At 54.1% G+C, this 56069-nt stretch overlaps 2 protein-coding genes across 2 annotated transcripts; one reads left to right on the top strand and one right to left on the bottom strand.

Moving 5' to 3' along the window:
* Positions 1 to 16519: 16519 nt before the first annotated feature.
* On the bottom strand, positions 16520 to 27226 carry SAPCD2 (suppressor APC domain containing 2; the record flags this gene model as incomplete). The annotated part of the gene is made up of 6 exons (XM_082492809.1): positions 16520 to 16648; positions 17067 to 17180; positions 17722 to 17823; positions 17972 to 18118; positions 21300 to 21433; positions 26824 to 27226. 6 exons carry the CDS (start codon positions 27224 to 27226, stop codon positions 16520 to 16522), a joined length of 1029 nt encoding a protein of 342 aa, XP_082348935.1.
* A 15762-nt stretch (positions 27227 to 42988) lies between these two features.
* Positions 42989 to 55869, top strand: UAP1L1 (UDP-N-acetylglucosamine pyrophosphorylase 1 like 1). The gene is made up of 8 exons (XM_082492763.1): positions 42989 to 43393; positions 45091 to 45266; positions 47132 to 47304; positions 48924 to 49117; positions 49940 to 50080; positions 51643 to 51828; positions 52577 to 52643; positions 53590 to 55869. Exons 1-8 carry the CDS (start codon positions 43158 to 43160, stop codon positions 53674 to 53676), a joined length of 1260 nt encoding a protein of 419 aa, XP_082348889.1. The 5' UTR covers positions 42989 to 43157; the 3' UTR covers positions 53677 to 55869.
* Positions 55870 to 56069: the final 200 nt, after the last annotated feature.

Below are 56069 nucleotides of genomic sequence, written 5' to 3'. Positions count from 1 at the left end.
ACGTGGGCAGCCTTGCCCGTGGGGCTGATCCCCATCCTCAGCAGGAGAGAGGGCATGGTGGTGGGGTGGGGACAGAGCTGGCAGGACAGAGGGGGAAATTATGTTCTGCTTGGAATAAAGCAGGCAACTGCTTGCCACTTTTCTTAAAACTGGCCAATGCTACCCAGGGCCTTCAAGCATAAGTGAGAAACCACATTTTGAACCACCTCAGCTCCCCACCACGAACACCAGCCCCATGGCCAGCACCGGTGAGCAGCTGGGTGATGCGGAGGTTGACCCCTTGCCCTGGCTTTCGGGGCAGGAGGCTCGCTGCACTGGGTGGCCCATGGCCACCACTGCCTTCCTCATGCAGAGCCGCAGCAAGGATGGGCTCCCGTGCAGGATGCCGAAACACGCAGGCTATCTCTGCTGGGCCCCCGCTGGAGCATCAGAGGGGCTCTGAACAAGCAGGGGGCTGTTGGGGGCAGCTGTGGGGGAGTCCCTGCCAGGGCTGTGGCTCAGCTTCCCGCACTTCGGAGGTGAGCAGGACCATGGGCCACTGCAAACATGCCCCTGTGGGCAGCAGCAGGCAAGCAGAGCATGGCGGGGGGAGGAGGGGGGGCATTGGGATGCCCACAGCCATGCCTCCTCCGCCTGGGGGTGTGTGCAAGTGCTGCAATCCACTTTCCCCCAAAATCCACACCACTTCCTGACCTGAAGCGGTCTCTTATTCCCCAGTGATCTACATTTAACCCAGTTACATAAGGAATTTTGCCCCTTGAAGGTCCAAACAGGACCTGTTTCTCCATTCTTGGTTATTGCATTGATCCACAAAGAGAATTCAGGTAACCTGGAGGTACGTGGTTTGTATAGCATCTCTCCATTAGCTCTCCTGTGCAATGAATTTGCTCTTTTCCCATTGCTGTTGCATGGAGAAATTCTCTGTTCTGAGGTTCCCACAAGTCCCTAGAGGTTTTAGGGACAAAACTAACATGTTAGGAGGACTGGAGGGCTCTGTGCAACCACCGCCCTCCCACCGTGCCACAGCAGCTAGCTCGGGAGCTAGGACTATCTCTGTTAGGGCATAAGCCACCTTCCCATCACCATCCTGCAGCTATGCAATAGCATGCCCCAGCCCAGCGAGGTGACACTGCTCCAGCATCCTTTTGCCAAGCTCTGGGAAGAGATGCAGGAAGGTATCAGTTCAGCCCAATCCCATTTTGCACCAAGCAAGATAATTTTGCTTTCCTCAGATGCTTGCAGCTAGTTTTGAGGACCAGCATCCCGTGGAGGGTTCCTACTTACAGAGGCGTAATCATGTCCCTCGATGCCGTTGCGCAGTGCTGCAGCTGGAGAAGCTGTCCTGTCCCAGGTTGACTGCTCCTTCAAATCTTTGTCATCAAACTGCACTTGCTGGATCCAAAACCTCACACTGGAAACTCACGTCGAGGGAAAGGAGGGGTCTCTCCTCTTCTTTGGCTTTAATAAAACGTAGACTCCCAATGCAGGCTGAGGATCCTTGGTGGCCTCCCCACGAGGTTGGGGATGGCCAGCAGAGCTGTCCCGCAGCATCCCACCCCCTCCCTGTGCCACGGTCCTTCTGGGGAAAGCTCTGCACTGGGGAGGCATCCCATCTGGACTCCTGGCTCTGCCAGTCCCTTTTCCTACTGTTTTCCAGCAGAAGTTGTGAAGCAGCCCCAGCACAGCAGCTCAGAGCCCCGTACCTGCGGGTGCACCCAGCCCTGGACAGACCCCTGTCAGCCTGGCTGCCCAGCTTAGCAATTTCTAAATTTAAGTGTATTAGTAGTGTTGTCTCTCACCCTAATAATGGAGTTTCCTTTTGATAGATGGCTACTGTCTCTGTGTAGAGGCACACAGCCCTGAGGATCACCCTCCAGCCAGCGGGCATGTTTCCAGTCCTTTCCACACCCCAAAATGCAACAAGAAATCTCTGGAGAGCCCTTTCCTCTGCCAGAGCACCAGGGCTTGCTCCAGCCCCAGCTGACCATGATGTGCTTTCTCTTCCCAGCCTTAGTCCAAATGGCATTTTCCCATCCTCTCCCCACCAAACTGGTGCATGGGCAGACACATCCTTCCCTGCCTGGTGGGCTTCCAGTGTTCCACCCCAGCCAGCCGACTGCTAGAGGGCAGAAGGTGACTCGAAGACACCCATGCTGGTCCCGAGAGTGGGAGAGCATCCTTTGTTCCAGGACAAGGACATCCCACTGTCACACTGCTGACTTAGCCGAAAACCCACTGCACTGCCAAGTGGCATCAAAGCTCAGCTCTGAGTGACCTCAGTAAGTCATTTCTCACGTGCTTCCAGGGCTCCGAGTCCTCGGTGGCGAAGGGAGGAGCACAAACCCCCTCTGAAGGAGGGCACTGGGGAGGTCATGGGCTGTCATCATTCCTGCCTCAAGCTGTCACAGATCCGGGCAGCAGGACCCCTTGTGTCCAGAAGAGCCATGCCAGTGTGATGGCACAGGCATGACAGATGCTGGTACAGGCAGATGACGGCACAGGCAGGGGAGATGACGACACTCGCAGGACATGTGATGGCATTCACAGGACACGTGATGGCACTCACAGGACACGTGATGGCACACCCAGGACAGACTTCATTTCCTACTGTTGCGGCAGGGCAGGCAGCGCGAGGTGCCCAGAGCAGCCTGGGATGTGCCTGGCTGGCTGCACGGACCTGTCGGCAGGGGTGGCAGCGAAGGGACCCGCTGCAGCACAAGGGCAGGAGAGTGGGTACCGTGACCCTTTGGCCAAGGCTCGGCCCAGTGAGACCTTCCTCTTGTGTATCACTCCCCAGCCTGTAGCAGCTGCCCTGGGCTGCCTCCAGGCAGCAGCCCTGCCTGCCCCTGCTGCCCAAGCCCTGTGGGATCCCACCCCGAACCCGCTGACATCTGGGCACCGGGTGGAAGATATCTCCCAACTGCTGATGGCTCCCACTTTGGGGAAACACCACTGGGAGTATGCTTTCCCTCGGCCTCCGCCTCCCGACAGCCCTCCAGCATCCGGGCTCATCTCCTTCCGGCAAACCCAGGGCTGCCCGGGGAGCAGGAATGAGCTTTGCAGAACTGCCGGGAAATCACCGGTTACCGAGATCAGGCTGTTGAACTGATCCATACCCAGGCCAGGGAATTAATCAGCTTTAATCAATTTATTAAATCCATTGGTTTCCATATTTAACCCCTCTGTTTCACCACTGTCGCCCACCCTGGGGCCTTCTGTATGAACCCTCCTGCTGAATTCCGGCTCCTCCATCTCTGTTAGGGCTTTTACTCAAATGACTCAAAACACAAAAATGGGAGTCAGACAACCCCAAATCCTGAAATTTTAAAAAAAGAAATTTTGTGAACTGCAGAGATTTTCACAGTTACACTTTTCAGTTTTTGAACGTAACTGCAAAATCGGATTTTTATTTGTCTTTCTGGGAGAACTGGAGCTCATCATGGGATGCCACCAGATGTAATATGAGAAAGTCATGTGCTGTGAAGCTCTCAAAAAGCCCTTGAGAGCCTCATTCATTTCCTCTTCCTCCACACACCACAAAACAGTGTGATTTATGAGCAGCTGGATGCTCCTGAGGATGCACAGGGATCTCTCCAGCTGCAGACGGACACTGTCAAACACACCCCAGTGCTGCAGGTTGCCTATTCCTGCCCCAAAACAGAGACATCTTTGTGGGTCTTCTCCAGGCCGCTTCAGGAAGGTCCGCTGGCTTGGTGTAAACCTCTCCAACATGAAAAGAGAGTTGCTTCAGCATGAAGCAGCTCAGGGGCTGCTCCATGTCCCCTGCCCGGCCTCCACGGCGCAGCATCTCAGTTGGCTCTGAGAGCATCCCGGCCGGCGGCAGTGTCTCAGCCTCAGCGTAGGGTCCAGCCTCTCTCCTTCACTAATGCGTGCAAAATGTTTTGAAGAAACACGGTCCTGTGAAGAATGTTACATGCTGCAGGACAGAAGAGCAAGCCGACCCATGCATGGGGTGGCACCAGTTAAAAATATGTCCCTGAGGCTGAAGCGGGTTGCAGAGGTGATGGAGTCAGGAGAAAAGAGGTGGAGAATAGCTGTGCCCTGAGATGATCTCCGAGACCTTCGGGGCTGCTAATGCTTTACTCAAAGCCACCACCCCACCCTTTTCAGACACATTTGTGCTTTGTAACTGGGACAAAAGGAAAAGAAAACCCCATTTCATTTGTGGGAAGTTGGCAGTGTGACTGACCTCCAGGTGCTCCTTCGTGCCCACAGGGATGGGGCCGTGCTTGGGAAGGGCATGAGAAGGATGCTCATCCCACCTTCAGGTTCACTCCTGCTCTCAGGTTTCAGCAGGTGACTTGGATGAAACTACTGAGTGCAATTTTTCCAGCTTCAGCTAGATTTTGCTTCTTTGTGGGGTGGAAGAGCAATCATCGCTTCACGTGCTGCTGACAGGAGCCGCGGGGAGACACTGCCCTGCTGCGGGGAAAATCTTTCTTTGCTGGAATGATTTTTCCAGCCTGAAGTCCCAGGGCAGGGTTGAAGTTAAACCCTCAGAGCAGAAAAATAGCATTTTGCATGAGTGTGAAATTTGGCAGAGACCGGGGCTGTGGACGGCTTGCCAGAGGCGCACTCGGCAGCCAGCAGCCACCCGTCTCCTTTCTGAGGAGCAGCCGGTGAGGTCCAGCTCCCGAAACACACCCTGCGTTGGGTCTCTGAGGAGCTGCCCAGGCTGGTGAGTCCTCAGGAGAGCCAAAACCAGCCCAGGCATGTGGGAAGCTGCTGTTGGGGCAGAAATGATCCTGCCCGGTGTGCGTCAACCAGACGGGAGCTGGGCAGAGGCTGGTGTGGATGAGCAACCGCATCCCGCTCCCAGCACATCCCCGCTCTGCTCCAGCCCGGTTCCCCCTCCTGCCAGGGGGACCTCATGGCCTTTGGACTCTATTGGGTTTACACGGTGAGGTTTTGGTAGCAAGGGGCTGCAGCGGTGGCTTCTGTGAGATGACACCAGAAGCCAGCCCCATGTTGGACCTAGACAGCTCCAGCCGGCTCCAAGATGGACCCACCACTGCCCAAAGCTGAGCCCATCAGCAGTGATGGCCGTTCCTCTGTGATAACGTACTTAAGAAAGGGCAAAAAATTCTGCACAGCATCTGGGAGAGAGGAGTGAAAATATATGAGAGGAATGACTCTGCAGACCCCCAGGTCAGTGAAGGAGGGGGAGGAGGTGCTCCAGGTACCGGAGCCCGTGAGGAAGACCATGGTGAGGCGGGCTGTCCCCCTGCAGCCTGTGGGGGACCCCACACCTCCGCTTTCCCTTGGCAGGAGCCTGCTCAGCCTCAAGGGCTGGTTTGAGAGCCAAACTGCTGCCAGGAGCCCCTGCACATCCTGCCCTCACCTCGTCATACAGGAAGGCTTGCATGTGCCTTGCTAAATGATTCAGCTTCCCTTTTTGACACCCTACACGTGCCCCTCTTTGGAAGTGAGCCCCGGGGTTCTGCCTGACTGCAGCAGGACTTCCACAAACTGGGGTCAAGCACAGCTACTGAGTGACTGCTGCGTCCCGGCCAGTGCCAGCCAGAGGTACGTGAGTCTGAGACGGAGACCCTGAGCCCTGTCCCAGGCTGCAGATGTGGCTCAGGCTCCTCTCGTCACCCCGTCAGGACGGGAAGGGCAGCTTGGAGCAGAGAGGATGGACGCCGGGTCCCGTGGTTTCAGCAGTGGGTGTCTGTGCAAGGAGCCACATTTCCAGTGGCTGGAACAACTGAGGTGCCCTGGGGGTCACCAGGCAGCTCGTGGTGAGGAGCTCACTGGGGAACCAGGCACTCACTCTGACCCGTGGAAGTGGGTTTTAGCTTTCAAGTGAGGTCTTTACAGGTTCAAGTTTCACTAGTTTAAAACAAAATACTTCAAGGTCCAGCTAGAGCCCGTGCCAGCTGCGTTCATGGCCGGCACACGCCTCTCTGAGCAAATAAGCCTGGGAGCAGGTGGCAGTAACACAGCTGTGATGTCCCCACCTGCCACCCAGCGGCGTGCAGTGATGAGGAAGATGACAGCAAACATACGTGATGCTTCCCTTGAGCCCTCTCCCAGTCTCCAGCTGTTTTCAGCTCAGGGGATTTCCTGAGCCGGGTGTGATTTCCTGATTTCTCTGTATTTACACCCTTCAGTAGATCCCTCCTCTTCGGACCTGTCAAAAAAACCTCCCTTTGGGCACAGGCAAACTTCCAGCATCAGCACCATCCCTCAACAAGGAGCTCCTGCCACCCCAGCATGGAGAACCGCCTACTGCAGGTTGGGTTGAATCTGGTTCCCACCTCCTTCACCTTATTCATGCTCTGGGAGAGCTGGTGGCTCCAGCCCTCTCCAGCCTCTCCAGTCTCAAGTTTCCAGCTGTATCTTCTCTGTCTGGAGGGTCCCATCCTGCTCAGATAGGGAGGTGCCTTCCCACGGGAGCTTCTCAGGGACCCTATGGCCACCACGATGCCTGTAGGCAGGGCTCATCCACCCCTGCTGCCCCTTCTGCTCCCACCGCTCCTCACGCACCACTGTGGGTGCATCCTGAGGGGCAGGATCAGCCCCTCGCTTGTCCTTCCTGCCACACTGATGACACCCTGCACCCAGCTCCCACCCCGCATCCCACCCGGGAGCGAGCAGGACGTTCACCATGGGATTGGGGTATGCCATCACCCTGCAGTCTGGTCCAGACCTCTCGGATTTTCCCTCCAGCAATGTATTTTCCATTGCATTTAAAAATAAAATCCCGGCAATAAAAGCTCCAGCTAATTTTATACCCGGCCTGTTTTTCTCAGGCTCCTGCAGGACGAGGTGCCTCCCCGGACTTGCTGTGTGGGTTCACCCCGCAGCACAGACAACGCTCACACGGCCAGGGTGGTGTCGCACGTGGACAGGGCACGTGGGTGGATGTGGGGTGTGCGGGTGGGTTGGAGTGGAGGACATCAAGCCTGACAGAGTTTGTTGCCCATGGAGGGGCTCCTTCCGCTTTGCCTTGCTGGGGAGCCAGGAACTGAGTGGGGAAAGCGGGGGGCTCGGTGTGGTGTGCGGGGCCAGGAGCACAGGTTGGCGTGGTGTGCTCATGGACACGGTGTGCACATGGACACGGTGTGAGCACGGACGTGGTGTGACCATGGACACAATGTGACCGTGGACACAGTGTGAACACGGACACAGTGTGAGTACAGCCACGGTGTGCCCACGGACACAGTGTGCATGGCCCCTGCACAGCCTGGCACAGCGTGAGCGTGTACAGCTGCGGTGTGCTGCTGTGCCTCTGCCTGTCCCCGTGTGCACACCCACAGCGGGAGTTTCTCCAGCAGTGCCTGAATCCGTGAGCATCCGCCCGGAGCAGTGCCATGACCATTGGCACACTGGTGTCTGTGCCGGTGTCTCCCCATGGCAGTCCCCGGCCTGCCTGTCGTTTGGGGTTCTTCGTTAGCAAGCTCACGGGCTGAGCTGGAGCACCCCAGTGGCTCTCGAGCTGCGGCAGTGGTCTGCAGTGCCATGCACGTGGCCAGGTTGGGATTGCTGTCGCAGCCTGACATTGGCACGCAGGGACAGGGAAAGCCACCATCCCAGCAGCTGGGCTGGCAGCTGGAGGGATGGCAAAAGCTGCCCTGGCCCTGCGGGCATCACCGTGCAAGTGGGTGCCTCTGGCTAGCATGGCCCCTGCAGTCGCAGCCACGGGAGCCAGGTGCCAGCCCAGTTTGCAGGGGGCAGGAACCTGGGAGAACAGGTTCTGTCCTGCAGACCCACATCACGAGGGTTTGCCACGCAAACGCCCTGCGAGCGGGGAGAGCCACTGATCCCACTGGGAGGCAGGAGGAGGAAAAGCAGCTCATGGCCCTGGGAATATGGTGGAAATCCCCGGAAAAGCCACAGGGAGCGGAGACAGGCCCTGGGACAGCATGGGAGGGTGGACAACCAGGAAATTGTGCAGCCACGGTGGGAGACATACCCCCCCCCCCCCCCCCGCAGACAATGCCGGCACAGCCACCCTGCAGGACATGAAGTGACCGGGATGTTTCGGTCGGTGTCGGATCCTGCCGGGTGAGTTGCTCCCAGCCTTACAGCCCTAACGGCCCCAACGGCTTTGCCTTTCTCCTTAACCAAATAAAGTTTTGCAATATTTAGATTTTCACAGCTCCTTTGGTTTCGTAAGACCGGGCTCCCACTAAAGGCGGGCGTTATAGGGGAAAGCTGAAAGATGGGAGTGATCAAGGCTGAGGACCCTGGAGAGGAATAAACACCCTCTCCTAAAAGTAGTGTTTACAAAAGCTGCTTTTGTTTTTGTTTTTTTTTTTTTTCTTTTTTTCCCCCTAATTTCATGATTTTAGGAGGGCCAGGAAGATTTATGTCGTCTGGGAGTTGGCAGCAGTGCAACAGCCTAGTCATCAGAGGAAAATGTGAAAAATGGCTGGGCCGGAAAAACCCCCTTAGGATTTTGGATAGAGAAGCAAAATGAGGGGTGACATGTCCGGGCGTCCTGGGCAGTGCAGGGATGCTGTGGGTAGAAAGCTGCCCCTGCAGACCCTACCAAGAACCCTACCAGAATTAGCCGAGTGCTGCCGGCTGCCCTGGATGCAGGGATGCCAGGGATGCTACCGGTGTGCTGGGCTCATCCGACCCTGCCGGACAAGCCCGGCAGCTTGGCACTGACCAGCTATGTGGCCACCAGTGAGAAGGCATTTGCATCTGTGCAGGAACATCAGCTCCGGGATGCCTTTCACAAATCCAAATTATTCTCTTCCTAAACCATCAATATTAAATATTTAATGATTAATTTGTTAGATGTATTTGATTATTTTTTTCCTGGTCCTTCCAGCTGAGCTCTCTCCAGGCTGGCTGGGGCACATCCCTCGCGGGGGATGGGATGCTGAACCCAGATCCCAGCGTGGCTCCTGGCCCGGCACAGAGGGACGTCCGATCTGCCTGTGGGACCAGGTCTCCCCCACAAAGTGTTTCAGCCTGAGGACTAATGGAGGTTTTGGAAGAATTTAAGATCTAATGAAGATTTTGGAAGCATCCCAAAGAAGTGGATGCTTTCTGCATGGCAGAGCTCATGCCAGAAGTACCAGGACGGGGCCATTTCTCCATGTGCTACTTAGAAATGGGTTTTCTATTACAACCGCCCCTAAATACAGCAGAAGGAAAAAGGAAAGCGTGTTTAAAAAGCCTGAACTTAACTCAAAACAATACAAAAGATTTTCATCTTGGGCTAAACAAAACCTTGGGGGCTGGGTTTCTTTATTTAGTCAATAGGACAAAAAAGCCTATTTCTTTCCCTGTTTGACCAGCACCACGCGGGAACCATTCATCTCCAGCAAGGATGGAAAAAGCTGTTGTGGTTTGAGAGCCACTCAGTGCCCTTCTAGAAATGAAGCAATGCAAACCCCCGTGCAAGACCCTGCGGACGGAAATATCGTTACCGCAGGACAGAAATATTGTTATCGTGCCTGCACCAGTGGCACCCGCCATGCTCGGCCCTTTCCCACTGAGCCCAGCGCTGCTCGTGGCACAACTCCTCTGGAGCTCCCCTTCACCCCTCCAAGCTCCACATAGAATCGCAGAATTCAGGTTGGAAGGGGCCTTTAAAGGCCATCTTGTCCAAACCCCTGCAATGAGCAGGGACATTTTCACACCAGCCCAGGTTGCCCAAGGCCACGTCCAGCCTGGCCTTGAACACCTCCAGGGATGGGGCCTCAACAACCTCTCTGGGCAACCTGTCCCAGTGCCTCACCACCCTCACAGTGAAAACCTTCTTCCTAATGTTCAATCTAAACCTGCCCTCTTCCAGTTTGAAGCCATTCCCCCTCGTCCTATCACTACATACCCCAGTAAAAAGTCCTTCCCCAGCTCTCCTGTAGGCCCCCTTTAGGGACTGGAAGGCCTCAATAAGATCTCTCCGGAGCCTTCTCTTCTCCAGGCTGAACAGCCCCAACTCTTTCAGCCTCTCCTCATAGAAGAGGTGCTCCAGCCCTCGGATCATCCTCGTGGCCCTCCTCTGGACACGCTCCAGCAGGTCCATGTCCTTCTTATGTTAGAGGCTCCAGAGGTGGATGCAGTACTCCAGGTGGGGTCTCGATAAATATTTCGCCATGCGTGTGTGTGCAACAGCACGAGGGGAAAGTTGGCCCATACACCTGGTCCGTGCTCTCAGTGTAGTGTGGTTGGGTATCTGCTTCCTTTGGTCCCCTCCATTAGCCGGGTTGCCCACCCGTGACGCCTGGTTCAGGTGTCTGCCAGGACCACAGCGGCGTGGCGAGGAGGAGCCCAGGGCTGAGATGGAGCAAACTCGTCACTTGTGACACCCTCCTGGCAGGCAGGGTGACATACGGCACCTGCATGGGGTTTGGCAGGGCCCGACCAGTACCAGCCCCTCCATGGCAGCTCCGTCCTCACCAGCAAGGAGCTGGCTGGAGGCTGTATCCGGGGACACGGGTCTGGGGAGCTTGGGCTGGGATGTCCTGCTTGCATTGGGCTGCCACCACTGTGTCTGAGCTCTGCCCTGTGGGTCCCCATCTGTGGGATGCACAGACGTGGCCATGGCCGTGACCCTTGCCCGGGGGTAGCTGCAGGATGCCCCGGTGCAGGCAGCCCTTCCTGCTATCAGGTTCTTGACAGGATGATTTGATATTTTTTTCTCCCCAAGGAAAAGGGCTGGGGGACACCCAAACAGCCACCACGTCCCTACCTGGTGTCATCCTGAACTTGTAGACACCCCCCCCCCTCCACTTCCTCCATGGGCAGAAGATAATTTTCAGCAGACAAAAGAAACCAAACCTGCCTGCCTGGACCTGTCTGAGAACGGGGTGTCCCTGGCTGCCTGAGAAGATTTGGGAGACCCCTCAGACCCTTGCAGGGATGCTCTGGGGGAAAATGGGGGACACACACCCAGGAAAGGCTCTGGGGCAGGACAGGAGGAGCGGCCACCTCCACTGTGTCTGCACCCACCGCCGTACTGGGGTCCTGTGAGGGGACACTTTGGGTCTAAGTGCACCCACACAGCGTGTCCTCCCCCCAACATGCTGGCCAGGACCCCAGCCCCTGCTCTGGTCCATGACGGCTGCTCCTCTGGAGTGAGGAAACAGGGTGGATATCCGCCATGGGCAGCTGCCTCTTGATGTAATGCGGGGAGTAAAGTCACGGTCCCCGTGGCACGCAGCTGCAGAGCAAAGCAGGAATTTTGGGAGCCCCACCCCTCCCCGTCGCACCGGGTCTTCCCGGGAGGGAGCATCTGGCTTCAATCAGCTGTACCTTGGCAGAGGCTGGGCTGGTTACGCAGGCAGCGCTGAGCACCCACGCCAGGCTGGGGTCACGGTCCCCAGGAGACATTGGACCTGGCAGGGAACCGGCAGGATGCTGGAGCAGAGCTGGGATGCTGCGCTTGATTGCCCCTGGGATGGAGATGTTGGGGGCACTTGGCACAGCCACGGCCCCAGCGTCCCCCCAGGAACGAGCCGGGGTGGTGCGGCAGAGGCTCACCCAGCACTGCCCTTGCCGTACCCAGCAGAGGGGAGGGCAGACCCGGTCCCTTGCCACCTGGGAGTGGATCTTTGCTCCACCATCCCTCAAGTGCCAGTGGAAAACAAAACTCTCTGACGGTGGCATCCAGGAAGGAGGAATGGGGAGCACCGAGCACGCGCCAGGTAATGCTGCTAAGGCAGGAGGCAGTTTTATCTCTGCCACAAGGAGAAAAGTTCTGGAGAGCTGGAGCCTAGCACACAGGCAGGGCTGTGGCAACCACGCACAGGGATGGTCTGGTGCAGGAGAACACCTGCAATGAGGGACCAAAAGGATGAGCAAGAGGTACCGGGTGCCAGTTCACAGGTCTGAGACACGCCAGGCACCCCCTTAGCCAAGACAGCCCTGCACGGCCCGGCTCCCCGTCCTGGTGAGGACCAGCCTCAGGACCTGGGGGCTTCTCTGGGTCATCACATCCTCGGTTCATGTCCCAGGGATTGCACTGGCAAGAGCAGGACAGTGGGCACAGCACACGTGGGCTGACAGCACGCTGGGCACTGGAGTTGCTGCAAACTCCCCATGGCAGCAAGGACCCACGATGGGCAGAGCAGTTTCTGACCATGCGGCAGGGAAGAAAAGCAAAAAGCACAAAATATATGGGCTGCAGGCCCAAGATGCGGCTGTTCTTGCTGGCATTTGGGATAATTGCTCTGCTGGGAGAGCGGCCCTTCTCTAAGGGGGTTAGCTGGGCACACAGCCCAGCCTCCAAGGGCGTGAGAAGAGCATGGAGCTGGGCAGGAGAAGAGAGAGAAACTACAAATAGACCTGGGTGACTGGATCCTTCCCAAACCGCGTGACTGAGGACGCAGAGGATGAGATCCTGCATCCCCTGGGGCAGCTCAGGGGCCAGACACATCTCCGGGTCAAGCCCAGGCAAGACCCGAGCACACCCCTTCTCCCGATAACACCCCCTCATCTCCAGGCTCTGGCAGTGGGGACCACCCGTGCAGTCTCACCCCCGTGACTGTGATAAACACCCGGTGACATGACTGTTGACTGTGGTATCAACCCTCAGTATCAATACAGGCTGAGGGATGAAGGGATGGAGAGCAGCTCTGCTGAGAAGGACTTAGGTGGATGGACATGAGCCGGCAATGTGCGCTGGCAGCCCAGAAGGCCAACCATATCCTGGGCTGCATCCCTAGCAGCGTGGCAAGGGAGGGGATTCTGCCCCTCTGCTGCGCTCTGGGGAGACCCCCCTGCAGTGCTGTCTCCAGCTCGGGCGGTCCCTGACATAAGAAGGACATGGACCTGTTGGAGAGGGTCCAGAGAAGGCCACAAAGATGATGCGAGGGCTGAAGCCCCTCTGCTGGGAGGACAGACTGAGAGAGTTGGGGCTGTTCAGCCTGGAGAAGAGAAGGCTCTGGGGAGACCTTAGAGCCCCTTCCAGTCCCTAAAGGGGCTCCAGGAAAGATGGGGACAAACTTTTTAGCAGGGCCTGTAGCAATAGGACAAGGGGTAATGGCTTTAAACTAAAAAAGGGTAGAGTTAGACTAGACATAAGGAATAAATTTTTTATGCTGAGGGTGGTGAAACCCTGGCCCAGGTTGCCCAGAGAGGTGGGAGATGCCCCATCTCTGCAAACATTCAAGGCCAGTTTGGACGGGGCTCTGAGCAACCTGGTCTAGTTGAAGATGTCCCTGCTTATTGCAGGAGGGTTGGATTAGATGGCCTTTAGAGGTGCCTTCCAACCCAAACTATTATTCTATTCTATTCTATTCTATTCTATTCTATTCTATTCTATTCTATTCTATTCTATTCTATTCTATTCTATTCTATTCTATTCTATTCTATTCTATTCTATTCCTCTATCTATGTGGTGTTGCACCTGGGTTTGACAAAGTCAAGCATGGAGGGGCCAAGTTGAGGTAGGTCAGCAGGAGCTGCCCTGGCTGGGGACAGCAGGGACCTGCTCCAGCTGTTCCTGGGGTGGACCACAGCTTCACGCAGCGGTTTCCAGATGTGATCAGAGCCCTGGAAGCGCCTTCACAGATCTGTGCAAAAATAGCTCTACTGGGAACAGAGCCTGAAGAGATGGGAAGATGTTCACCCACATCACCCAGCGCATCGCTTACAGACCTGGTCACAAGTCCAGGTCTCGTGGCTCCCGGAGCACCGCTGGAGCAGTGCCAGCCCCCACAGTTAAGGGTGCTGAAGTGGACACAGCCCAGACACAAAGGTGACGGTCAGTGACCCAGAAGCAGCGTGGCAGGTCGAGGCCAGCCCTGCAGTTCCCAGGGGGACCCCGGTCCCAGCAGACCCATCGCACTTCTGCAGCTCCCCCACCACCCTACCAGCGGTCCTGCAGGAATTGGGCCTGGGGCCAGCGCTGCCGGGCCATGGCCAGGATGTTCCCCTGGGCTGGGGCAGTGGTGGCTGCGGGGCAGGGGGAGAGCTGCCCTGGCTCTGCACAGAGCAGCATTGAGCGGGGACAATGATCCTCTCTTTCCTTTGAAAGCCCTCACGGGCTCTGCGTCCAAGCAAAAGCATGAAATGGGAACTGAGGGCAATTATCCTCCCCCTCCTTGCTCTGTCTGGGACTCGTGGCTGCCCTAAGCACCACTTCAAAGGGGTCGCAGCAAAGATCCCTCTCCCAGCTGCGGGGGACTTGGCTCGGGTCCCCCTCCCGGCTCCGCTCCCAGCAGGGGCAGCTCAGCCCCGGAGGTTTCTGCAGGGTGCAGGGACCCCCAGCTCACCCCCCAGCCCGGCTGTGCCACAGCGCAAAGGCAGGTGCCCCTGGCCAGTGTAGAGCCCCAGGTTTGCCCCCAAGCGGGTGCTGACACCCTTAGCGCAGGGCAGAGGGATGTCTGCCACAGCGCCCTGTGCCAGTGAGGTCCCCTCTGGCCATCCCTGAGAGCACCACGGCCACCGCTGCCCACAGCCATGGGGGCCAGCTCCAAGGGAAGGGGCTTAAAAAGAAATACAAGGTTGTGAATTACACCCACACCACCTGAGGAGTATGAGCCCCCAGCACAGCTTCTGGAGGAGCAGCCAGATGATGCTACAAGCACTGGAAGGGGTGCAGGTGGCTTCATGATCCCGTTCCACAGCAGTGAGGAGAAACCGGGGGTCCCCAGCCCCAGAGCACAGGGAAGCCCAGAGGGGATGGGAAAGGGCATGGGACATGGCCTGGAGCAGAGACCCCCTGGGCTCCTCATGCTCAAGCAGTGATTGTGCAACCTCAGCTCACCCCATATCCCCTGGGACAGGACAGTCTGGAATTTCATGGCTCAAAGCAGAAGAGAGACAGAAGGATAAGTTAAATAGTTCACCCCATTTTATTATCCCTACAGACAGGTGACTCTCCTTATAAAGAGGGTCACTTTTAATTAAACCTCAGGCAAAACAGGCACTGGACACCAGAGGTGGCATCATGAAAGAGATGGCAGGTACTGATGCCCAGGGGACAAACTAACACCCTACTCCTGCAGACAGGGGACACAGCTAGCCATGGCCTTGCTCCTCTTCCTCCTCCTCCCTTTCCCTGGCATTCTGCTGATCCCCACTCCGGCACAGGGCAGCAGGCACAAGGGTAGAGCAGGGATTCATGCCTTACAGTGAACTTCAGGTCAAGATCAACCTCAAAGACAGGAGTTGGACAGGACAGACAGCACTGGACAGACAAAAATAGGAGTGAGAAAAGAACTGGTCTGCACAGTGCCCAGTTCAGGACAGGGTAGGTCCAGCACCTTCTGCCCAGCCCAGTGCATTGTGCCACGGCATCGTGCCAGGAGAGTCAGAGCATGAAACAACCCTGCAGAGAAACGTCCTGGTCTAGGAGCTACAGAGGGCCAGGCCTGTGCTACATGGGGATTTACAAGGATCTTCTGTGAAAGCACCATAAATACCAAGTACCAAGCCACAGTGGAAGACATCGTTCAGCTCAAGCATCATCACTGAGCTGGGTGGGAAAGAGGAGGTATTCTGAGATGCATCAGACTAACAGGACCCACTCTTAGACCACCACCCCAAGAGACCTGGAGAGGGGTGCAATTCACACTCGGGATGTCACCCCGGGGAGCCAACATCCACCACCAGGACAGGCAAAGCTGCTATTTCTCCATTTGGAGATGTGCAAAGGAAAGAGCCCATCAGTGTCTGCTCCGTCACCCACGTTCAGTCAGAACCAAAATCGTGTCCTAAAGCCACTCTGTGAAGTCAGGCTTGCGTTAGCATCCTCATGCTGTAGGACATCACCTCTCCTTTTAAAGTCATCATGAAAAAAATATAAGCCTGGCAGTGGTAAGGAAGCATTTGCCAGGCCAAGCGAAATAGAGGGATGTAGATGTGTCTGCCTCAACCTGCAAACAGCCTGAAACAGCAGCTCTGAGGTACAGACTACCTCATTTGGGTCTATGGCTCATTAACTACAGGAGCCTGCAGACGTGTAAACAGCAACTATGGCATCACTACCACAACCGGGAAAGAGGGATTACCCAAGAAGGAGCACCAGCTCGGGAACTGCTCTGGCCCAGTATAGTGTCACTGGCAGGCAGAACTCAGGCAGCAGAAAGCGGCCAGGCATGCCCCATTGGATTTTTCAATCTTGTCCTCTGATAGTGGGATAAACCACCCTGCAACGGCCAGGCTTGCCTGGAGAAGCCAGCTGGAGTGTTGAAGACGCATTATCTTTTTCTGAGAGCAGCCAAAATTCAGCCTAAGCCAGGCCAAGGGCACAGCAGCTGCCCCCTGCACAGGCAGCACGGGCAGCAGCCGCCTCCCCCAGCACGTTGGGGATCACGGGGCTGGGGGGTACAGTCCCTGCAGTCCCTTTAGAGACAGAAAAGGAGCAGCTTGAGAGCAGCACGGCTGGAAAGCCCAGCAGCAGAGCAGTGCGGGGATGCTCCCCAGGTGAGGTCGGGGAAATGCCTTCCCGGCTTCCTCCTACAAAGATGCCACCAGCAGCTCCAGACCTCGAGATACGACACCTGGAGCAATGGGTGCAATGGGTTCTGGGCAAGAGTCCCACGAAACTCCCGGGGAAGCTCGAGGACAGGACGTGGGGAGATGGGTGCTAGATGAAGGTGGAGTCCAGCTGGCTCGTTTCATGGTTATTGCGGGCGCGAGCCTCAAAGAGCTGCTTGATCAGGGCAGATTTCTCCTGCTCCAACTGGGTGATGCGTTCGCTCTTGTCAGTCACCTCCTGCACAGGACAGAGGAGGAAAATGCTGCTCAGATGAGGAAAACACCGGCATTGGATGCTGGGATGCGAACCCCAGTGGTGAGCCCGGCCCTGGCAGGAGCATCATGGGTGCCCCGTCTCCAGCAGCTCTGCTCCCAGACCCCAGCCGCAGCGTCTGCACGCTCTCGTGACCTGCACTGTCCCTCTGGCAGGGATGTCCCATCCCTGTCCACGGACCCTCCCCCAGCTATCAGCTGGACACAGCTGCATGACAGGGGGTGTCTAGGTGCAGCCCACATGCTGGGATGACCAAGGCTGGCCAAGCTGAAGGAACACTTTCCACTGCCTCGTATTCCTTCCCCAGCCCAATCCCACCCCATGTCCTTTCCCAGCCCACCCCCAAGCGGATCTCCTTCCCCACCTCTGTATCCCCACTCACCTTGGTGAGAAGCCGGTTTTGCTCCTTCAGCATGTTGATGGCTTGCTGGGAGCCTGCTGAGGCTGGGGACGCCACAGGGACCAGCCTGCTCAGGGCTGAGGAGGGGTTCGCTGGCTGCAGAGAAGACGAAGGGCAGAGATGAGACACTGAGCCTCCTTCCTGGTGGCCCTCCCCAGCCTTTCTGCAAGGCCAAAAGCTGTTTCTGTGGCACACAGGGAACTGAGAAGCCCAGCACGGGACTAAGATCCCAACACAGGCCATCGCATGGTCTCCAGCAAGGCAGGCAGAGGTGGGAAACATTCCTGCCAGTGTGCCCAGTTCCTGCCAGGAGCCCCTCAGGACAGCCAGCTCCGAGAGAGCTGACTCAGCACCTCAGGATGGTTTCCTTATTGGCTTGACAAGGACTACACCCTGTTGGGGATCTCCTTTAGTTCCCCAAATGCCTTGAGCATCCTCCAGCCCAGCTCAGGACCAGCTGTGCTATCCTCTTGGCTGTCCCCCATCCCCTACCTTGCCCACAGAGCCAAGTCACCTCCTCAGAGCCTGGGGGAACTCGGGCAGCTCTGATGTCAGCCCAGCCACCAGCATAAGGGGGCGGCAGGATGGGTCCCAAGCTCACACAAACAACCACATGCTGCTTATCTGCTGCTCTCACCTTGCCAGCGGTGGAAAGGAGGTCACCCAGGCAGCGGTTCACCTCCTGCAGCTTGGGGAGCAGGCGCCCCAGGTGGCTCTGGCTGCCCTCAGGGAGGAATTCCTGGGGGACAGGGAGGAAGAAGAGACTGGGAGTTACCATGGGGCCAGCTCCAGCTCCCACCAAGTCCCAGCCCGGTTCTCCAAACCCACAGAGCAGCCCCAGACCCCCGCAAACAGATGGGCACCCCATGACCAAGCCCCAGACTCACAGCACTGGTTTTGTTCTTCCCCAGGAGCCTCTGGCGTTCCTGCATGAACTGGATGTGCTGGTGGTACCACTCCCGGGCGTGCTCTACCAGCTCCAGACCCTGCAGCAGGAAATCCTTCTCCTGTTCCAGCTCTTTCATGTGCTTCAGCTGCAGGACAGAGCGTGCAGAGATGTCACCCCCTCCCCACCAAGTCGTTATCAAGCCCCAGGAACTGGTTTCTTCACGAGGCGCAGAGGGATATGGATATGGGCAGGGGTCTCAGCCCCTCTCCCCACACAAAAAGCTGCAGAGGAGCAGGATGATGGCTTCTGCTGGATGCTGCTCTGGGGGAAGAGTTCTCTGATTTGGGAGAACAACCAAAGCAGGCAAAGGACAGTCAGGCCACCTCCACCCCCCCGCTCCCCACTGCAGAAGCAAGTTTCTCCATCTCGTATTTATCCAGAGGCGCAGCAAGAGCGGGGCCTGCAGCTGCTCCCCAAATCCCCCCAGGGCTGCGAGCATCAGCCAGCAGCACAAAGACACACGGCTTTCAGTGAGCGGCAAAGCAGCCGAGTTAAATGTGCAGACTTGAAGCTGGGGGGAACAGCGTAGCCCTGCTTCCCCAGCGCTCTGCTCCCCGCTCCGCTTTACCCCCGCAGCCCCTCCGAGCTGCCTGCTTTGCTGCCTCTGCCTTCCCTGCCATGACACAGCCTGCCCTCCACTGCCCATGCCACAGACCGTGCTCCAGGAGAGTCTCCTCCAGACACCAGTAGGACTTTGATCACCCAGAAGCTGCTGGATGTTCAGAAACCTCTCCTGCTGCTTTGGAGAGCATTTGGAGGGGGACAATTCAGCTCAGAAGTGACCCAGAACAGATCCCCGCTCCCGGGGACAAGTGAGACCATACCAAGACCTTCTTCAGGCTGCCAGTGCTTCCCCATCCCCACTGCCAGCCCCGAAGCCTCCCAACCGCCCCACACCAGCCACGCTTTACACCAGGGCTGCTCTTGCTCCCACTGCTCCTGGAAATGCTGTTTGCAAAATGACCGCCCCTGCCCTCCCCAACCCCACGCTTGGATGGACAGATGGACCAAAGGGGACGTACCCATAGGAAGAAGTGCAGAGCCTTGGTGCTATGCAGGCTGTTGCTGAGGGGCATGAAGAAGGTGCTGTACGTGGCAAGGACCCCCACCCAGCTTGGGCTGCATCCTGCAGCCACCTGGCCTGACCTGGTCCCACTAGGCTTGCTGGCCAGCACAGTGACCGGAGAAAGAGGTGGTATCCCACAGAGCAGCGGGACATCAGCAGCTCTGACGGGTGCAGAGACAGATGGCATCTCACCAAGGATGGGATGCTCTGGGGGCAGAGGCAGCTTCTGGGGCAGGAGGAAGACAGAGCGCTAGACTTGGCCGGTCTTACACTGGGTAGAAGGGGAGGGGACAGTCCTGTCCCCTGGGCCGCCTACAAATGAAAGCGCTCAGCCTCTCACAGAAGGTCTCATCCCAGCTACCCCCTGTGGCCATGGGGAAATCAGGCCGATCGATGATGGACTGGCTGAAAAACACCAGCTGAGCAGACACCAGCTCTGGTGGTGCAAAAGGTCCTGGGGCTGGAGCACAGCCCCCACAGCTCCACTTTGCTGCGCAGGGTGAACCCATCCCAGTGCAGCCCAGGATGCAGGATGGATACCAGTGCTCCCCTCCCTGCTCCCCCCTGCCCCAGGTTTTAAGCAAATTAGCCTCATCACAGCTGAGTGCCATCAGGGGGGAGGTGATAGCACCATCCTGCACAGGGATTTGGTCCTTGCCGGAGTCAAACCTGCTCCAACTGTCTCTGTACATTCAGAAGTGGGATCAGTACCCAAAGACTCCTACCAGGGAAGGCTCCTCACCTGCGGGACAGGGACAGGGACTCCTTCTCCAGGGGGAGGAGCACACGAAAGGCAGTGCAGCACTCGGGTACATGGAGAGGAGGGAAGAAAGGCAGAGGACCTCCCTCCCCCTGCCCCCATATCAACTTGGGGTAACACAGGCAAGGGCAACACAAGCCCAGGGCAAGAGTGCCTGTAGCACAGCTGGGAACAGACCCCAGCTCTCAGCGAGATGCGCTGGCTGCCAGCCCCTCCTCACCAGTACCAGGCAGGACCTGGAGCTCCGGGGAGTAACAGGCTCCAGTCTGGAGCTACACACACAGGGAAAAGCCTTGCTAGGGAAGGAGGGACCTTCCCCTCTCCGAAGCGGCAACCCCCAGCCACCAAAACCCTGAGAACCAGAGACTCCCATCCCCAGATGCACACATCTACATTTATTACTCCTTGCCAGCACCTCTCAGCAGTGACCCCCTCAGCCCAAGAGCACGCCAACCCCTTGCATGGCTGCAAGTGCAGCAAACCATGTGTGCACAAATCCCCCTCCCCAGGCCAGGCGTCAGAGCACGTTATGTCCACCAAGGCCGGTGCCAGGCTGTAATCGATGCTGCCCACGTCGCTGGTTAGCCCCGCTGGGCTCGGGGAGCCGGGTGACATCAGGGCGTGAGAAATGAAAGTGCAAGGGTGACAGCCGCAGCCTCGGCAGCAGCTCCGACACCCGCCAGAGCTCGTCCTGCCGATCACTCATCCTGCAGGCTGGGTCCTGGCTCTCTTCCCGGGAAAATTTAGCTTGAGCTTGTGGGCAACATGCCCAGGCAGCTCCTCCATCCCACTTGGGAGCAGTGCAGATCCCTTCATCCAGGCAATCTGATCCAAGCCTCCCCACTCAGGGAGAGGGGAGCAGATCCCTCCATCCTGGGTCGCCCTGCTAAATTCAATGCTGATTGCTCTGCATCACTGGCAAAAAGTCTCCCAGGAGCCAAGAGGATCAGCATGCTTGAGCCCTGACCTACAGAGAACATCAGTGGGGACATAGCCCGGCGCCACTGCTCGCCAGCACAGAGAGTACCTGACCTTCACTGGAGTGCTTGAAAGGCCCAGAGACCCACCTGCTCCTACACCTACACGTTTGCCTTTCCCTGCCCAAGCTTTCACCCACGGGGAAGGCACCCGTGCAATCAAACGCTGGTTCCGTGGCCTGACTCTACTCCAGGGGAAGGCAGGGGAACATGTGCCTCCTCCCTGCCTGGCACGATGCAGGACAGAAAGCGTCTCGAACGTACCTCCACATACATCAATAGAGCTTTCTATCCAAAATATCAAGGTCTGCCTGACACCCCACAGCTCACACGTGCAGGGTGGGCAGGGGGGAGCCACAGCCCAAACGGAGCTGGTGTCAGTGGTGAGGGATTCTGGCAATCCACCTTCCCCCAGGGACCATGGGTCCCTTTGCTGAAGCCCATGACAGGGCTGTCCCCTTACCATGCTGAAGTCCACACCGTTGGTGATGGTGTGTCTGCGGTGTTCTGCACGTCCCCTCTGATGCCTCCGAGTCTCCCCAGCCCCTGGATGGCTGCCATCTCCCTGGGACTGCCCAGCAGCCTTAGCATCACCACCTGTAAAAGAGGAAAGCGTGAGGCCACCAGCGGCTTGCAACAAAAACCTCCCCACGGCCACTTCTGTGGGACTATCTGCAGGGTGGTCTTGCAAACAGATGTGACAGGGAACGGCTGAGCAAAGTGCTGGCCCGAGCGTCTGCTCACATCTTTGTATGGGCAGGGCAGGCTTCAGCAGCAACTGATTTGGCTTCACCAAGCTGGCAACAGACCTCGGTGATCATCTTCTGCAAAAAGCAGGCAGCTTCAAGGCAACGCTGCTTCAGTCCCGGCACAGACAATTAAACCATTAGTGATATTGCCTACCCTCGTCCTGTCCTCGTGGGACCCCTGGCTCCTGCTCGGATGGCACAGGCTCTGCCAGGAACCTGACTCCTCCTGAAGGCAGCTCCTGCTTGGTGATGGGCTTGGCCATGCAGATGTCCCCCCCCAGACCCTGTGCCTGTGGCCTAACCGTAAAGTAAATCAGGCTGTAGACTTTCCAAAATTTTATTAAAATCCCAACATCCTCTCTTGCAAAAGATGGATTCTACTACAAACACATGACGGTGGTGCAAATCCATGCATAACCTATATTTGCAGATTAAGTTCATTACTGGCAGATTTTAGGCTGGATCAGACACCTCCTGCCTGTGCTGCCTGTACGCCAAAGCAGGTATTGGCTGCGCACCTGCAGAAAAGTCAGTACAAGTCCCGCACCGCCCGCCCTGGCGAACTCGGCAGAAACGCAGCCCTGCGGCCCCGGCCAAGCCAGCTTAGATCCCCGCTTCTGGCCGAGCCGGCAACAGCACCGCCTTGCCGCCCCGAACCACGGTGCCAGGGCAGCCAAGGGTGCAGCCAGCACCCTCCCCAGACGTGCCTGAGCAGCAAGCCTGCTGCACCTCCCTTCTTGCCGTGGTGCCCCGCCGTGTCCCCAGCAGACCCTGCCTCGTGCTCACCCCCGTGCTCTCGCAGCTCACCCCGCTCTCTGCACACAGCTTCCCACAAGAGTTTCTTTCCCAACCTGGCTTTCAAACAAGAGCAAGCGAAGGCAGGTGGCGAGACAGCTGGGGAAAACATATCCTCCTTGGGGCTGCTCCCCATGTATCTGCCAGGCACCCCCACCCACGGTTGGGCACACACCGGCTCCCAGGCACCAGAGCTGCCGAGCACAGGTCTAGCGTGTTCGCTGCTGCGTGGGCATGAAGGGCTGTGAGTGCTGGGACAAGGCGCGAGGCATTGCCTGGGCTGGCACATCGCTGCCTGCTGCTCCGAAAGTCTCCTCATCCAAGCACACGGACACGATGGAAGAGGGAGACGGGGCAAGAGAGGGCAGCCGTAGCCGCAGGAGCTACTCTTCACCTTGAAGGCACCAAGGTCTGGGAGAGTTGCACCACAGTGGGTTCGCCTGCACTGCCACATTTGCACCGGTTCTGCAGTGGGAGCAGGACTGGGGCTCTGGGGGCAGCAGGCAAGGCTACACAAGCACCTCGCTCAGCCTCTCACTTTGTGCCACTCCTGCTGGTCCATCACAGCATCCCACTTCTACCAGCAAGTGCTCCAGCATAGACAGGTCTCCAGCACGTCAATAAATCCAAAGTCTTTGACATCGCCCATTCATTTGTTTTGCCAACTGTCTTTGGTTTCACGCACCCATATCTACCTGGGAGGAACCCAGTAAGACCGGTGCAACCACGTACATATTCTCCTAGCAGACCTGTAGCACATCCTGCTTGGGAAGCTGAGAAATAGCCCCAAAACCAAGGCCAGCTTCAAAAGGCAGAATCCCACAGCAAAGCCAGGAGAACCTCTGAGAAGAGCTGCAGGGTAGAAACAACATGTTAAAAAGGTTTTTGCTGCTGTTATTTGGAAATGCCAGGTTGTGCTGAGCTGAACCTGTGTTAAGAAGGTGCTCCCTGGTCAAACAACTGAGCTCTGTGCATCTGAGCTGAAGACGTAGTGGCTAAAACAGGACCCTCGCTAATGAGCTGGGATCAGTTCTTCTTAGGTGATGAGCAGGACCCGCTCACCAGAGGTGGAAGAGATCCTGCCATGAGATATGGGGTGGCCTCCTCCCTCCCAGGGCCTCTCTGCCCCTGCAGGGCCTGAGCCCAGCAAGTGCCCAGGACCCAGCAGACACCTCACGGGTGTTTTACACATTTACACACCTGACCCTGGCAACAGCCCAGACAAGAACAGCTACCTACAACCCACCCCCTCTTTCCTGAGGGGGCCACCAGCTCTCCAGGCAGCTGCCAGAGCCAGGCCACCCCAGCAGCAAAGGCCAGCGCTGCGCTGGGGAGGAGGCAGTGCCCAGGGCCACCACCGACCTCCTGGGCAAGGTACTTTCTGCTCTGTGTCTTAACTTCCCCAGGTCTCATCTCTCAGGGGAACCACAAGGGTAAAGACACCCAACCCTGAGAGGCTCGGATGCTGCCGTGAGAAGCCACCAGTGGCAGGGAAGCCATCACAGAATTATAGAATGGTTTAGTTTGGAAGAGACCTTGAAGATCATCGAGTTCCAACCCCCCCGCCATAGGCAGGGACACCTCGCACTAGACCAGGTTGCTCAAAGCCCCGTCCAGCCTGGCCTTGAACACCTCCAGGGATAGAGCTTCATGGTGACTCTGGTGCCCAGTCTCTTCTCCAATATCAGCCCCACCATCCTTGCACCCAGCAGATGCTGTTGGCTACCCATAGACCATGGCTGGTGCCCAGCAGCAGCTCGTGGGCTGCTCCAGCACCGCCAGGCTAATGAGAGTTTCTGAGAAGCTGGAAGCTGACTCTGAGCAGGAACTTCTTCAGAAGCACTTCTGCCCATATGCTAGTGGAGGTTAGTGGGGAAAACGGGACAGAATCACTGTCCCACTGACTCACTGCACCCCTGAGGCACCAGAAGGACCACCTGGCCCCAACCTCTGCCATCTTGCCACGATTCACACCCAAATCACCTCTGACGCATGCAGATGCACCCCTGGACCAGGAACTAGAGCTAAGATGGCATCCTGCGAGCACCTCCTTCCCCCAAAACACAGACCGGGAGAGTTTCCTCAGACTCTTCGCAGCTGATGAGCACTGATACACCACCTCCCTGCCCTTGGTTGGGTTCTTACAGAAGCTACCTCATGCAGCTGGTGGCTCAGATCAGCCTTGAGCCCAAATGATCTAATCTTAACTGAGACGGGGCTTGCTGGGCCCAACGGGCAGCTCTCAGCACCCAGCACATTTCTCCACAGGGAGGAAGAGCCATGTCCTGCCACAGCAGCGCCCAGCTCCCTCACAGCCAGTTGAAGAGAACATCTACCCGTTCATCCACACCCTGGGAGACCCTCTGCAGTGGAAGGGCTCACTGGGCAGCTGTGCAGGATCTGGAGCTAAAAGAGATAGAATAACTCTGAGTTATAATGTTTGCTAGGCTGCTGAATCAACCTGAAATTCAGGCCTGTTGCCAGAATACGGCCCTGCACTGTGGGAAGCTGGCAGCAAGGGCTGAGGCGCGAACCCTGCCCGCAGGCTCCAGACATCAGTGTAACATCAGCCTATAATGGAAAGATCCTCAGCAGCCAGAAAGTTGCTGTAGTCATCTGCTTGCTCCTTTCCAGGGCAGAGCTTTCAATTTGCTATTTATTTACCAAGCAGGATTTTTTTGTTCAGGTTTTTCCAGATTTACACTCTTGACGATAGAAGAACCAGCCTGTTTAACAATATTCCCCTAGATGAAGCTCCACTGATTAGTCTGGAGGCAAAATGGAAAGCAGAGAACCTCCGCCACAGTTCAAGTTTCCTCTCCACCCAGCAGAAGAAGGGACTGGGAGGGAGCGGGTGGGAAGGGAAGGCAAACCAGCCCAGACAACTTTCCCAAGGTAGAGGAAGTCATCACATTCAAGCGTTGCAATAACAAACGCCAGCTCCTCACACAGACCTTTGTGTCCGTCGGTCTCAAAGGGCTTCACAAATCTAGATAAAGAATCATTACCTACACCAGATAAGTCCAGAAGCCTGGTTTCCTTAAAACGTCTCCTACTGCCCAGCCACAAATCAAGATGCCAGTGACAGTCACCCCCTTCTTGAGGTCAGCATGCCACCTAGGGGTGGGGGGCCCTGGCAGACCCTGCACTGGATCCCCAGGTGCCGCAGAAGGGGCAGAGTCCGCACGGACCTGGCAGAGAGCTCTGCAGACAGACCCCTGGTCTGGCCACCCGGACAGCACTTGGGGACAGCAACGCACGTCTCCCTGATGCCACTTTCCCATTTAATTATTGCTTAGTTATTTATTATTGCAAATAGTGCTGCGGAATTATCCAAACAAAAAAAAAGTTGGATCAGATTTTGCTATTTTTTCGGTCCAAAAGGTGGATGAAATCGTGAACCAAGCACAGAACCCACCCAAGCGCAGGGCTGCTCCACGACCACAGCTCTCGCTCCAGCAAAGCTGCTCGGCTCTCAGAGGCCCAGCAACTCCGTGAGACCACCCACCTCCTGAGGAAGGTCACCTACAGACTTTGTGCCAGGGGACAACCAAGGACACATTACAGTAAAGCCCTTAATTCTTCTTGTCACTGCTATAAACAGACAAGCACCCACGCGAGGAGAGATGTGAGGGGAAGCACAAACTCGAATCAGACAGGGGAACAGCACGCTCGCCATCTCGCTTTACCCGCAGCTTGCCCCAAAGTCCACCAAAGCCAAAATTAAAACCAGCAGGAACTTTCGGGGAGTTTCACATCAGGCCTGTAGGAAGGGCTGGCTGCTGGTTTAAGCCCAGAGGAGGAAACAGGGCTGCGCTGCTTGAGGACCACAGCAAGCCCAGGGTCTAATGCACCCTGCCTCACTTGAGCCTCCGGCAACGGTTATACCCACATGTTGGTGCTGCCTGCACTTTGGTGGTGCCCACGTGTCGGTGCTGGCTACACTTTGGCATTGCCCGCATTTTGACGATGGCCACTCTTTGACGTTGCTTGCGCTTTGATGTTGCCCACATGTCGGTGCTGCCCGCATGTCAGCGATGGCCGCACTTTGGCATTGCCCACACATCAGTGCTGCCCACACGTCGGCAATACCCACACTTTGGCATTGCCCACACGTCGGCGATGCCCACACTTTGGCATTGCCCACACGTCGGCGATGCCCACACGTCAGTGCTGCCCGCACGTCGGCAATGCCCACAGTTTGGCGTTGCCCACACATAAGTACTGTCCGCACGTCGGCGATGGCCACACTTTGGCATTGTCCACATGCAGTGCTGCCTGCACATCTGTACTGTCCGCACGTCAGTGATGACCACACTTTGGCGCTGCCCACACTTTGGCGCTGCCCACACTTTGGCGCTGCCCACACGTCGGTGCTGCCCGCACCGAGCCGGGCACGTTCCTGCCCCGAGCCCGCGCTCCCGGCCGGCCCCGCTGGCTCACCTCGGCCGCGGGGCTGGCCCTGCCCCGGTTCCCGCTGCCCGTTGCTCTTCCCGCGCCGCTCCTCGGCACCGCGCGGGCTCGGCGGCTTCTCCACGCTCCGCCGCCCGCCGCCGCTCTCCCCCGGGGGCTCAGCACCGGGCAGGGCAGCGCGCAGCCCCAGGACGAACCGCTCGAAGGTGAGGTACCCGCTGGCCGGTGCCGCCCGCCGCAAACCCTCCATCACGCCGGCGGGCAGCTCCCGGGCTTCCGCTCCCCGCCAGCGGGACTCGATCTCCCGTAGGTGGACGTAACCCCGCCGCCGGTCATCCAGGATATCGAATAGAGTCCTCAGGCTCTGCAGGAAAACCCGGGGAAGCCCCTCGGTACCGGCGGGGAGCGATCGGTCGCCGCGCTCCGGGGCCATCACCGCGCCGAGCGTTACTGCCGCTCTGTCCCTCCCCCGCGCTCCTATTGGTTGGTGGCGGGAGGTTCCGCGCTCTCATTGGCGAGCGGCGGGAGGTGGCGATGGCCATTGGCTGAGGGGGAGGACGGCGGTTTGAGTTCCACGCCGCGCCCGCCCCGCTCTCGGACGTGGGAGGGGGCGAGGGGGTCCCGGTCCCTCCGGAGGACCCCCTCGCCCCCCTCCCCCCCCCTCCCCCGCCCCGGCCGAGAGCGGGGCGGGCTCATGGAGGTGTCTCACCCTCCATCCCACCTCCACCCGAGCTCCTGCACCCCCGGTAACGGTTCGGTGACCCCCGCCCGGAAAGCGCCGCGCCGGCCGGTGTCCGCCCCCCCGCCGCCCCCGACACAAACCCGCATTTCTGGCAACGCCATTCCTCGGGCCGCCGGTCCCGCAGCTGCCAAGCTCCTTCCTTACCGGCCGAACGGCCTGCGCCCGAGCCCGATGGGCGCTTCTGCTGCCGGGGGTGAAGACCCGCTTGGGAGAGTTGGATTTTGGCACCTCGGTCACCTTGCAGAAAGGAAAGCGGCTCTCTTTTGGACCTGCAGACCTTACATCCCTAAAGGCTCCAGAGCACATGCGATTAGTGAACAGGAACAAAATAAATCCCCCCAACGCGGTGTTCGCTCTCGCTGCCACCTTGACAAACGCAGCCAAGAAGCGTCTGTCCAGCTCCTCACCCCAGGAGAGCATCCCCACGGGAGATCATGTACCGCTCTTTCGCATCAGCACGGAGAGGTCCTGTGTGCTTGACCTGGCTGGTGCTGCAGGGGAAGCAGGGATTGAGGCTGGCCATCCCGGTGCTGTGGCCGGTGTAGCAGCAGTGTTATGGTTTGAGAAACCCACAACAATTTACTGTCGTTTAGACAATTATTCTCTCACCCAGTGACCCCTCCCCACCCTGGGAAGGGGAACTGGGAAGAAACAAGGAAACCTGAGTGTTGAACTATAAATAGATCTAATAGGATAAGACTAAATAATTAACATTAATAACACTAAAGAACCAATATTGCTCCCGATACCAATATAAAATACACAAGGATTATACTCAGCCCATTCTATCCGTAGGAAGCTGTGCACTCCCAGCAGGGGACAGCAAGTGTGGGACACTGCGAGCACTGCAGCTTCGGGAGGAAGGGAAGGGCTCAGGGACCTGGCACTGGGGCAAGAGGTTCTCAGGATGGCAGCCACCAAGGGAGAGAGAGAACTCCTCAGCAAACTTTCTAATTTATATTGAATGTGCCGTTCATGGTATGCAATAACCCTGTTGGCAGCTTGGGTCAAGTGCCCGGGTCTCGCTCCTCCTCATCCCCGCACCTGGTGAGCTCGAATACACCGAGACCTTGAAACCCACACACCATAGCTGGTTATAAAGTAAATATTTTCACAAATTCAGACACTAGAGTCTTCTAAAAGTGCAGTCTTCCCAAACATTAGAAGAGAAATTAGTCTAGTGTCACTGAAACCGGGACAACCAGCAGCCACCAGCCAGCAGGAGCTGAGGTAGGGGCCCAAAGCAACCATGGACATGGAGAAAAGAGGGCAAAAAATCAGTGTTGACAAATGTGAGAGAAGCAGGATTTGGACCATATTTCTTACAAACTTAGTATGAACTGGCATCATTAAGAGAATGGGTTTCTCTAATTTATACCAAAATTTGCCATGTGTGTTAGATCTAACAGCATGCTAGCCCTAGTGAAAGGGGCTTCCCTCCTCTGCAAACTGCCTCTGTCAGATGGTCCATTGCAAGAAAGCAGACAGCAAATCCCTGGTGTCACCATTCACACGTCACAGGCACTGCAACTCGCTCGAGGAGCCCTGGGCACCCACATGCCGGCACCTCCAGAGCCCTTTTCCTGGTTTGACACTTAAGATGCTGAGAGAAGGAACATCAGGGGGCAAGCATGCTGGAGAAGGGTGACAGCCAGAAAGGGCAATTAGCCACTGTCCGGGTGCTCAGGTCGTGAGGCTGCCTTGTGCCACAGTCATGTCCCTGTGCCACAGACACCTCCCTGTGTCATGTGCCAAGGGCTGATTTCCTTTAGCTCTGAGTCGGCTTCAAAGGGAGAGTGTGGAAGATGCTTGGCCCTCAAGCCTTCCCATTCACACAACCCTTGCTGTGCCCTCGCCATCGGCGTCCCTGACCAGGCCAGGCACTGGGACTCCATCCCAGGTGTCTTCAGCCCCTTGGTCCTACAGGCTTCTGAGCCCATTCTTGCCACTCCTCTTCTCCTCTCTGGAGTTCCTCAGCCCTGTCAGACCCAGGCTGCCGTGCCAATCACAGCAGCCCCTGCAGACCACCACTGGGCTTTTCCCTATCAAGGACCTGCTCTGGCTGGTCTCCTCTGTGCTATGGCCGGGCTGTTCACAGCCTGCTTTTCTTTAAACCATTTCCTTTCATACATTTCCCGGACCTGTCCTACCTGTTCTGAGATCTCTGCTTGGCTTTGCCGTGTTTGACTGAACAGGTTCACACCTGCGCAGGATAAAGGGAGAAGGAACCGGTGCATCATCCCTCCCCTTTCTGCTCCAGAAACAAGGCAGTGAATGTGATGCTGCTCAGCTCTGGTAACATCAGCACATGGGCTGTTTTGCTCAGCAAAGGCTAAATCTGCAGGAAAATGAGGTTTTCCCTAGGTTCCTCCCACATCTCTGAGCTTGCTGGAACAGGCAGGAATAATAGGGAGAATTCAAATGGACCTTGACGTCTCTTGTCCTATTTCCTTGCCTGGCAGGTCTCGTCCACCCAGAAAGCAATCCAGAGATACCGGAAACAGTTCATGTCATTGACTGTGTCTGATGGTTCAGCTGAAATACTCTCGCTCCTCCGTGTGGAGCTTTCTGCTCTGGCAACAGGGAGCTGGGACACAGCTGCCCAGTGCAGCTCTGGTCTTGCTACGATTTCCATACCAAAGTGCCCTCAAGAGGCTGCCATAAGACAGGCCAATGTTTTCCGCCTTGGCATGGTTGGGTGAATGAGGTTAGGGAGATTTTGAAAATTCTTGGAAAAGGCTTTTTCAGGCTTTGGGGTCTTTTTTGTGGTTTTGTTTGTTTGTTTGTTTTGGTGTTTGTTTGGTTTCTTTTTCCCTCTCACTGAATAGTTTATCTTGGGGCCAGCCCAGGTTCTTCTGGTTTACAGAGCCATCTTTGTTTTTTTTTTAATATAAGGATAGTAGTAATTCAGATCTCCTTCCTCCAAGCTACTGGGAAGTACCAGCTGCCATTCAAGCCTGGTGCATCCCACCCTCAGTGGCCTGCAGGCACTGGCAGTGGCAGTCACACTGGTGTGGTGGCACCCAATGCACCGGTGCCTCTCTCTGGGGAAGGCACGGGGCATCTGATGTCCTCTGGAAGGCTGGTGGCAGCCCAGCGTGTCCCACCAACCAGCGTTGCCTCCCCTGGGAGGAGAGGTCACAGCAGAGCACTGGGGGAACAGAGTGCTGGTGATGGAGACTGGGGCACCTTCCTACATGACACACTGACCTACGGGTGATGATGGGAGACTGCGGCAGTAGATTAAGTCTCATGCTGACTTCAGCAGCATGTAGGTGTTCAGAGGTGTTCTGCAGTTCACTCTGCAGAGGACACACTGTGATTGCAGCCATGAGGTTGTCTCCGAATGACCAGGTTCAAGCAGATGCTGCGAGACACCGCTGCTGCGATCTCCTGGGGGAGAGCAAGATCTGGTGGAGAACCAGATGCATGTCCGTGGGCTCAGTGCATGCATGCTGCTGCCTGGCACACGGACCAGCCAGCATGGTACAGCCTGCTTCTGCCTATTGCGCTGCCAGCCAAAACAATGCTGCAGCCAAAGTGGGCTGTTCCCCTTCCCAGCACAGGTTTCCAGACCATACCCAGGAACGGTTGGTGGGGGCTTGGTTAAAACCAGACCAGAAGCTGCTCAAACAACAGTCCAGGTGCCAAGTTCCGGTGCTCCCCATCACTGTCCAATTCATTAAGCGCAATTGCTGTTAACCCCTTCTTTCAGCCCTAAAGCTGAAAGGGTGCAGGGAATCACTTCCAGTGGGGTACCAACATGTCAACCCAGAAATGCATCTGTCCCCAGGAAACCTCTGGGCAGAGGCTAAAAACAGCGAGGGGAGTGTGGTCGGGGAAATGCAGCATTTTCCCGCGGTGAAGGGCTATCTGGTTTGATCTCCCCAGCTCTGAGATGCCATCCTGTTTTCCATCTTGCTGCTTACGGGGCCTATTGAGGACATGCTGTTTGCTTTGGAGGCGGCCGGGCACTTCCCACAAAGTTACTTTTCTTTCCTCCAGACTGTTTTTTCCCTCGGAGGGCCAGCGAGCAGGAAGTCTGGTGGCTGCCTGGCGGCTCACAGGCTGTCACGAGGGCCGGCAGAAAGGCAGCGGGTAGGAAGCTAAAATAAGCTGTCTGGGGGGGTGGGGGGGGGGGTTGTCTGCTCGCTCTGCAACATGCCTGGGTGCGCAGAGAAAGGATTTGTGTTGGTAGGAAACAGCAGTCACACTGTCCGGTCTCACCCCTCCAGCTGATGGTGTCTCAGCACCACGAGTTTAGGTATAGAGAATCGTCTGGGGCTTAAATGGTAGTGTGACAGATGCTGCGAGGCCTCCGATTAGAATCTGCCTAGTGGTTGCTCTATCCTAGTGTCAATTCCACTCTGCTGCTGCCGATGACACCAGCTATCGCGGGAGCGACTAAGGGCAGCCTGTAGTAACAGTCATGCCACAGCCAGAAACCACCCAGCCTTTCACCTTATTCAGGGAACGACTGTAAAACCGCATTTCTTTGGGGAACATATTGGTGGATGCTTTTATATTGAAGCCTGAAGCAGGGCCCTAAAAATAAGAAGCTCTACCTCTCTCCTGGTAGCATATCTTACCCCGATGGAGCAGTCTTTGCTGTCTGTCTGCTCTCGGGGTGCTGGAGCTTTTTCAATGATGAATTTCCTGTTCCACCTGTACGCTGGTGTTGCCTTTGGCCCAAGCGTACCTCCTTCCTGCTCTCTCAGGTTGTCCTGCCCAGTATATCTGAGTCAACCTGCCATTGCTTTTATTGCTTTACAGAAGAAAATATCTACCCACACGGGTGCGATGGGTTATGGAATCAGCCCAGGGGACTCTGTGCAGCAGGACAAACCTGTTCTGGTGGATGGCAGGATTTGAGGGGTTGGAGTGCATTCACCAGCAGCAGCATGATTCACTGTGGTTCCTCTAGGAGAGCTGAAATCCCACGGTTATGAGATCCCACAGCTACGTGCTGGGGTTCCTTCAAGGCGAGGCAGCAAGGGCTGTAAGAGTTCTGCAGGAAAAGGCAGGGCTGGGTCTGACAGAGTCTTTACTGCTGAACAAGGGTCGATGGTTACACAGGCACCATGCGTGTGGAAGGACCTGCGCCCGTTCACACACTGGGCAGGCAGGGAGTGCCACCATGGCAGGACGAGATTTTGTGTAAGTGGGAGCAGAGCAAGGAATTTTTGAAACCCCAAGCCTCTGCCCAAGAAGGAGCTGTGTTGAGTCACATAAAATAGGAAACAGCGTGTGAAACAAGCTTTGACAACAATCAGGGATTCTTCCTGACCTGACTGTCACATCTGGATGGGGTCCAGCTCTCCTCACTCCAGTCACATGCAGGGAGGTGGCTGTGTCTGAGCAGCTGTCTGTCTGTCTTCTCTCGTCTCCTGCCCATCCAGGCTCTGTGGCCAGGGTGCCACAGAGACAGGCTGATGGCAGGGACAGGGAGTTAGTGCCAGGCGGCTCAGTGGCGAGAGGGGACTGAATATAGCGGGAGCTCGAGGGTAGGACCGTAGGACATTGCACTGTCCCCACTCTCGGCAGCCTGTGACCCCGGTATGGGCCACAGGAGGGGCTGCTTCGCTCTGTGCCTCCTGACACCCCCTGCCTAGCCCGGCCTCGGCCTTTGGGGTTTCGTCTCTAGTCGCTTCGCTGCTGGTGCTGCGTCTCGATGGGGAGCTGGGGGGGGCCTGGCCCTGCAGCAGGCGTCATGGCTGGGGTCGGGCAGGACCCACCTCCAGCTGCTGTGCTGAAGTAACCCCATGAGCTTTTCCATACGTTTGCAAGAGCGGGTGCAAGACGGGGTGTGAGACTTTCCCAGGTCCGGAGGTCCCAGCACCTCTGGGGACCCCTCCGGATACACCCCATCAGCCAAACAGCATCTCCCAGCAGCTGGCGCAGCCCACGGCAGAAAGGCCGCGAATTCGGCCAGGGGAGAAAATGCTGCGCTGGCCGAAGGCAGGCTGCCTCGCCGGGCAGAGCACCAGACAAGCCCCGGGCAAGCACAGGGCCAGGAACCGGGCAGGCACGGGGACCCCGCGGCGGCGGGGGGCGGCAGGGTGCCGCGGGGCCGAGGTAGCGACCGCACTGGGACGAGAGCGCAGGGCCGCCCAAGGAGCGCGCTGTAGGCCGCACCCGCGGCCGCCATGTCGTGACCCCGCCCCGCCCTCCCCTCCCCATCCCGCCCCGTCCCGCCCCGCCCGTCCCGGCCCGGTGCGGCGGCGGGCAGAGGCCGGCGGGCCGGTGGCCATGGGGCCGCCCGAGGAGGCGCGGGCGCGGCTGGCGCGTTGCGGGCAGAGCCACCTGCTGCGCTTTTGGGCCGAGCTGGGCCCGGCGCAGCGCGGGGCGCTGCTGGCGGCGCTGCCGCCGGGGCTGGGCGAGCACTGCCGGCTGGCGGCGGCGGCCGGAGCCCGCCAGCGAGGCCCGTCGGAGCGGCTGGACGGCCGGATGGAGCCGCTCCCCGCCCGGCTGCTGGGCAGCATCCGCCGCAGCGGCCCCGCCGCGCTGGAGCGCTGGGAGGCGGAAGGTGAGCGGGGCGCGGGGCCGCCTGCCCCGGGCCGGGCCCTCGGGGGGGGGGGGCGGGAGGCACGGGGGCCGCTGTCCCGGCGGGTTCCCCAGCGCGGCCCGCCCGCCTCCCAGGGGCTAAAACCGCTGAGATTTGTCCTCAAAACCAGCCGGGGCTGTCTTAAAACCGGCAGGGCGGCGGCGGCGGGAGCGGGCCGGGCTGGCCGCGTCCCTACCCCGGCGCGGGGTGCTCGGGGGGTACGGCCGTCCCCGCGGAGCTCCGGCCGGTGCTGGGAGCCCCGGTGGAGCCGTGCCCTGCGGTACCACCCGTGGGGTGGCATCCAGTAGCCCGGGGGCGACGGCCAGGCAGGCAGGGAGGAGACAGGTTTGGGGTTCCGGCTGTACCGCCAGGCTCCGAACACAGGCAGCCACATCCCTGGTGCGCAGTGGGGGCTGTGGTGGCACTTTGGGGCCAAGACATTGAATTTTGGCTCTTAGCTGCTACATAGAGTGGCTGGAGAGCGTGTGCTCGGGAGGACACGGGGTGATGCTGTGCCTCATGGGTGGAGGTGAAGCCCTGGGGGAGCGTGGGAGCAAAGGGTTCGCGTTGCTGCCAAAATCGGGGCATGGGGGTGGTCTCCCAGACAGCTTTTGGAGGCAAAGGTAGGTCTCCTGCTTAGCGCGGGGGCTGGCACAGAGCCCCATCCAGGCCATGCCACCAGCAGTGCAGGAGGGAGACCTGGGAACAGAGGGGATGGGTAGTGTGGAAGAAGCCCAGGGAAGCCCAGCATCCTTGGGTTTTGGAGCCCGGTAGATGCTGGTGGCTTTCCCTGGTCACCCCGTGGGGGTGTGAAAAATGGAGGTGATGGGGGCAGTGGCAGCTGGATGGCAGCAGCTGTGCTCCCCCCAAAGCCTGTATGTTTTACACTGACATCCTGTGCCTTTTTCCAAGTGCACGCTCTGTTTCATTTATTTACAAAGGTTCAGATGTGCCTCCCCTCCTTCTTTATACACTGTTAAAAATAATCATCATTAAGAAAAGGAAGCCAGAAAAAACACACTGTGGTTGGAGAGACACTTGCCTAAATTGTGGAAAGTATCTGTGTCTGCACAGCCTTGACCGAAACCTGCCAGCAGAGAGGTGGGGATGTGTGGGCAGGGGTGTAAATATTTCTGAACAAAAGCAAAAATAGAAGTGGCAGGGTCACAGGGCAGAGGAGCTTTTCTGCCACGTCAGACTTCGCTGATGGGGCTGAGTGATGATGGAGGGAGCGGGAGGAAACTCTGGTGACCCAGCGGCCACGAGTGTTTGGTCCAGCCAGGCTTTCCATCAGCCGTGCTCACATCTCCAGCCAAGCAGAGGAGGGTGCCAGTGCCCAGCCAGCACTGCGGCGGCTGCCCAGACCTAACCGGTGGGGTTTGGTTGGGGACCTGCTCAGGTGGTGGTCCCTGCCTCTTGTTTGAGGTTGTCGCAATGAGGAGGAAGGGAACCCATGACTCCTAGAGGCAGATGGGTCTAGGTCAGGGCTGCACGGTTAAATTTAAGAATTTTACCAAACTGGGTCCTTCGTCTACTGCCCAGCCAGGCCAACAAGGAACCGGCGTATCTGCCTTGTGCCGCTGTCTGCAGCAGGGAAGGGAAGGCATGCTGCACAGGGCTGGCCTCGCTTGTTGCGAGCGCTGCTTGCAGGAGTCCAGAAGGTCCGGCGTGGTTGAGACTACCGGCACTGCACACAAGTTGCCCAGCCCCAAAGTCCGGATTGGCCCTGAGCCACATCAGTCCTGCAGACAGCGTTTTTTGATTTCTACCAGGAGAGGGGGACACGGTTCCTCTGTTTCCCTTCGGTTTGCTTTTATGATCAGTTTAAAGGTGGAGATGGGAATCGGCCCTTGGTTTTATTTCCTGGGGGAGGGCAGTCAGGAGCGAGACTTTGTGCCGCTGAACCCGGGCAGTGCTGGCATGCCACGTGTCCCTGTGGACGTGGCCTCATCCCCAGGGGCGTCCTGGTGCTCCCGCATGGTATTTCCCAGTGGAGCTGGCATGGGTGGCACAGGCTTTGCGGGGATTGTGGGTCTCTGAGGGGATGCAGGCTCCAAAAGGCTCTTGATTCCAGCGAGCTGCTCACAGTGTTGAGCTGGACGAGAGCATAGTGAGCAGTCCTGACCTGCTGCTCACTGTCCCTGAGGCTGTACAGCTGAGAGAGCCTGTGGCTGAGGGGTCCCCCCCTCAGCTGAGCTCGACTGTGCTCTGTCCACTGGTGTCCAGGTTCCCAGCAGCTCCCACTTGCAGCATGTCCTCTGCAAACAAAGACTGAACAACTGAAATGATGTCTCCTCCTTTCCCCTTCCCCCTTTCCTGTGATTAAAAAAAAAAAAAAAAAAAGATGGTTAAAAGAACCAGGCAACTCAAAATTTGGTTTGGGAACCCAAGATATTTTTTAATAGTTAAAAAAAAAAAAAGAAAAAAAAAGAATAGCACTGTTATTGTCTCTGAGATGATAAAACTTAGCCTGGTCAGATTTGCTTTCAGATCTTAAACAGAAAAGTTAAGCAATCACATCTTCTAGGCAGCCTTAGAGATGATGGTATAAATCTAGCAGAGACAATTTTACATTCTGTAAATATTTTATTAATGAAATCTAACTCTCGGGCATGGGGTGCACGTAGCTCCCGTTTCATCAGAGCATTTGATGAGCCATTCCGGTTATCCGACTGCTCTGCAGAATTAAGGATTTTTGGTTTTTTGCTTTATTCTTCTCTTGCTGACTGCTGTTGTAATTGAGCTGATGCGCCTGTTCAGCAGGAGAATTCAGTCTGATCTTGCAAGATCAATCTGTTCTTCCTGCAAAATCTATTTTTGTTTTTTACTTTCTATGCAGAATAAGTCTTGCTGCAGCATTGGTGGGTATCTAACAGCCGACACATCTTCCCTATTTTGTTTGGTTGAGCTGTTCGTATTTCTCATGCTGCAGAAAATAAAGTGGGTGTTTTTTTAAGAGGGATAAATATTTCCATTTACTGCAGGAGGAGTCAGTTGTTATGAACTTTAGTCGTGAATATTAGTAGTTTTACAGCTGGGAAGTGACAGCAGACCTACTTTAATTTTGATGGATATTAATTTTCATGGCAACCTAAGATCAGAAACTTGGAAAAACTCTCTGGGAGTTGTAGGGTTTCACTGGAAATACTGGGAATGCCATAAATGATGGGAAGGAGAGTCGCCTTGCTGGGTTGTTCGTGCGTGCTGTGGTCAGCCCTCTCCCGGGAATACAGCCCCGTCAGTCTGCCGGATTTTGGGAAGAGACAGAGAATGACACCATTGATGTTATCAGTGATATTGCTTTGGGCTTGGGTTCATCCCGCTTAGGTCGAGGTTTTGGTTCCTGCAGTGAGTAGCCCCTCTGGGAGGTGGGTGTGAGATGCCAAATCACCCTTGGGCTGATCCCGTCTTCTGGTCACTGCATAGGAAACTTTTGAGAGCTGCCATCTCCTCTGGGACATCCCCATTTCAGTGGGGTCATGCCAGCCTTGGCACCCTTGAGTTGTGGCCGAGGATCGCAGCTGCTTGTGCTGCGTGCTGCATGACAAAGTGGGACCTCGCAGGCTTTTCATACAATAGGTTGGAAGGGACCTTAAAGATCATCTAGTCCTAACACCCCTGCCATGGGCAGGGACACCTTCTACCAGACCAGGTTGCTCCAAGCCCTGTCCAACCTGGACTTGAACACCTCCAAAGATGGGGCAGCCACAGCTTCTCTGGGCAACCTGTTCCAGTGCCTCACCACCCTCAGAGTGAAAAACTTCTTCCTGATATCTAATCTAAATCTGTCTTCTTCCAGTTTGAAGCTATTACCCCTTGTCCTATCACTACATGCCCTTGTAAAAAGTCCCTCCCCAACTTTCCTGTAGCCCCTTCAGATACTGGAAGGAGCTATAAGGCATCCCTGGAGTCTTCTTTTCTCCAGGTTGAACAACCCCAACTCTCTCAGCCTGTTTGGTAAAATTCTTAAATTTAACCGTGCAGCCCTGACCTAGACCCATCTGCCTCTAGGAGTCATAGAATCATAGAATCATAGAATTGTCTAGGTTGGAAGAAACCCTTGGGATCATCGAGTCCAACCATCTACCCTACTCTACAAAGTTCTCCCCTATACCATATCCCCCAACACCACATCTAACCGTGTCTTAAACACATCCAGGGATGGTGACTCAACCACCTCCCTGGGCAGTCTATTCCAATGCCCGACCACTCTTTCTGTAAAAAATTCTTTCCTAATGTTCAGTCCAAATCTACCCTGTTGGAGCTTGAAGCCATTCCCTCTTGTTCTGTCATTAATTACCTGTGAGAAGAGACCAGCACCAGCCTCTCTACAGTGTCCTTTCAAATAGTTGTAGAGTGATGAGTTCTCTTCTCAGCCTCCTCCTCCTCAAACTAAACAATCCCAGCTCCTTCAACTGCTCTTCATATGATTTGTTTGCTAGGCCCTTCACCAGCTTTGTTGCCCTCCTCTGCACTTGCTCCAGCACCTCAATATCTCTCTTGTATTGAGGTGCCCAAAACTGGACACAGTACTCGAGGTGCGGCCTCACCAGTGCTGAGTACAGGGGCACAATCACCTCCCTACTTCTGCTGGCCACGTTATTTCTAATACAAGCCAGGATGCCGTTGGCTTTCTTGGCCACCTGGGCACACTGCCGGCTCATATTCAGCCGCTTGTCAATTAGAACCCCCAGGTGTCTTTCTGCCAGGCAGCTTTCCAGCCACACTTCCCCAAGCCTGTAGCGTTGCATGGGGTTATTGTGGCCCGAGTGCAGAACCTGGCACTTGCCCTTGTTGAAACTCATGCCATTGATGTTGGCCCAATGATCCAATCTATCTAAGTCTCTCTGTAGAGCTTCCCTATCCTCCTGGGAATCAACACTCCTGCTTAACTTGGTGTAATCTGCGAATGTGCTGATGATACACCCTATGTTCTTATTGAGATCATCAATAAAGATGTTAAACAGAAATGGTCCCAACACTGAGCCCTGAGGCACACCACTTGTGACCGGCCGCCAGCTGGATTTAAATCCATTGAGCACCACTCTTTGGGACCTTCCAGTCAGCCAGTGCTTGATCCAACGGATTGTATGCTCATCCAGGCCGTGCGAAGCCAGTTTTTCCATGAGAATTGTATGGGGGACAGTATTGAATGCTTTTGAAAGTCCAGGTATACAATATCAACAGCCTTTCCCTCGTCCAATATTCTGGTTATCTTGTCATAGAAGGAGATCAGGTTTGTCTGGCAGGCCCTGCCTTCCGTAAACCTATGCTGACTAGGCCCGATCCCCTGGTTGCCCATTATGTGGGTTTTGATGGCACTCAAGATGACCTGCTCCATGACCTTCCCTGGTATCGAGGTTAGACTGACAGGTCTATAGTTACCTGGATGCCTGGGTGGGATCCATCCTCATGGGTTCCCTTCCTCCTCTGCGACACCCTCAAGCAAGAGGCAGCGACCACCACCTGAGCAGGTCCAGCCCTCGGATCATCTTCATGGCCTCCTCTGGCCTTGCTCCAACAGGTCCATGTTCTTGTGCTGAGGACTCCAGAGCTGGATGCAGTACTCCAGGTGGGGTCTCATGAGAGCAGAGCAGATGTGCCGAATCCCCTGCCTTCACCTGCTCGCCACGCTGCTTTTGATGCAGACCAGGATGCGGTTGGCTTTCTGGGCTGCAAGCACACATTGCCGGCTCTTGTTGAGTTTCTCATCAACCGACACCCCCCAAGCTTTTCTCCTCAGGGCTACTCTCAATCCATTCTCTGCCCAGCCTGTATTTGTGCTTGGGATTTCCTCAACCAAGGTGCAGGACCTTGCACTTGGCCTGGTTGAACTTCATGAGTTTTGCACAGGCCCAGCTTTCAATCCTGGCATCCCTCCTCTCCAGCATGTCAATCTCTCCCCGCAGCTTGGTATCGTTGGCAAACTTGCTGAGGGTGCACTCAATCCCACCGTCCGTGTCGCCGACAAAGTTGTTAAACAGCACCAATCCCAGTACCAACCCCTGAGGAACATCACTGGTCACTGTTTTCCACTTGGATATGGAGCTGTTGACCACAACTCTTTGAGTGAGACTGTCCACCCATTCCCTTATCCACTGAGTGGTCCCTGTGTCAAATTTGTGTCTCTCCAATTTAGAGACCATTTTCCAATACGGTGTTTGCTCCAGAGCTTCATGTGAGTGATGCCCCTTGGTCAGAGCCTATTGCTGTGCATAAACCTGGAATTTGAGATTGGTGAGATGTGGTCCGTTGCATCAGGACGAGAGTGTGTCTGTCGGTGTGAGCCCAGCGGTGCCGTGACAGGGATGGAATGGGGCAAGTGCCTGACTTGGTCCACTGGTGGGTGAATCTCAGTTGGACCCCAAAGCAGCACTCCCCGAGCTGCAGCAACTGAGAACAGCAGATCAGACCTCAGGCAGCTTTTTTTAAAATCAATGCGAAATACATTAGCTCAAGCAGTTTCAAGTTCTAGATTATTTAGGGTTTTTAAAATGTTTTTATTGCCTGTTTGAAATGGAACAGTTTCAAAGTGTCCCACAGGGGAACTTTTTTAGATTTTTTTTTTTTTTCTTCCATAAATTCTTCCCTCCCTTCATTTTTCTTTTTCCTCTGGGAAGTTTTGGGTCAGGTTTGGCGGAAGGAGCCTGCCAGCCTAGCACAGTGCTGCTTGGGTGCTGCCTCGATCCCACACGCGAGGCCAAGCGGAGAAGCGTGCCCCAGCCCTGCGGTAAGGCAAGGCTCAGGTAAGGATGGGCAGTAGGAGCATGGAGGAGTGCTGTGTCGAGGGAGATGGTTGATGGAGGTCGACAATGGAGGTGCTCCAGCTGCAAACCACGTGCCAGGGACCAGAGCAAGTAATAGTGCCGTATCTAATACCTTGGAGCCTCTGCTCTGTGCTTTAAGTCTTTTGCATTGGGTAGTTCAGTAAAGATGCAAAGGAGCGTTAATTGCTTGGGGTTTGTTGCGCAGAATTATGCTTATTTTATTTGCATCGCCATACAGCTCATCCAGTGCTATCATCTGTGCCTTTTAAATTTTATGTTTAAAGCCATTCAAGCTTCCCACTCTATCCAAGGACCTCCTGAAACTTTGAAATCCCAAGACTTCCACCCTCAGCACAGGTTTCCCTCTAGAGAGCTCTCCTAATCCCACTTGAAGCGGGAGGGTGGACTGTGGATATCCAGAGGTGGCTTCCAGCCAACACTTCTGTGGCCCTGTGAACTCGGAGGGTCTCTCTGCAGCAAAGCGATGGCAGGGCTGCGTCACCGGCTTCCTTTGGTATGCCTGAGCAGCCATTACCAGCCTTTCCCAAAAGGGTATATTTAGGCAGAAACATGGTGTTACTGCTGTGGTGGGACTGAAAATTGTAAGCATGGGGAGGTCAATAGGATTACTGCAATGTCATGCATGTCTTATGTCTGGTTTTATTGCTGAAAGCTGGATGTTTGAACAGAATTAAAACCAAGCCAGGTTGTTAGAGCAGCAATTGGTATTGTCCCTCTATTGCTCGTTTAAACAGCCAGCTATTTAAAGATGAGTATAAAAACAATCCTGTTTTTCTTCTAATTCAGCATCTTTGGTCCCTGTGTCTTTCGGTCCAAGTCAGGAATTTTTTAGTCCCAGATGTGGTTAAAAGTTGGGTGTTTTCTTCTCGGAGGTTGGGGTGAAGCATGGGCTGTCCTGGACTGCAGGGAGTGGTGGCAGGCTCAGCGATGTGTGGTAGACCTCTTGCATTAGGTTGCAAAAGGCTCTGATACTACCTCACAGCAGCAGAGCTGTGGCTTTTGACCTGGGCAGTCCCAGAGCTCACTATGTTCCTGGAGGAACGCAAAGCGTTCCCTAAGGTGTCATGGTTTAACCCCAGTCGGCAACTAAGCACCACGCAGCTGCTTGCTCACTTCCCCCAGCGGGATGGGGGAGAGAATCGGAAGGGTAGAAGTGAGGAAATTCGTGGGTTGAGATAAGACAGTTCAATAGGTAGAGCAAAAGCCGCGCACACAAGCAAAGCAAAACAGGCAGTTCACTCACTGCTTCCCATGGGCAGGCGGGAGTTCGGCCATCCCCAGGAAAGCTGGGCTCCATCACGCGGAACAGTGACTTGGGGAGACAAACGCTGTCACTCTGAGCATTCCCCCCTTCCTTCTTCTTCCCCCAGCTTTATATGCTGAGCGTGATGCTTTATGGTATGGAATGGCCCTTTGGTCAGTTGGGGTCGGCTGTCCCAGCTGTGTCCCCTCCCGACTTCTTGTGCCCCTCCAGCCCTCACTGGTGGGGTGGGGAGCAGAAAAGGCCTTTACTCTATGCAAGCACTGCTCAGCAATAACTAAAACGTCCCTGTGTTATCAACACTGTTTCCAGCACAAATCCAAAACATAGTCCCATACTAACTACTGTGAAGGAAATTACCTCTGTCCCAGCCAAGACCAGCACATAAGGAAGAATCTTTCTCACAGTTGTCAGTCGTTACTGTGATGATGGCTTGAGAGAAGGCAGAGAACAAAACCAATGAGCTGGGTGTTTATTATGTGGTCTGGTTCTTCCCCAAGTTCTGGACTCCCCTGGTTTGTTGGGAGAAATGATAATTGTTTTTAATTAGATAGTGGGAGATGTGGTTTCTGCAGGCTTGGCTGTATTATTAGTCCTGACTGAAGCCCAACAGAAGCTGGAGCACACATACAGATAGTTGATAAGGTGGATTCCAGAAATGCCCATGCTTTACTGAAGATGATGAGACTTTGCTTATTTGGAATGTAGAAATGATGGTGATAAGGGACCTCTGGAGGTCTCTAGTCCAACCCCTATTTGGAACAGGACCATACCCAGCCCTAGGTTGGGTCAGCTATGGCTTTATCAAAGTAAGCCTTGAAAACCATAAGGGACATCTCCCACCTCTCTGGAGGGAGGAAACTGCTGCATCAAAGAGGTGAAATGATTTTTTTCGTATTGCGTGCAGCATCATATTTCTCTCTGAACTGCCAGCAGTGGACATTGAACTGGCAGCTTTTGGCTGTTGCCTGAGCTCTGCAGAAAGGCTCAGGAGAAGGGCGCGGGGTGTTGATTGCTTTTGTGGTTCTTATGTTCCCTTGGGGTTCTTTCTCCCATTCAGGCTTGCATCAGATCTCGCAGAACAAGGTGGCAGTGCTGCTCCTGGCTGGAGGACAAGGAACTCGCCTGGGAGTGAGCTACCCCAAGGGCATGTACAACGTGGGGTTGCCCAGTGGCAAGACTTTGTATCAGATCCAAGCAGAAAGAATCCGCAAAGTGGAGCAGCTTGCTGGCCAGAGACACCACTGCAAGTGTGCCATCCCCTGGTAGGTGACCTGTTGCCACACACCTTCTGTGCAGAGCTCTTTGCATTGCAGTCTTACCTATGCTGTCTTCTAGAAGTGCTTTGGTGGCTGCTGTACAGAGATACATCAGGGCAGAGCCTTTTGTCGGCGGGATTTGTGATGCCAGCAGCTGGAGGAGCGTGTGCAGGGATAAGAAGTGGCAGGTCTTCGTCTGCAGACTTGAGAGACCAACCACTGCCCTTGAATGACTGACCACTGCCCTAACTGCTGCAGCAAGCTGTCTTTTCAAGCACAGTCCCTGACAACGCTATAAACAGCACTTTTCAGTGCCTGTTCCACATGCTTTGCAAGAGATTTCATCTGTTTGTGCTGCGTTTTCTCAGGCTCCTGCATGGAGGGAGAGATTGCCTAGAGCTCACCTTCCAAGACCCTCTGCCTCCCCTTGCCTGCAGTATCTGCTGCAGCAAAAAACCCTCTTCCCCCTGCAGCAGTAAATGCTTGTCGTGCTCCATTTTCAGGCCACCTCCTGCTGTTGCTGTTTACAGCTGTCTGCTGTCTCTCCTGGCTGCTCCTGGCTTTCAAAGGCCTCCAGGCTTCAAAAGAGACTAGCTCTGTGCAAGGTGCAAAATATGAATTCCCTATGGGATGTGGTGGGGGAGAGAGAGGAAGGCGCTGCGGCATGCTGCTTGGAGTGTTTTCGGCTGAGTGGTCTTCGTTAGACTATGAAAAGATACCTTTATGAAATCACTGTCTGGTCTGAGCCAGAGTTTGGGAAGAGGGAAGGAGCAGGTGCAAGGTCTTCAGGGTAGCACGTTGTTTCGCAAATTGGAGATAGAAGGTGATTTGAGTCCATACTGTGTTTGTTTCTGAAGCCATGCATACATGACCTGAATTGCAAATGCACCATCCCTGCTGCTGCTGGAAGCCAGGATGGGTGCTTTGCGGGGTACAACATCTGCTGGTGATGTTTACAGTTCCTCTCCGAGGGCTGAAGAGGCAGTTGGCTGCTACAGTACATCAGAGGCCAGACTATGTTGTGCTGCAGCAGTGTAAATTAGGGTATTTGTGAGGTCCAGGCTCTCCTGTGGAAGGGATTGATAACCCTGGCATGCTGGCAGTGACCCTGTGTACCTATGCCAATAGTTGTTGAAGCACTTGACGGGTAGATGATGAGGATGGCTCTTAGCCACTGTTGAAGGGAGATAGTGGAGGGAGAAACAGCAGCAATGTGGAGCTGGAAGAAGAGGAAACAGAAACTTAAGAACAAATCATGCAGCCAACATTTGAAAATGCTGCTGTTCGCCTTGGCACAGAAGAGGTGCTGGCAGACTGAGCTGCTGAGGATTTGCAGCTCACTCTGAGCTGCACCTTGTGCTGGTCAATGCTTCTTTAGACACTTAACATCAGCTTGAATCTGGGGCGAATGAGGCTGTCATACTGTCCTTTGCCTTGTTTTCCAGCTCATTCATATATCCAGATGCAGTTCACATTTAGGGAAAGGCTCTTCTGTCCTGGTTGGACCTAAGCCTGTGGGTAGGATTGTGCACAAGACCCTGCGCAGCCTTCCTGTGGGATGAGTTCTGGAGGAGATCTCTTGGTTGTATACCACAGGATACTGTAGTATCTCTCATTTAACACTTTCATGTTTCCTCCCTTTTGTAGTTTTGTCTTTTGCTTGTGCTTTTCTTGCTCATTGCTCAGCACCAATTCCTACCCAGGTACATCATGACAAGTGAGTTCACGCTGGGGCCGACAGAGGAGTTCTTTGTAGAGCACAACTACTTCAACCTGGATAAATCCAACGTGGTCATGTTTGAACAGAGGATGCTGCCCGCTGTCACCTTTGATGGGAAGGCCATCTTGGAGGAGAAGGGGAAAATTGCTATGGCTCCAGGTACCCTGCTGTTCACTCTTACATGGTACAGTAATGTGATATATGTTGATAATAGTTACTGGCCATCAGCCAGCCTTGGCACACAGAGTAGTCTTTGGAGGTCAGTGTTAATGCTTCTGATTAGCATGGGAGGGTTCAGTTAAATGTTTCAGGCTGGTGATCAATAGTGTAGCAATCTCTGTTTAGTTCTTGCTGGAGATTTGCCCACAGTACATGTTTTTTATCAAAGCCTGGGAGTATTGGCAGGATTAGGAGTGGCGCAGGTTAGGAACCTGCAGCTGTAGGTTAGGAACAATGTGCATTGGCAGGACTGTGCGCGAGGTCCCTGGGGTGCTGCCTCCCAGGGGGGAAACTGTCGGGATCCCAGCTCCCTTTCAGGGCTGATAGCTGGAAATGGGTAAAAAAGCAGCAAGAAGATTAACTCTTTCCAAAATGATTGCAATGTGTAACCTAGTGAAGTTCTCATCTTCTCTTAACCTGGACATGGTAAGGAACACGATGAAGGCAGCCTGGTTGGGGCTGTGTTGCAGCGATGTGGTTTTGTGGCTGCAGAGTGGTTTTCCTGAGCTGACAGGGGTGTCAAAGGAGGAACCACAAAAGTGTGATCTGTGATGAACAAATGTGCAGGTGTCTTTTATGCAGCTGCAGTTCAAGCCTTTAAAAAGGCATTGGGAAGTTGCAAGTGCAAGGTCCTGCACCTGAGGAGGAAGAACGTAAAGCACCAATATAGGTTAGGGGCGGACCTGCTGGGAAGTAGCTCTGAGGAGAAGGATCTGGGGGTCCTAGTAGACAGTAAATTATCCACGAGCCAGCAATGTGCCCTTGTTGCCAAAAAGGCCAATGGAATCCTGGGCTGCATAGGGAAGAGTGTGGCCAGTAGGTCGAAGGAGGTCATTCTTCCCCTCTGCTCGGCACTGGTGAGGCCACAACTGGAATACTGTGTCCATTTTTGGGCTCCCAGTTCGCTGGAGCAAGTCCAGCGAAGGGCAACTAAGATGATGAAGGGCTTGGAGCATCTCCCTTATGAGGAAAGGCTGAGAGCGCTGGGACTCTTTAGCCTGGAGAAGAGAAGGCTGAGGGGAGACCTTATTATGGCGTACAAGTATCTAAAGGGTGGGCTGAAGGAGGATGGAGCCAGGCTCTTTTCAATGGTTCCCAGTGACAAGACGAGGGGTAATGGGCCCAAGTTAGAACATAGGAAGTTCCGTTCAAATACACGGAAAAACTTCTTTATGGTGAGGGTGACAGAGCACCGGCACAGGCTGCCCAGGGAGGTGGTGGAATCCCCTTCTCTGGAGATTTTCAGGACCCGCCTGGATGCAGTCCTGAGTAATGTGCTCTGGGCAATCCTGCTTTAGCAGGGGAGTGGGACTAGATGATCTCTAGAGGTCCCTTCCAACTTTGAAAACTCCGTGATTCCGTGAAGTTGAGGGGGGAAGATAAACAGAGAATAAGATTTATTTTAGTCTTATTCTCCAGGCTGAGTTTTAAATATGCTTTTGCTCTGCACTGGAAGAGAAGTGTAACAGGCTTTTCCCATCCTCTGCATAATGTTTTGCCCTTTAGTGTTTTCCCTCTGAGGATTTTACAAGGCTTCATAAAGCCTCGTGATGCTTCTCTGGGGCTGGTCCCCGTGGTCCCACTCTGCAGGTGAGGGGTCTGAGATGTGGAGGGGAACAGGCTTGCCTGAACTGTGGGGCAGAGGTGGAGGTAAAATCTGGTAGCACTGACTCTTGGCTAGAAAGCATTCCTTGCTCTGCTGTTAAAGAAAGTTTGTTCAGGACTTTCAGCTCTTGCTCCTAGCCACAAAAAAACCTGCAGAGTCGCTAATTAACCAGGGCTTTCTCTTTTCTCTTGCATTATAGATGGAAACGGTGGCTTATACCGTGCTTTGGTGGATAATAAGATCTTGGACGACATGAAGCAGCGTGGAATCCAGTATGTCCATGTATACTGTGTGGACAATATCCTTGTGAAAATGGCAGATCCAGTCTTCATAGGCTTCTGTGTTTCCAAAGGGGCAGATTGTGGTGCAAAGGTGAGGCAGTGCTAAGCGGGGCCATTTTCCCACAGGGAGTTAAGGTCTGATTACACTTGGAAGCTGCTGGCTAGGGTTAGCTTAGATGAACAGGGGTGTTCAGACCTCTGTCCAGCAGCGGCTTGGTCCAAGCAGATTTAGGGGAGCTACTTGCTGCCTGCGTTGCATTCGGAGTCCCTACCTGTGGGTGTCCTCCCCCTCTCTTCCCACAGTACTGTGGAAAACTTCGATTAGAGCAGGGACTGTAACTGCACAGGAAACTACAAGCTGGATTTGCTTCCCCTTTCTGCAAAGCACTTGGGCTATCTGGATGCCATATTGGACTGCGTTGTGTTTTGTAAATGCACCTTTAAGTCTAATGGAGGCATTCCTTATGCCCCACTGTGGAAGACAGGGAAAGCCAAACCAGCCCGGTTTTGTCATCTGTCCTGGTTTGGCTGGGCTGGCCACTAAATTGGTTCTGTTTAGCTTCAAACCAGGATATCACCCTAAAGCAGCAGGTGGCTGAGGAGAGATTTATATCACTTTAATCATTAACACTGTTAATGCAAACAGGGAGCTGAAGGCTAATAGCTGCAAACATTTTTCATTTAATGCCACGTCACAGTCCTTGATAAGAACAGTGCCCCACAGTATGCTGATTTCTTTTAACTTCTCCAGCAACTGCAGGCTGGGTCCCAGTGTCACCCGTGTCCCCCTGGGTGCCCCCCTCCCCCCCAGCTAGGACAGCCCCGGGCTGAGGCTGGATCTGACCGTGTCACCCCAGTGCAACCAATCTGGGCCAGCGCTTCCAGGGCCACCAGCGTGTCCTGCAGGGGCCGAGGCATTTGGGTGGGCTGGTGACCCAGGAGTCTGGTTATCCACCCACCCACTCCAGGTGTCCCAGATGTCCCAGGGGACCCTCACCCACAAAGACCCAGGAGTCTGGGAGACCTCCCACCACAGAGGATCCAGGCATCCAGGGGACACCTACCTCAGGGGACCCAAGTGTCTGGGGCACCAAGAAGTCCCAGGGCACCCAGGCATCCAGGGGTCCTGGGTATCTGAGGAACCCAGGCGTCTGGGACACCCACCACCCCTGGGGACCCAGGCGTTGAGGGGATCCCCCACCCAAAGTGATCCAGGTGTCAGAGACCCCCTACTTCCGGGACACCACCACCCCAGGGGACCCAGGCATCTGGGACACCCTCATCTAAGGGGACCTAGGCATCTGGAGGACCACCACCCCAGGGGAGCCAGGTGTCGAGGTGAACCCCCATGCTAGGGGACCCAGGTATCTGGGGGACACCCCACCCCAGGACCCCTGATCCCTAAGGGGACCCAGATGTCCAGGGACTCCAAAAATTTGGGACCCAGGCGTCCAAGAGACCTCTACCCCTGGTCCCAGGCGGGTTTGTCTTCTGAGCAACTGTGCAATTAAGCGATTGAATACTGGTTTTTATGCCTAGTTGTTGGGCAAAATGTGCCTCTATGCTACTCTGAAGCACTGCCCTGCCCGTGCTCCTGAGGTGCTGGAGGATCAGCGTGCAACAGTCCTGTAGGATCGTTTGTACATGGAAGTTGAAATAGCGCTGGGATTTTCTTCCTCCTTGTCATAGCCCTCTGTCCTGTGGCTGCAGGTGGTGGAGAAGGCCTACCCCACAGAGCCTGTCGGGGTGGTGTGCTGTGTGGATGGCGTCTACCAGGTGGTGGAGTACAGTGAGATCAGCCTGGAGACTGCGCAGCAACAAAGCCCCGATGGGGGACTGATGTACAGCGCTGGCAATATCTGCAACCATTTCTTCACAGTTGAGTTCCTGGAGATGGTGGCCCAGTAAGTTCCAGCAGACCTGCTAGGCAGCTGTGCAGCCCAGAAATGCCTCCGAGAGGGGGTGTTCTTGTTTCCCACTCTGTAATTTCAGTTATGGGTACCTCCTGCTCTGCTCTTCACCTCCTCTCTCCTCCAAACGGTCCAAACCAGCTGTGTGCCCTTTCTGACAGCCCCAGTGTGCTCTTCAGGCCTTACCCAATGAAGAGGTTGCACGCTTTACTGTTAGCTACGTCGACCGAGGTATAGCAGTGCATGACCTTCCTGGGCCTGAAAGGGTGAGCAGCCACATGGGCTGCAGAGTGGTCAGTGATGCAGCCCCACACTGAGTTTCAATGGGAACGTCACCCATGCCATCTCTTGGGACAACAGAGGTTTGGGGAGAGGGTGAAGCTGGCGGAGGACTCTGCACCTTGGTGTTGGGAAATGGGGATGTGGTGCTGGGCATTCAGTGACCAGCCGTACAACCTTCCTGAAGAGCTCGATCCACCCTTATGTGAGGGATCTGCTCTGCTCCATTGTCATCCCGGTCAGGTGACAATTTGGGTTGCCTTTTTTTATCTCTGCCTGCAATTTCAGCTAGACATTAGGTGCTCCCTCTCTTGCTATACCCTGTCATACCCCACTGGTGCAGGGAGTGCTGCTGGCTGGGCTGCTCTGCTCAGGGAGGTGTTTCCTGGATGTGACTTGGACCAATTTGGAGAGAGCAACACCCACCACAGTTGAGAGATGACCTAGAGCAGTAATAAACCATCTGCTTCCCAGAAGAGTACTACTTTTTTCTAAATGGGCGCAAAGTAAATGAACTTGTTTCTTCCCCTTTTCCAGGAAATATGAGCCGCAGCTGAAGCATCACGTAGCCATAAAGAAGGTGCCCTACATTGACGAGGAGGGAAATCTGGTAAAACCGCTAAAACCGAACGGGATAAAGCTGGAGAAGTTTGTGTTTGATGTGTTCCCGTTCTCTAAGTTAGTGGCAGACATGATTTTATTTTTTTCCTCCCCTTCTCAATGTTTGTTTGAATGACTGTAGGTTGTAACAGGCCTTGCCAGGGAGTGCGTGGTCTGTGGGTTGTTAGAAAGGCTGTTGGATCTATACCAAGCGCCAGCAGAACAGTAATGCTGCAGGCTCCGAGAGGTGCAGTCACGGGGTGCTTGGCAGTGGCCGGGCTTGCTCTGACTGTGGTCCCAGAACTGTTTGTTCCACTGAGGATGTGTTAGCTGGCCTGACCTCTGCCAGCCCTGTGAAAGAAAGGGGGAAAAAAAAAAAAGAGAAATCGAGCGTAAAGCCAACATTTAATACAAGCCCATGTTGCAGTATTCAGACTCACAGAAATGGGGTCTTTCAGGATTGTGGCTTCCATGGCAACTGCAGCTCTGGTTTTCCATGGGGCTCAGCTCACACCCTTTGTGCTTAAGCACCTTGGGGCCAAGTTACTGTTGCTGTGGGAACTGTCAGTGTTGACTTGCCAAGCTCTAAAACATAACTGAGAAGTGCGATGCTGTAGTGTTGTTGCAGTCAGGGGTACTTTGTGTTTAGGGAATGTGGGATTTTACTCATTGAGGAATTTAGCATAAGTGTTCTTATAAAACCTATTTTCCAAGGTCAGGAATTCAGCAGTAAAGATTCTGTTTTAGGCTTAAATAAATGGCGAAAAGTGACCTCAGGCAAACTGAATTATCTTTGTTTGGGGATAGTATTTTTCTTTTTAGAGGATTTTACTTTAAGATAGAGAGCTCAAGGCTTGAAGTGGCCTCTGTTTCCTGACGTGTTCAGTAAAGAAGTGTCATACCAAAGGCAAAACCAGCGTGATGGAAACAGTGCCGAGTTCTGAGCTTTGAAAGGACACATTTGCAAGCAGTGATTCCTTGTGCTTTTTTAATAACACTGCAAAAACAGCTTGGCAGCTGTTCTTCACATGTGAAATGCAGAAACGCACAGATGCTGCTGTGGGATCTTTTAATTTGCATTCCTATTTCTGGTAAACAGCTGTACTTAACATTCAACTGTGAATCCTCCCCTATTGCTTATTCATCCCTGGGAACTGGTGGCCTCAGTTGATCCTTGCCTACAGACTCCCAAGTGGAGTGGCTGTTTCTTGGAGCAGGGCTGCGGTGCTCTGAAGGGAGTTGCACAGCTGGGCGCCGGGTCCGAGCTTCAGGCATTGCTGCTCTCTCCATCCTGCCATGCACTGAGCTGAGGCTTTTTGTCCACGAGCCTCCTGGTGCCTGGAGAGGTTTCTGTGGGTTCTGTGCAGAACTCCTGCTTTTCCTCTTGTCTATGCACAGCTCTGGAGGGGTGTGAGGCTGCTGTTAGGTTTCTAAAGAGGCTGGGCTGCTGCTTGTGTTTTTCCATCATACAGCCCTGGTACTTCTTTGCTCTTCAGATGGGAGATTGGTTTTCCTTAGCTTGACTGCCCCAGGCTGCATACATTGCTGCTCCCTAAAATATATATGAAAGTTATTATATCAACAGGCTTGATGGCACGCTTTGTTTTTCATTATCATTGTTTTCTCCCCTTTGTTGGTAGGAATTTTGTGGTGTTTGAGGTTTTGAGAGAAGAGGAGTTCTCGCCACTAAAAAATGCAGACACAGCTGACAAAGACACTCCTACCACTGCTCGGCAAGCCCTCCTGGCCCAGCATTACCGCTGGGCTCTCAAGGCTGGAGCCAGATTTCTGGATGAAAATGGTTGCAGGATACCAGAGAAACTCAGGTACGAACCTCTGTGACCTTCTCTGCCTGTCGCTGCCGAACCGTGCCAGCTAGCTAATGGCATGTACTGTGCTCTACAAAACCGGGCGTTAGTTTGATCATAGGATGACTCGTCATGATTTTCATTCAGCAGGTCTTTTCTGACCATGCAGAGTCATGTCAATTACAGTTCCTGCTCCATTCGTGATTGTGAGTGCTCTAGACAGTAACTCCCAGTGCTCTGGGCTTTACCTCTGGCAGAGATTCCTGCCCTTGAGGTCATAAGTTGACTCCTCCCTACAGGAGCTCGTTATGCAGGGGCAACCTTTTCCATCATTCTGGATTTAGCCAGCCCACAGAATTGTAATTTGTAGTCCTCACCAGCTTTACTGAATATGGCCCCAGCGCTTAAAGCCCAGCAAGATTCTGAGGTGGGCTTAAGGATCAGCTGTTACCAATTCAGATACTTCCTGCATAAAGCTGAATGGGAAGCTGCTTTTACTTTGTGGGGCTATTAGCTCATCAACTCATAGTTTACTAAACCCACAAGCTGTTCATTTTACTTGAAAAGCACCTCTATAAAAGCAATGTTCATGTTTTGATGAGAAATATTTGCGACCTGCTAATTCTGTTTTATTTTCACACTTTGTGTTCAAATAATGTCTGGTGCATGTGAATCCTTCCGGATATCCTGTTCTTGATCATCTTTCGAAGAAGATGCACTGTTTTTTAAGCATAGCAAGAAGTTCATCCTGTGTTCTCTTCTCTAGTCTCTCGGGAACTGAAGATCCTCCAGCTGTGTGTGAGATTTCTCCGTTAGTGTCTTACTTTGGAGAGGTGAGAATAACTACCTATGGAGGTATTTTTAGGAATGTGCAGGGTATGAATCTGATTTCCTTCCAAACATGGGAGATTTCTTTAGCCTGGGCTTGCTGAGAAATGGTAAGATCAAGGGAACCAGGACTTGGGCTCTGTGTTCTGTTCATGGTTCCAATATGGTTTACGCTTCAGCAGTTTGTTCACTGTCAGTTTTAGCCATCGGTAAAATGAGATTTGCAATGAGGCTGCACAGTTTCATTAAGACTAACAAATACTTTGAGATCTTCTGAATGAAAAGTGCAGAATATTCTAATTACAAAAGCCACAGGGTCACTGTATGCGAATTTGTGCCCATCTCCCATGGTGAGTGAATACTGAATAAGTGTGGTATGTTCATTGGCTTTAGAGAAACCACGTCTTAGAGCAGATTTCTCAAGTTTGTCTCTCTGAAAATAATTGGTCCTGGGAAAGCTCTTTCCATTTAGTAGCAAGACGAGGAGCTTCCCTGTGTTGTACAGACAGGGTGAGAAATAGTGGATTGCAGGAGGATGTATGGGGACTGTGGGGAAGGGCATTCATAAAACTTTACGTTTTTGCTAGGTTTCACAGTCGATTGCTATAAGTTACAACTGCGTTGTAAGAACAAAATGAAAACAAGGCAATTTGACTGTTTCTCGGTAGGATTAGTCTAATGTGAGTTAAGGTCACACCTTTGCATGCCTGTCCCTCCCCAGGAAGCTCGTTTCTGAGATCTGTTGTATTACTGTTCATCGGTGCCTGTCCTTCATGAACCCCAGGCACGGGGCTGAAACAATTTCCAGCTCTGCACTGGGGAAACTGTTGCTGTTGTCTGTCCTTCCTATGACTTTTTAACTTTTGAGGACTTTAGGTAGACTTAAAAATAGTGCAGGTAGCCGGTCTGATGTATTTACAACCTAACAGTACTGTTTTCACATGTTCTCAGGGACTGGAGGCATACATGAAGAACAAAGACTTCCCTTCTCCCTTTGTACTTGATGAAAACAAAGCGGAAACACTAGGAAATTCTTGAAGAGGGGGGAGGCCTTTCCCCCTCAAATCAGATATCTGTCTGTCAGATCCATTATAAGAACTGACATTACTAAAATGTCAGTATGAAGTGCGTTTAAAAAAAATTGCTTTGCAGTATCAGATTGATGCCAAATCCTTGCAGCAGTTGTGTTTACGTACACGTGCATGCTCACCAGTTCTGTTTGGTAACTTTGAAGGCTATGCCTTTTACCCCGGTCTGCTTTGTAGACTTGGACGTGAATGAAGATTAATACCTTCCGGGTACCAAACAGATTTTATATTTCTTATTTGCTGTGCATACAATTATGTAAAAGAGCCTTTGTAAAATCAGCTTTGTATTCAAGAAGATTAAATCTCTTCAGTGCCTTGTTAGGTATCTTCTTTGTGCTGGTGGGGTTGTTTTTTTGTTTGTTTGTTTTGTTTTTAAATTGCATGCACAACTGAAGACTCAGTTTGATCCATCTTTTCCCTAATCTTTTGCTGGTTAGAAGATCCAATTCAGCAATTGCATCCTCTAACCAGATCATGCAGAAGAGTCTGCTGTAGGCAGGGATGCTGCAGTATGCAAGCGTTGCTTGAAGTTTGGACTTCCAAGCAGAACACACTAGTTTGTGTATCTAGGCTTGCTGGTGCCGTTCCAAGAAAACATAAGTAAATGTGCCGCTAAGACTGATTGCTCTTTACAGCTGTAGTGACTTGGGCTTTTTTTAATTAAAAAAAAGGATGATGAGAATTTTTTTCACAACAACCCTCTGCTTTGCCTGTCTATAACAAACATTTATTTTACTTTTCATTTTTCTGTTTAATGTATACCATACCCCTCAAAGGGGACTCTTTTAAAAAAGTACCTGAAAGTAATAAGAGGAACAAATCCTGATGGTAGAATTTAATGCTTAACCAAAGAAAGACTTAATCTCAGCATAATCAGTGTACACAGTAAAACACCAGCTGCTGCTTCCACAGTTTCTGGCCAGGTAGTTTTCCAGCACTCTTTCATTTATGAAATAATTATTTAGATGCCTTTTTTTAAAATATATTACTAACTATAATGTAAAGTGTCAGCTAATTAAGACGCTAATTGCCAGAACATATGTAGCATGTGAACTCAGCCCTGGCTGGGGCATCCCAGGGTGGCTGTGATCCACAAATGATTGTTCCCGCTCAGCCTTTGGACGCTGCCCCAGCAAGGTGCTGCCAGGTGGGTGCCTGAGCTGAACACGCCAAAGTCATTTCGCCCTTCATGAGGATGCTGCAGGTGCACTGCTGGCTGGCCATTGCTTGAGGAGCTCTCTATGCATTTCCCCTAAATCGGGTGTTAAAGAAGGTGGTGAGGCAGATACCTTACCTGAAATGTTATTTCATACATCTGCCTTTGCAGAGGAATTGCTGATGCTATTTTATTAAGCATAAATCTCTGAAATAACCCATGTGGCTTTCTGTAATTCCTGACGTGAAGCTGTATTCGGAATGTTGGGGAAGTATGAAAATGGCTTTGAGAGTAAATACAGTTTGTAAGTGGGCTCCTGTTTTCCAAAGAAAGCATCTAAATGTCAGTGGCAGAGTTTTCAGGTATAAAGTCTATCTGCATGCACATGAGTAACGAGCCTTTTGCACGTGCAAACCAGCTAATGGCAGTTCCAATTACCTCAGTAATTCCTATTTTTAATATAAATTAAGTATTTGTCCTTGACACTCAATTCTGTAATTATTTTTGCAGTGTTCTATGGGTCGTTCCATTCCTGTCAGTCAAGTTTTATATCTGAGACCAAATTGTGTTGTATCTTTGCGAGTATTGCTTGTCGATTCAGAAACATACTTCTTTTAAATTGCTCTGTGCTATAAAGGGTATTTCTTTTGCTCTTTCTAAAGTGTGTTCTCTTTTGAAACTTCAGTTCTGTGTGCTTTAATTGTGTGTACACTGAGCTGCTGACATGGGTTTTAGAGGTTGTTTTCAAGGAGAAGCTAAATTTGAATGCTGAATGCCTTGTCTGTTGGGTTTCTTTCCTCACATTTTAAACTGGAACATAGAAAGAATTTTGAGAGAACTTAAAAAAAAAAATCTGTCCTGTATTTAACAAAGTAATTCTTATGCATTATGAAATGAAAAAAAAGTACCTGAAACAAAGGGAGGTCCTGTAGTACTCCAGAAACTTTTGGACACCTAAGCAGTTTTATAATAAAGATGTTACTGTGATTTCTATGTGTCTGTCTGTGTTTCTTGTCCATGAGGAAAATATGCTTGTTGTCTTTGTCCCTACATGTAATGGGTGTTGTCACCACAGCTGCAGGACACTGAGACAGCATGACTGGAGGCTGCGGTGCCCACACATCACACGTGCAGGGGCATGTGGAACTCGGCAGAGGGTAATTCCTGAAAGGGTTTGACATTGTGGG

Source organism: Vanellus vanellus (genome assembly GCF_965231255.1).
Source record: "Vanellus vanellus genome assembly, chromosome: 18".
Lineage (NCBI taxonomy): Eukaryota > Metazoa > Chordata > Aves > Charadriiformes > Charadriidae > Vanellus > Vanellus vanellus.
This window is presented reverse-complemented; position numbering and strand designations above follow the sequence as displayed.

Coding starts and splice junctions, on each gene's coding strand:
- UAP1L1 (XM_082492763.1), top strand. CDS start 43,158: ATGTTCCCTTGGGGTTCTTTCTCCCATTCAGGCTTGCATCAGATCTCG. Junction 47,305..48,923: donor GGGCAGATTGTGGTGCAAAG/GTGAGGCAGTGC, acceptor CTGTGGCTGCAG/GTGGTGGAGAAGGCCTACCC. Junction 52,644..53,589: donor TAGTGTCTTACTTTGGAGAG/GTGAGAATAACT, acceptor ACATGTTCTCAG/GGACTGGAGGCATACATGAA.